Source organism: Cupressus sempervirens, chromosome 2, assembly GCF_028749045.1.
Source record: "Cupressus sempervirens isolate cs-2001-9-10 chromosome 2, ASM2874904v1, whole genome shotgun sequence".
NCBI lineage: Eukaryota > Viridiplantae > Streptophyta > Pinopsida > Cupressales > Cupressaceae > Cupressus > Cupressus sempervirens.
In genome coordinates, this window is record NC_143119.1 from 51,422,248 (window position 1) to 51,494,336 (window position 72,089).

Consider the following 72,089-nt stretch of genomic DNA (forward strand, 5'->3'; position numbering starts at 1 on the left):
AATAAATACACTCTAAATGCTAGCACCAAAAGCATAATTTTATTACATAATAATGATGACCCTTGTTACATTTTACAATAGGGTATTATAAGAAATCATCTCCTCAATTTATGTTGAGAGTGAGATGTATCTTCATGCAATAAAATGCTTTTAAATTTTTTTTTAAAAACTAAATATATACAAACTAACCGTTAATCTAGTGCTTAGAGGGACTCCATCCATATTTTATTCATTAATTGGATGCATGAGCCCTTTACATGTCAAAAACAAAGAAGAAATGAGAGAGAAAGTAGGAGGAAGTCATCAGTTGAAGTGGAAGTGCATGGAGGTGCCAAAAATAGAAGCTAGTCCTTTACTAGGCATGTTTTGAAGTTAACTTCTTGTCAAAATGCATTCCTGATGCATGAAACGTGTTATTTTTGGAACTAGTAGTTAACTATCGGTGCTCATCTAAATTATAGAGCTGCATACCTATGGAATTGTAGAGCTACATGAAAATGTAGAGCTACAAACCTACAAAGCTACATGAAAATGCAGACTTTCAGAGCTCCATGAAAATGTGGAGCTACGGACCTGCGCACCTTGAAAGCTCAATTTACCCAAAAATCAAAGTTCTCAATTTTGAAAACAGTTTCTGAGTTTTGCTCATATGGGGTTTTAGATCACTTTTTGTGTACATTCTTTACCCCTCTTTGATGATTTATACACTCTTTATAGCCAATCACTTTCATAAACTTGAACTCCTTTTGCTTCTTTGATCTAAAATCCCAAGGCACCTGCATTGAATCTTGTCATTAATAGATGCATAAGATGAGGAACCTATTATGCTTCATGTGTCCAACCTCTATATCTTCAACCTTTTTCTTGTCTCCAACTGCCCTATCCTTCCCGACGAGAAACCAAGTGATCTAGATTATCCAAAATGATCAAATGTTTGAAACTTTTTAATATTTTTTGACAAATTTTTCTAGGCATTTTTAAATGGCTTTTTCGGAGCTCTTCTACTCAAAATTTCAAGTCAAGACCTTTTTCAATCCCTAGAATTTGGCAACTAAAGGCCCACTATTTTAGGGACTGAAATTAGATCTTCAGTTCTTATTTCTAACAGTGTAAACAGTCCAGAATTTTGAGCTCCAAGTCAAAAAGTATGACCCTAACAAGTTAATAATACCTTTTTAACTTACAAAAAGAAGAAAATATTAGTTCATAGAGTTAAAAAATACTTAAATAAGATACACCCTAATGACACCCAAAAAAAAATCTCCAAAAACTAGTTACTCAAATAAAATTGAAGGTGAATGGAAGGGGCGACATGGGTACGAAATGAGCTTGGTGGTGTGCGCATGTCCAAGTGCATTGTGGCAAGGTGTAGGCATAGTGTTAGATGGTGTGTATGGTGCAATTTACTGCATGTGTGTGAATAGTGCCATGGTACGAGATGCTTCAACACACGCATGTGGGCCTTTGGTGTGTGTGCGGCTCTTTGTGGTGCCATGGTACACAAAGCCCTTTGGCATGCATGTGTGGCCTTTTATGGGGACACGGTGCACATGAAACCCTTTGGTGGTGCCATGGCACATGGCCCTTTGTTGTATCATGGCATGCATGGCACCTTTTGTGATATCGTAGTGTGTGGCACCCTTTGGTGTGTGCACGAGGCCCTTTTTGGTGCCGTGGTGCATGGCCATTTGTGGTTCCATGGCACATGTGGCACCTTTTGTGGTGTCACAGTGCATACAACCCTTTTGTTTCACATGCTCTCTCTCTCTCTCTCTCTCTCTCTCTCTCTCTCTCTTTCTTTTTTTCTTTTTTTTTCAATCTTGCCAATTTTTTTGGGTCTTTTTCAATTTCTAATTTTTTTTTAATTTTTCTAAATTTTGACTGTAAAATTATAACTCTAACAAAAACTTTCTTCTCTTGACTCTCGAACTATGAGTCCAAGAGTCAAAAAAAAGTAGGGGGTCCCCATTCCTAGTAAGAAATGAGGCATGTATTGTGGACACCACAATAGTCACCATTATCAAATAACTTAGTACTATCTATCTCTTTGTATTGTGTGTCATTCTCTGTAATAGCAATTTCTTTCCTTCTCTTCAAAGACTTCTTTAGTTCTTCTCTTGCTTCATCCAGCTGATGTAGAATGAGTTGTATCTCAATTCCCTACTTGTCAATAATATTTCCCAATTTATAGACTTCCATTTCAAGATACTTTCTTAAAGTTTCAAAGATTCTCTTACAGAGAACTAGGCTCTTATGCCAATTGTTGGAATTACAACAGCAAAGGTAAACTTTTTTTTTTTTTTTTTTGGCGGGGGGGGTGGGTGTGAATTAGTAGCTTAAACTTGGACCCATAAAAATTTCACCACATATTCATATCATTCATTCAATAAATAAACTAAAATAACATGTAAACATATAAGCAATCACACACATATGACACCAAATATGATTACCCAAAAACCCTCCAATGAGAAGGTAAAACTAGGGTGGGGATGACACCCACAAATCTTCACTACTATAGTAATAAAGTATATCTAATGAAGCTTATAATATTTTGATCATGAGATGTGATCTACCCTATTAAAGGCTTACAAAGACTATTAGGTCTGACCTTGTAAGAGGATTTCAACACCCTGTTAGAAGTGTGCCTGGTTAAAGGACTTTAACTTACAATTAAGTAAGAACCTTGTTAGAGGATTTCATATAGCCTATTAGGACTACTCTGTTAAGAGATTTTGGCTAAAATCACCTGTTAGATTGTCTTAGCTTTGATCCTATAGTTAGAACTTGATTTCTTGATAACAGATTACCTCTAAATAGATGTATCTTTGATCCTTCTTGATCAAATGTCTCTTTGATTTATGTTTTTCTTTTCCTCTATTTTGTTCTAACTGATTCTACAATGTAATCTTACTTCATGACTCCTAAATCACCATGAATGCTCTATTTTCTCATACAAACTTCTCTCTTCATAACATTGATAGTTTAGAGTTTGTCCTCAAAAATACTTTGGTGACTTAGAGTTAGGTATGAATCTATAGTTGAGATTCATCCATTTTGTCACTTAATTCTTCCCATTTTTTGATTGGCTACATGTAATTGCATAGTGAATCCAACTAGATATTCTTTCTTATCTCCAAAATATTGTAATTCACTCTTAATTCAGTTCAAAAATGGTTTATATAGTTGTTTGTTCCTTTCTAAACAAATATGTCAAAACTATTTCACTTGGGATCTGAAGTCTTTGATGCTCAGTTTAACCCTGCAATTTTTTTCAATGTATAATTTCACTAGCCAAGAGTCCTTTTCATAACTTGAAGTTGAAGTTGAAGTTTTAACTTAGTTCAAGTTCAAGTTTGGCTTCACTCACCTCCCGTCATCCTAGAAAAGTATTTCCTCATCAACCTAGGTTTACATATTCTTGAAGTTGAAGTTGAAGTATGAGTCGATTCAAAACTTCAACTTCAACCTTGACTTTGAGGTGTTTTGATGTTTTCCTTTTTGCTCATAGGATATGTATAAAGAGATTATGAACTCATTTTTGTGAGGCAAAGAAATGGGTCCCACCTTATGGTTATCTTGAAGACGTGAAGGGAAATAATTATGACAACTATGAGAAATCATGCTAAAGTATGGTTACTTTTATAGAAAAAGGTGGTGCACAAATTTTGTGACATAATGAAATGTTGAGCTGCATATTAATTTGATGAGTATTAACTACAAATGACATTGCAAGTCTTGTCAGGTATAGGTTAAATTCATGCTCTAGATGAAGGAAATCCAAGGCAAAACTTTTAGGTTGAATGCTTGATAGTTGGCTTGGATGATAAAACTTTGTTTATTATTAAAGACTATATTGAATGGAGAAATGAGGCACTGGTCTACACAGTAAGTGAAATTAAAGAAATCATGGATAGCCTTAAGCTTGTAGATGAAATAATCCAAGCCGATTTGAGGTGGTTTAGCAAGCACTACGAGGGTAAAGAAAGTGACTTTGTAGCCCCACTAGAAGAGTTAATAGGTAAAGTCTGAAAGAAGTTCCAAGAGATTCAGGAGAAGAAAATGCCATGTAGAAAAGATTTTTCAAATGTTGCCTACACTAAAGCTATGTTGATAATAAAATTGAAGAATTTGGAGATGCATGGAGAAAAGGTAACATAACTTAAAAAGGAAAAGGAAGTCCAGAAGCAAAGGATGACATACATCGGCTTACCTCATCAATCATTTATCTCCACATTTAGCACATCTTATGAAACATGAAAGGCCACTAGAATCATGACTATTGTTGATAGTTCCTCCTAACATGGCATATGTTCATCAGGCAAATGGATTTTTAGTTTTCTCTTATTTATTTCTTTTATGCATTTCAATTAACCATTGTGTTAACTTCGAGACAATTTACTCCTGGTAGGGTAATTTTGGATAACTATCTAGCCCTGTGCCCTATATCTATAGATATTATCTGATAGGGTTAATCTCTCCGTAGATTGAAGCAAAAATACTTTTGATTTGATACTCTACATTTTAAATTTTGAATAGAATAATTCCTAGTTGAGAAACAATTGAAATAAAATTATATAATTTTATATACTAAATTTTTTTGAGGTAGATACTACTGTCTGCTTTATGATAATTTGCATCCTTGAGGGTGTATATTATATTTGGAGGTGAAGTTGTATTTTGTTGTGTATTCAGGAATGATCTATTTTTCAAATCTTGAAGGTTGTGGGAGGTTGAATCTATATTATTTCATCATCTATCCTTTGTTTTAACATTCAATAATGTGTATGATATTGATTGTTAAATCAAATGGTAATTTAGTATCAGCATTTACCTTGTGTTTATGAGTTAATTTTGAGCTTTTAAGTATTTTCAGTAAAATACTTATTGGGAAGATTTTCCCTCAATAGAGGAAACAATGATTATTTTTTCATAAAGGTTAGTTGCACCTTGAATAATACAAAGAAAATTTCTTAAGCAGAGAAATCCTTATCAGTAAATAGGAATTCAATTTGTTAGTTTAGAATTTTCTCCCCTATTAAAAAATTATCAAAGATCTTGGGAAAAATGTTTTACCAACAAATTATGGAAACTCCACTGGGAATCAAAAGATAGAGCTTTTCTTTGAAGTTCTTGTAAGTTTTCATGGTTTTGTGAAATGGTACTCCCTAATCACAATTAGTTGCTTGTTTTGAAACCTAACCTAGGGTTTCAAGATACAATAGAAGATATTGTCTCTAACCTTAATGCTTGTGCTTAGGTTAACCAAGTCAATAATCAACAATATTTCCAAGTATAATTGGTATTATAAAGAAAAGAAGAAATAGCTAAGAGGATTAGGGGTTTGCCAATAATAAAAGAAGAAGTAGTGGTGGAAAGAGTTGCCCATGCAAACAATTGATTAGGTCAAGTTGAAATCCCACCCTGGCTACAAAATGGTACAGATTGACTGATAGATTTTTAGGCCTAGTAGATGAAGATTTCAAAGCTCTAGCTAGAATCAACTTCAAGCCTAACCTTTCTTTGAAAAGGAACAAATCCAAGACTATTAGTAGACCATCATCACCTCCTAAAGGTGGGAGTACTATTACTTCTTTGCAATCCCTATTCATCCTTGGAACTTTAATTCCTTCTACTATCACAATCCTACCTATTAGCTATAGATTACTAGTAATGGCTCACAATCAACCCTAGGGTGCTACGACAGGACATCTGCAACTTGTAGGAAATTTGGGAAGATTACTTAAAAGGGCACGATAAATCCTCCCTAGGTTCAATAGGGATGGGAAGAAATCACCCAAAGAATATTTGAATGCTTTTAATACAACATGTGGATTTTTGGTTATAGCAATAGAAGATGTTGTTGAAAGGTTGTTTATTAAAACCTTGATAGATATAGGAGCAAATTGGTTTCATCATTTACCCAATGCATCCATTACTTCCTGGAATACTATAAAAAATTCTTTTGAGGCTAGATTTAAAGAAATTGAAGATGCAAATTCTTTGCTCATGCAATTAAGTTAGATGAAAAAGGAGATACATGTACCCATGTGAGAGTTTGTGTCCCAATTCAATAAAGCATTGCATTAGATACCCGCAGCCAGTATACCAAATGATGAAAATAAAAAAGGTTTCTTTTTAAACATAATAACTCTAGACATTGCTTGCCCATTAAAAAGAACTAATCCTCAAACACTTGCAACATCTGAAACCCTTTCTATAGAGTTAGAATATTATCTAATTATATTGGGTAAGTGGAAGAAGGAGGTGTAAATCCCAAATTCTAAAGCCTCTATGTCATCTTCTTCCAATGATTCACTTGTCTAGAAGTTGGTGAATGATCTTATAGTAGTAAAGAAGCAACTCCCCAAAGCCTCATTTCGCTATAAATATATTTCAAGAAAGTATCCTAATCAAAATATTGCTTCCGAAGGGAGACAATTTTCTTTACTGCCTAGCCAACAAAGATTAAAAATTGAGCCTCCTCACAACAAAAATAACATGTGTGTCTTTTACCTAACTAATGATCATGAAGGGACTACATGTCCTAAGAATGTAAGACATCAAAAGCTTGAAGCCAAAAAGGTAGTAGCAGTGAACATAATAATAGAGGAAGAACCTTTTGAAGGACTTGGTGACTCTATGAATTGCTGCCTTGAGTAGGAATCTAACTCTAACAGAGGTGGTGACATTATTTTAACTTTGGAAGAAGCTTCTTGTTTAGTGCTAACTAGAGGATAGAAGATGTCAAAAGCTGATTTTCAGTCTAAGAATGTTGCAAGTCCAACTCAAGCAAAGGATTCCAAAACTAGAGGAGCAGGAAAAAGAAAGTCACCATAGTCATAGCTTCATATTTCTCAAGTTATGAAAAGGTATGATCCTAACTCTACATTCGATATAGTTCAATTTTCTAAAACATCTTAGATTGAAATATCTTCTACTGAGTATTTAAGAATGAACCCTAGTGAACTCATTAAGCTAATTGAATATGTTCACCAACCTTCACTAGATGTATTGCCTAAAGAGACCAAAAAGGTCTCTCTGTCATGTCCCCTTTTCAAATAATTTAAAAAAAAAAGAAAATCTTTGCTAAGGCAGGCAGGCCCAAGAAAGTGAAGTTTCGGAAAAAGGGAGTTAATCTTTGGAAACCGTTGGACTAATAAATGATAATTATTATTAAAATATGTTTCATTAACCTCTCTTGGACGTGAGTTACAGTTATGCCCTTTTTAAAGAGGTTTGGAGGCATTTTGGGGGGATTCCAGACTTGATTTTCGCTCATTCTTTGTTATTCTTCAGAGGCTGCCAAACCTGTGGAGAAGGAGACCCAAGAACGGGAGTTTGCAGGTTTCCAGGGAGACCCAAGAACGGGAGTTTGCAGGTTTCCAGGAAGGCTAAGGATGGGAGTTTGAAGCCATTCCATGTGCATGCTCATACAGAGTTTGCCTTTGTGCTGAACAGTGCAGATTTGTGAGTTTCCGGGTGTATTTTTGTAAGAGTTTGGTGTTTCCGGTTGAGTATTTCATATCAGTTTTGGTTGCTGCTGTATTTTAGACTTTAAGCTATTAAAATATATCTGAATATATATATTGGGACGTGATTAAACTTCTGAGATAGATTATTAGTGTTCTTGTGGTGTTTCCGGGCATATTTTGTGCTATTTTGGGAGCCCGATGAGCATAGTTTTGGTCCTACATTTTTGAGCTGTTGTGTAAAGGCTATATGGATCTGGAAATGTCAATTTGTAGGCTGTTATGCTGCTGAAAGTTCTGTAAAAATTTCCATTTTCAGATTTATTAGTAATTGGTGAAGCTGTGAAGCTTTTGGCACAATTTCTGGCATACCCGATTTGGGGTTTCTTGAGAAATTGGGTGGATCTTTGTGATAGCAGTTGTTTGATTTTTAAAGATCTGATTAAAGGTTGGAAATATCATGAAAAATCAGAAAAGGGACATTTCAGTGGTATCAGAGCCATGATCTTGCCAGCCTGAGGGTTTGTAGAAGTTGCAGGTCAGTTTTGACAACTACCCAGATATTGCATTTCAGTTTTGAGAACTACCCAAATCTTGCATGTCATAATTTATGATTGCATGTTGCTTCTAATCAGATGCATGTAAAAATTTATGGTTGCATGCTACTTCTAATCATTTTCATGTTAGTTCTTGGTGAATTTGGTGGTTGTAGAAGTTTGCATTTCAGTTTTGACAAGTACCCAGATCTTGCATATCAGTTTTGACAACTACCCAGATCTTGCATGTCATAATTTGGTGGTTGCATGCTTCTAATCAGTTGCATGTCCAAATCTATAGTTTCATGCTACTTATAATCATTTGCATGTTAGTTCTTGGTGAATTTGGTGGTTGTAGAAGTTTGCATTTCAGTTTTGACAACTACCCAGATCTTGCATGTCATAATTTGGTGGTTGCATGTTGCTTCTAATCAGTTGCATGTCCAAATCTATGGTTGCATGCTACTTCTAATCATTTGCATGTTAGTTCTTGGTGTTTGAAGAAGTTATATCCTATTGGGGTTACACTCTACTTTATCCAGAATGGACAGGTATAGTACAGAGTCTCAGAGGGAACAATCTTGGACAATTGATAGCCAGAGTCAAAATAATAGAAAGGATGGTTATTTAGACATTCGAGATAAACTTATGAAAATAAGCCATGACATGTCTAAACAGTTGGTTGAGCACCACCGTATAAATGACATGTTATCTGACCCAGCTAAGGTGGATAAGTTGACTGGATTTCTATTTGGCAGATTTTCTCACAGGACAGATGACACAATTTCCAAGAACTTGCATGAGGAGTTTGAGAAACTAGCTGATAGCCAGGTAGAGGTCTCAGATTCTACTCTGCCACAGGAGGTGGTGGGAAAGGATATTACACAAATTGATAGTAACGGTCAACTTGATACTCAAATTGAGACAATTGTTTACAGGTTGTCAAAGGGTGATGCCACAGGTATTCAGGATGGTATAGTTACAACAGGCAGTGACAACAGTGTAGTGGGTTCAGATGATGATTATGAGGATGTTGTTGTGCAGGATGGTGAGATACTTGGTAGAGATGAGCAGACATTGAGCATTCATGACTTTGCTGAGAAAGAGTACCAGGCACAGTTAGATGCTTCATCACATGAGGTTGAGGCTGGTAGTACTTCACATGATTTGTCCAGCCAGCTGAAGGTGAACCAAGATAGTATTGTGACTTCATTATCTCATCATGACAGGTATGTGGAGTTAGTTGGTATTGGTCATATTACTCAGGTGAGGAGTTTGCTTGAGTTACCAGTTGATTCTAGTTTACGGATATGGACTCGAGATTGTTATATTGGCATTTGGGATTCAGTTGACTGGATATCTTTAACACTTTTTGGTAGCAGTGTTTGTTTGGGTGCTATCATGGATTTGATTAGCAGATTACATGGTGTTGTCTTTTCTTGTGCCAGTATCTTGTCTGATGTTGGTATTAGTTTTTATACACCAATGTTGGGCCTTGTTCATATATCCAGTCGGCCTTACTTGTTGGAATGTGTTGATGATATTTCATATTTGGCAGTGTGTATAGATGAGTCCCAGGATCATATTGGCATTGATGACATCCAGAAGGATGCAATGGGCAATTTTGAAGACTTAGTTTCCTTGGGTATAGAGGAGTTGGACAGAAATGCTAATGTTTTTGATACTCTGTATGTTGATATGAGTTTTAGATTTGATTCACAGGATATGGATGGTAATACTCTAGAGACTAGTAACTTTGAGGATACTCCTTTAGACAGTGCATCAGAGGAGGTTTGTAGGAGACAGTCAAGCTAGTGCCATCATGTGTCTAATCAGTTGAGAGTTAGTGACCAAGACATTGCTATCACTTGCCAGCATTTCGATGCTGCTCGTCAGTTGTTAGCAGTTTATGGATGGGGTTCTCCTACTAGTGATGAGCAGGGAGGCAGTTATCTTTCCTTGACAGAGTTCCACTCTTTATGGGAGGCTATCCAGATTCTGAGACAGGATTATATGCAGTTGGTAGCCGACAGAGATTATCTTATGAAGTGGGGCAGTACAGCATATGATGCATTGTTGGCCAAGGAAGATGAGGTGAGTGAGATTACTGAGCAGCTTGTGGTGACTTCTGAGATTCTTGAGAGTACACAGTTGGCTTTCAAGGAGTCACAGTTTCATTTGGCTAAGGTGACCATGGAGTTAGAGCGACTACAGTCTTCACCTGATTCTATACAGTCACAAGCAGTGGTGTTTGGTGATCCGAGGATGTCCATGGCCGAGATTGTCAGAGACAGTGGAGATGGGGATGCATCCATTCTTGATACTAACATTGGAATATCAGGTTCATTCCCACTAGAGTTAGGTTCAATTGAGTTGGGTGTTGTAGCAGATTGTTGTATGCCTGACATGGTGGTGACCTCTAGTACTAATGGCACGAAGACTAGAGATGTTGTATCAAAGACCATGTGTGACATTGGTGAGCTGATAGTTGGCATGGTTCCTACTAGTAATACTACTCCCTTCGCAATGTCTTCAGAGGTAGTAGTCAGTTCCAATTTGGTTAATGATCGATTGCAGTTAGTTACATCTGGATTGCAGTCTAAGCCACTGACTGAGATTGGTGCATTCTATCGGCATTACACTGTGAGGTATGCTCATCTATCTACCTTTGATGACCATGTTGATGAGATGATGATACAGAGATGTACTTTGGTTCCTAGTGCTTATCATCAGTTATGGGACAATTTGATGCCTCAAGATGAGAGTTGTGATGGGCATGACATGGCGATAGGTTCTACAGTTGACAGCTTGATAATACATGACTTAGAGCAGGAGTTTCAGAGTGATGCTTCAGCAGGTGTTGTTATTGATTCTACTCCTTTGGCTATGACATCTCTTGACTTAGCTGGTGATCAGTCACAGTGGGTTGTATCACTTCTTCATGGTGAGCTGTTGACTGAGGTTGGTTTTTTTTATCAACATTATATTGCAAGGTATGTACATTAGTTAGCATTTGATCCTTGTGCTGAGGAGTTGATGGTAGACAAATTTGGTTTGGATTCCATTTCTTACTCTTTATCTTGTAATGTCTTTTCACCATCAGCAGTGTATGGGAGTTATGGTTATGAGATAGTGGCCGATGATTTGCAGAGTTGTGTTGACTGCAGGAGTTGTACAGTGTGTGGATTCTCCATACTTGGTACAGTTTCATTCAAGAGGGTTCACCATTGTTTCAGAGTTGGATTGTACATTCCATATAGGCCAGTGGGATGCGTTGATGGTATTTACTGTGTTGGTAGTTTGATTTGTCCACTTTACTTGGGTTCTGATGTTCTAAGAGTTTGTGCCTCATGGGTTTTTGTTTGTGGTAGTGGTGATTTCGGAGTTTGGTTGAGCTATAATTGTCAATTTGATTATGGATTCCTCTTGGTCATATTGCAAAGGATATTACAGGAGCCTATGTTAATTGGTAGTAGTATAGTTCATGACTACATTTGGGATCCAGGTGGATTGATTGGTTTATTGTTCAGCCATTGCTTGAGGACAAGCAATGATTGGGAGGGGAGGACTTGTCATGTCCCCTTTTCAAATAATTTAAAAAAAAAAGAAAATCTTTGCTAAGGCAGGCAGGCCCAAGAAAGTGAAGTTTCGGAAAAAGGGAGTTAATCTTTGGAAACCGTTGGACTAATAAATGATAATTATTATTAAAATATGTTTCATTAACCTCTCTTGGACGTGAGTTACAGTTATGCCCTTTTTAAAGAGGTTTGGAGGCATTTTGGGGGGATTCCAGACTTGATTTTCGCTCATTCTTTGTTATTCTTCAGAGGCTGCCAAACCTGTGGAGAAGGAGACCCAAGAACGGGAGTTTGCAGGTTTCCAGGGAGACCCAAGAACGGGAGTTTGCAGGTTTCCAGGAAGGCTAAGGACGGGAGTTTGAAGCCATTCCATGTGCATGCTCATACAGAGTTTGCCTTTGTGCTGAACAGTGCAGATTTGTGAGTTTCCGGGTGTATTTTTGTAAGAGTTTGGTGTTTCCGGTTGAGTATTTCATATCAGTTTTGGTTGCTGCTGTATTTTAGACTTTAAGCTATTAAAATAGATCTGAATATATATATTGGGACGTGATTAAACTTCTGAGATAGATTATTAGTGTTCTTGTGGTGTTTCCGGGCATATTTTGTGCTATTTTGGGAGCCCGATGAGCATAGTTTTGGTCCTACATTTTTGAGCTGTTGTGTAAAGGCTATACAGATCTGGAAATGTCAATTTGTAGGCTGTTATGCTGCTGAAAGTTCTGTAAAATTTTCCATTTTCAGATTTATTAGTAATTGGTGAAGCTGTGAAGCTTTTGGCACAATTTCTGGCATACCCGATTTGGGGTTTCTTGAGAAATTGGGTGGATCTTTGTGATAGCAGTTGTTTGATTTTTAAAGATCTGATTAAAGGTTGGAAATATCATGAAAAATCAGAAAAGGGACATTTCACTCTCTCAAAGAGGAAAGCAAGGCTCAAAAGCTTGATCATAACAAAGACTTAATCCAACCTGATAAAGTTAGCCCAGAGTTGCCCTATCAAGAAAAGTTAGATCCATTCTATGTATCCCTTTTACCTTCATGGTTTTAAATTAAGCAATTGTATATAATAGACTCTAGTGCTTCTAATAACATAATGTTAGCTATAGTAGCAAAAGCCCTTGATCTTTCTCTAACTAAGACTTTCTACAAATGGTATTCAATGGATTCTAAGTAGGTACCCTTAGTAGGTCAAATCAAAGATGCCCAAATTTCTCTAGTAGCCTTCTTAAAAAAGAGGAAAAAGCTTACTATCCTAGTAGCTGATATTTTTACCAATTATGACATGCTCCTTAGCTAAACTTTCTACCAAGATTTAGGAGGAGAAGTCAAAATGGATTATTCCTAAGCCATCATACCTATAGGGAAAGAAAAAGTAACCCAACTCACTAAAGCCAAGTCTAAATATATAGCTTTCCTATATGATGAACAAAAATCTTAAATCCTTTACCAAGAAACTAATTTTGCTAATTACTTGATTATGTTTGGAAATGAAGAAGAAGGTAATCAATCAAAAGTTGTGGATTTACCTTGAATGTTGGAATTTGATGGAAGCTATTACTCAAGTAGTTCAGGGGCTAGTGTTGTATTGATATTCCCTACATGTCAAACTTTTCCTTCTTTCAAGATTGCTTTTGAAAATATAAATAAATATGAAGCTTTACTCCTGGGACTAGAAGAGGTGGAAAAGAAGAATTTCAATTTGTTAATAGCCAAAGGTGATGTAGAATTGATAGTAAAGAAGGTTAGGAATCTATTTTTAGTGAAGAATGAAAGATTGAAGAACTATAGAAATTAGGTATGGGATGAAATCGAATATTTTAAAGCCTTCTCAATCGAATCAATTCCTAGAGAGCTCAATAGTAGGGTAGATTCCTTAGCTGTATTGGCTTCTTTATCGATCCCTCATTCTAATTTTATGATTGATAAGTATTCTATGTAGATCATCCATAGACCAATTTTCCTACACAATAATAACTCATTTCAAGTATTCAAAGATGATGCACACATCAATGATTTCCTACAAATTATGGAAAAAATTTCCATGAATTATTTTGAAGGCTTTGAGTTAGAATGTATGAAGTTTTGCCTTGACTCAGTAGATAAATAGATAGAAGCTGTAGTAAAATTGAAAGGAAACATAATACCTACAGGTCTAGTTGAGCTTGAGAAGCTTTTTGATAGATGATATGCTTTCTTGGCTCAAATTTTTCTCCCTAAAGAGGTTGAAAGTGCTAAGTATGAGAAGTTCAACTTAGGGGATAAACATAACCCTAATGTGGTAAAAATAGGGACCTATTGTGAAGAAAATGAGAAAGCAAGATTCATTAAACTACACAGAGAGTATATTAATGTATTTGCCCAGTCATATGAAGATTTAAAGACTTCTAGAAGAGGGTAGTTCAAAAACCACATTACCCTGAAGCTAGGTATTTCTCCTTTCAGATAGAAGTTAAGAACCTATAAGTCAAAGGTTTTTGATGCTATATTCAAGGAGATTGATAAAATGCTGAAAGCTCGTATAATTTTCCCCATACATCACTCCATATGGGTGGCCAACATAGTGCCAATGAGAAAAAATAATGGATAAATAAGAATCTGCATAGACTTTAGCAACTTGAATCAGGCAAGTCTGAAAGATAACTTTTCTTTGCCCATAATGGATTAGATTATCCAAATAGTAGCTAGCTTGGAATGTCATTTCTTGACAGTTTATCTGGTTATAATCAGATATGAGTTGTGAAAGAAGATCAACATAAGACAATGTTCACAGCTCCTTAGGGCACCTTTTCCTATAAGAGAATGTCATTTAGTTTAAGAAGTGCAGATGCAACTTTTCAACATGAAATGCATTCAACTTTCAAACATCTTCTTGATAAATGTATCATGGTATATATTGATGATATGATTGTATTCTCCAAGAGAAAAAAGAAACATTTGAAATATTTGAAGAAAGTACTTGAAAAATGTAGAGAACATGGCATCTCATTAAATCCAAAGAAATCAATCTTTGTTGTGATAGAAGGAAAACTACCAGGACATATAGTTTCAAAGGAAGGAATCAAGATTGATTTTGAAAGGGTAAAAACTATCCAGCACTTATGTCTCCCTATAAATTGCAATGGCATTAGATATTTCTTTCGCTAGATCAATTTTCTTAGCAAATTTATACTTGACTTTGCCAAAACCATAAAACCTATGGCAAAACATTTAAGTGGGAAAAATAATTTCAAATGGGATGACTCAGTAGTTAGAGCATTTGAAGAAGTAAAAGAAGTAATTGCAAAGGCATCCATTCTTATTCATCTAGATTTTAAGAAAGACTTTGTAATGTTTTGCTACACATCAGATCATACTATGCTAGTTATCCTACTTTAGAAAAATAAAAAAGGAGAAGAAGTACATATTTATTTTGTGTGTATCCCTCTAAAGAAACATGAACTACACTATTCTCTGGCTGAGAAATAAGCATTTTCTATTGTGAAAGATGTGGAACATTTCTAATACTACATTCTACACTCACATTCTATAGTATATGTACCATCTAAAATAGTTAAAAGTATTCTTACATAACAAGATGTAGCAGTGAAAGATAGGGCTACCTGGGTATCAAAAGTACATGAATTTGACCTAGATATCAAACCATCCAAACTAGTTCATGGTCAAGGCCTTTGCAAGCTTATGTCAGGAAATAAAGAAGAAGAAGCTTACCCTAACTGCTTACTAGTAGGTTTGAAAGATGAATGGTTTTTAGATATAACATATTTTCTAACCTATGGGAAATTCCCTGACCATCTAAAAAGAAAAGACTAGAGAAGCCTTTAGCTTAGAGCAGTGAAGTTTGTGATCTTAGATGATATCTTGTGTAAAAGATAACTAGATGGTATGTTCCTGAGATGTGTCAGTATTGATCAGCAAGAGAAAATACTCAAAACTTTTGCAATGGAGCTTGTAGAGGACATTTTTCATCCACAGTGACTGCCTTTAAGATATTAAGGAGTGGGTATTATTGGTAGGGTATGTTTAAATCTGCTTATAAATGGGTAGGTAATTGTGAAAAATGCAAATTGTTTATGGGTAAACCACAACCAGTTGTCCTACCTTTGAAATCAGTTGTTATAGAAGAGCCCTTCTAGTAATGGGGATTGTACTTTATTGGCCCAATCAATCCCAACTCCAATGCTAGTTACACCCATATTCTCACTACTATTGACTACTTCATCAAATGGGTTGTAGCAATTCTTGTGAAATCCATAACATCTGAGGTGATCTACAAATTCTTGGTAGAAAACATTCTGACATGCTTTGGGGTGCTAAACAAGATAGTAATCAATAATGCTAAAAAAATTTCATCCTATGAAATTTAGATATTTTTTTATGATTGTGGTGTTAGGCTATCATATTCTTCTGATTACTTTTTCCAAGGCAATGGGTAGGCTGAGTCAACTAATAAAAATTTGATTAATATCATGAAAAAATTAGTAGATGAAAAGGGGAGCGATTGGCATAAATGGTTGTATGAAGTAGTGTGGGTACATAGGACCTCTCCTAGAAGAACCATTGGTATGACCCCATTTGAGTTAGTATACAAAGTTGAAGCATAGTTGTCCTTACCTCTAGAACTCGGTGCTCTTAATCTGCAAAAGGAAATTGAAGATGAGGTGTTCTATACCTCTATTGAAAAATGGATATTGTACCTTCAAAAGATCGAAGAGGAGAGGAGGGAAATAGTCAATCACATCACCAATCATCAAGCAAGGGTAAAGAAGATTTTTGATTAGAGAGTAAAGCCTTAGGAGCTCATGGAAAGAGATCAAGTATTACTATGGGATAAAAGAAGAGAGCCAAAAGGAGCTCATACTAAGTTTGAAAGCCTTTGGAAAGGACCATTTTTCATATCATCTAAGTTAGGTTCCAATGCATTCAAACTTAAGTACCTCAATGGTGATGATTTACCCTTGACATATAATGGAAAAGATCTTAAACTTTTCAAGTTTTAGGTCCACTTGTCATCTTCATTGTAAATAACCATTTTTCTTACTTTGTTTCCCCTCCTGTTGTTTTGTTCTGTCCCTCCTATTTTTTTGCCTTTTTAGTTTCAGTCTATTTAGAGTTGATTTGCACAATCAGCGATCCTATGTTTGCAAATGACTTTTAAACAGAGTCAAGGGTATTGACCATGCCTTCCATTGGGAGAACTAGATGTGCCTCTTTATTGAAAAGATTGTCAAAGGTGAAAAATTCATTGATTGGGCTGATTTAATAACTAGAAATTTGCATGAGGGCCTCATAACTATGAATAGTTTCAGTTCATTCTTTCTATCTTCCATCTTAATCTATCTTTTAGCAGCATCTAAGGAATGGGATGGACTTCCACATATGCCCTAGACTGATGAAATGACCATATATCAATACTATAGAGATCTCTAGGCAACTAAATTTTGCAAGGAAGTTAGGAGGGTTAATGATATTTTCCTTACGAGGTTAGTATTTGAGCTCCAAGGACATGAGAATCATAGTCTATAAAAAGAATCAATGTCAGCCATCAATATTTATGGTTGTTTCTATCTTTAGTTTCCTAAATTTACATATATAAGAGTTGGAGGTTTTTCTGGTGAACCTATTAGGCTTCCGTGCTATTGTCTAGACAACATTATCTTATTTGAGATATGTAGGTAGTTTGTTTCTATGTTTGAGCCTCTTGAGGGCATTAAAAGGTCATCTTCTTTTCTATTTCCCATTGAGATTGGTCACTATAGGTGTTCAAACTTTAAGTAAGCTATGATAGCAAAAACTGCATTGTCTCATTTATGCATTAAGCCCTATTCTCCTAGAGAAGATTTTGATTATGCATGTTTTGCTAAGGATAATTTCAAACATGCATATACACTAGTTCATGTTACACATTTAGAGGATTATTGAGCTAATTGTCCTGATGAATTTGAAGTATGAAAAATATTATGATCTAGGTTGACAATTAGCCAGATTAATATGTTTAAGGTTAACCTTAGCACCCAAGGGATAACAAAATATGAAGATGAAGATGTCATTGACCCATTTTATGTTAATCAAGTTGAATGCATGCTCATCTCTAAAATTGATTGGACTAGGAGGGAAGAGGATGATCTATTCTCCTATACTTCAAATGTATTGAGAAGAATTGAGAAATGGTTGAAGTCATTAAAGAATGTCAAATCACCCACCCCTAAAGTCCTAGAGAAATATTCAAGAGCCTAATACAAAAAGGTACAATCAAATCCAAAGCCATTACTAATCTTGATATCAATAAACCTATTGTAGGTTCTCCTAAAGTTGAAGCTAAAGTAACTCCACAACCACTTCAACTTCAAGTTCATAAGGAGGTTTTGAAGGTCAGAAGGATAACTTGCTCCAACACTAAGAAAGAAAAACCAAGCAAAGAAAATGGGACAATTATAGTTGATCTAAATCCTACCAAAATAAAGACAAGTTCAGAACAATCTCCTATTCCTCCGATGGCTGAAAATACTCCAGATCCTTAAAAGTCTCCTGAAAGAACTGGTACTCAATATGGCACCCTCACCTTAACTAAAGTTTCCCCCATGACAGGAAAGAACCTACTACTCCCAAGTGGTTGGAAACTTCTATCGAGAAGAAAAAGAGTTTGTTAGCATTATCTATACCTATTGATGACTTGGTTAGCAAGTTCCTGGGAAAGCCTTCAAAAGCAGAAGGCAAGAACTTAATCCAGGATAAGGTTCAATGAGAAGTCAGGACATTGGGCAGCCAAAATAACTAAACCACCAAAAAGGCAATGCACATGAAGACCTTGCCACTCTAGACTATCAGATTTCAAGAATTGACCTTGGAAAAGGGATCCACATGGTAGATATGAAGATTTTTGAAGCTTCAAACAAAAAGATTGTAGGCAGAGTTTGGAAAGATGCTCAAGATAAACAAAATATGAAAGAAGAAATGAAGAGCATGGTGCAATACATCAATGCTATCCTGTACCCAGAACCCAAACCTCTAAATGAGATGTCGGCAATGGTAGATGTATCCTCTTTAGCCAACTAGTAGTTTCTTAACAATTTGTAGAAATGTAAATCTATTGCAAGAACATATGAGGAATGGTTGCAGTTTGTCTTGATTGAGACTAAAAAGTAGATAAGACTTTCAGAAAAAGCTTCAAAATAAATTATTGCTATCATTAAGAAGGTGGACTCCCACAATGAAGGCTTTGAAAAATAAATAAATAACTAGATGAAAGTCATGCTCTGGATAGAGGAAATCCAAGGATTTGGACTGCAAAAGTTTTAGGCTGAATTCCTGGTAACTAGCTTGTATGAAAAAAATTTGTATGTTATTAAAGACTATATTGAATGGAGAAATGAGGCACTAGTCCATGCAATAAGTGTAATTAAAGAAATCTTGGATAGCCTTAAGCTTGTAGATGAAATAATCCAAGGTGATATGAGGTAGTTTAGTAAGCACTACACAGGTAAAGAAAGTGACCTCATAGCCCTAGTGGAAGAGTTAATAGTTGAAGTCCAAAAGAAGTTCCAAGAGATTAAAGAGAAGAAAATGCCATGTAGACAAGATTTTTCAAATATTTCCCACACTAAAGCTATGCTGATAATAAACTTGAAACATTTGGAGATGCATGGAGAAAAGGTAACATAGTTGAAAAAGGAAAATGAAGTTTGAAAGCAAAGGATGGCATACATCAGCTTACCTCATTAGTTAATTATCTTTGCATTTACCACAACTTATGAAACATGGAAGGCCACTAGAATCATGGCCAGTGTGGGTAGTTCCTCCTAACATGGCACACATTCATTGGGTAGCTACATTTTCATTTTTGTCTTGTTTATTTATTTAATTCATTTTAGTTAACCATTTTGTTAAATAAGAGACAATTTACTCTTGGCGGGGTTATTTTGGATAACTATCCAACCCTATGCCCTATATATATGTAATAGATATTATCTAATAGAGTTAATCTCTCCATAGACTAAAGCAAAAATACTTTTGTTTTGATACTTTGCACTTTTAATTTTGAATAGAATATTTCTTGGGTTAGCATCAATTGAAATAAAATTCTACAATTTTATATACTAAAACTTCTTGAGGTAGATACTACTATCTTATTTATGATAATTTGCATTCTTGAGGGTGTATGTTACATGTGGAGGTGAAGTTGTATTTTGTTGCATAGTCTAGAATTATCTATTTTTCAAATCTTGAAGGTTATGGGAGGTTGAATTTGTATTATTTCATCATCCATCCTTTGTTTTAGCATTCAGTCATGTGTATGATACTGATTGTTAAAATCAAATAGTTTTTTAGTATTAGCATTTACCTTGTGTTTATGAGGTAATTTTGAGCTTTTAAGTATTTTCAATAAAATACTTATTGGGAAGATTTTCCCTCGATAGAGGAAACAACAATTAGTTTTTCATAAATGTTAGTTGCCCCTTGAATAATACAAAGAAAATTTCTTAAGTAGAGAATTCCTTATCAATAAATAGGAATTCAATTTATTAGTTTACAATTTTTTCCCCTATTCAAAAATTGTCAAAGATCTTGGGAAAAACTATTTAATAACACTTGACATGCACTAATATTTATACTGTGACTTCGCATTTGTATTGCTTGGCATCCAATGTTTGTTCAGCACCTAAATCACTTGGTAGAGTTTGTCTGTTTGACACTTCAGTGACTCAGTACATGAGTGGCTCGACACTCACTATGACTCGACGTGGTCTAATATATACATGTTATGCTCAACATGTACTACTTATTCAACATGAACTAAGTAAATAGCTTAAGTTTGTTGACGCTCATTTGTCAAAACCAATTCGAGATCAACAGGATAAATTTAAAAGATCCCTAGGTTGGAAGGAAATTAAGGACTACCCAGAAGAGGGCACTTCAAGGGGGATTTCTATTTTATGGGATCCCATGAATTTTTTATTATCTTCCCTAGAGTTTTAAAGGAATTGGATGTGTGGGCTAGTAAAGGGCATTAGATTTAATGCCTTTTAAAAACTCTTCAACATTTATGGTCCAACAAGAAATGAGGATACAATAAGGGTGTGGAAGGAAATAAAAGATAAGACTAATCTAGGGGTCATAGATTTGTATTTTAGGAGGATTTTTAATGGTGTCCTTAGAACTTTAGAGAATGGGGTGGTAGTATCTATCTCCCCTCAACATCCAAAAAAAATTTATACTTAATCCATAGGGTTGGTCTGTTGGAAATTAAATATTCCTTAAACTCATCCACTAGGAATAATAGGAGAAAGGGTTTTAGTAATAATGTTCAAAATCTTGATAGGATCTTCATTCAAGGGGATTTTTCTTCCTTCTTTATTTTATTTGTATTTGAAGTTAAACTAGTTTTAGGACTAGAAACATGTCATGAATTTTAGATAGTAAACTGAGCAAAGATGGCTTCTCTAACTTAGGCAATTTTGGATGGAAAAGCATCATGGTTGCTAATAAAGACAGGTTTACAAGATACGGCTTGAAATATCTCAAAACAAAGCAAACACAATTTGAAATGCAAAGGGTTATGGAAATGCACTTACAATTTGACAGAGACAAAACTTGCAACTCACCCTTCTTACTTGATAATGCTAGAATTTCTTCAGAGAAAGTGGAATGAGTGGGAACGGGCTAAAATGAATGCATTTAAGGAATGATTTGTGTGGGAGATGAGAAGATAGATTTGTAAAGTAAGTGCAATAATTACTCATTCATGTGACATGTATTGGAAAATACAACGTGTGTGCTTTGTTTTAAATACTCCATCAAATCCACACGTATGCTGTTATGTTAAGTGATCATGACATGACAATTTTATCCCTCAATCAAATCTCGCCATAGCCAAACACCTACTACCTTAAATCCTTCCATTCATAACTTCGCATGTCTTGAGAAATGCTATACTGGGACCCACCTTGATTTGGTTCGAAGATTTGAAACCTGCATACAACTTTCATTAGTGTGCAAAATTGACACTGAAGTTGAAGTTGAAGATTTGGGTGATTGGGTTTCAACTTCAACTTTGACTTTACTAAGGCTAACTCAAGGAAAGATATCGGACTTGACACAAGAAGACTGAGCCAAACCTGAACTTGAAGTAAACTAAAACTTCAAGTTCAACTTCCAAAAAAGAAAACTTGGGACCAAAATATCAAGGTATTTTTTAGTGGCTAATATTCGCTAATTGGCTAATTTAAGGAAAATTTGGCTAATAATTTAGTTCTTAAAAATATTTAAAATCACCACATTTTTATTAAATTTAGTTGTATAAAAAATTTATATCCTTAAAGATTTGCCAATTAATAATAGAAATTATTTTTATTTTTCAAAATAATGTAAGATTCGCCAATATTTTTATATCTCTTTTTTGAGGGGGGTTGCTTAAAGTTTACCTTGCGAAACATACTAGAGTGCAAGAAAAATATAAGCACTAACAATCGGCTCCTATTGGGTAATGAGACTAAAATGATCATGGATGAACCTAGGATCTTAGGCTTTGCAGATTGACTCAAAAGATGAGGAGACAACACAAAGAATGAAACAACAAAGGAAACTGCACAAAAATTTTCAGACCGACTAAAAAATTTGCACACCACTTGCGAAGTTGTTGCTTTAATAGGAACTACCTCTACCCATTTAGTAAAACAATCAGTAGTAGTAAGGATGTGTGTATGTCCTGCACTTGAACTTGGATTAATAGGCCCAATAAAATCCAATCCCTACTGTTGAAATGGTTCTTCTATGATCACTGGTTTCAGGGGTAGAGCGGCTAATTATGGTTTCTTGATAAATAGTTGACACTTGTCACAATTCCTAACCCAATGATAAGTACCTTTAAACATTCTTGGCCAATAGTACCCACTTCTTAGGATCTTGAATGTTGTTACTGTTGATGAAAAATGACCTCCGCAAGCTCCATCATGGAAGGTTCTCAATAACTTATCTTGTTGGTTGGTATCAACACATCTTAAAAAAATACCATCTAAACTCCTTTTATATAAAATATCATCAATTATAAAAAATTTGGCTTCTCTAAGTTGAAGGGTATGCCGGTCTTTTCCTTTCAGGTGATCAGGACATATTCTGTATGTCAGGAAATAAGCAATATTTGAATACCATTCATCTTTTAAACTTACAAACAAGTAGGTGGGATATGATTCTTCTTTTTCACCTTCTGCAATAAGTTTACATAACCCCTATCCTTGAACCAATTTAGTTGGTCGAATATCCAAATCAAATTCTTGGACTTTTGCTACCCATGTTGCCCGATTGTTGATTGCTACATCCTGCTGTGTGAGAATGCTCTTGATCATGGTGGATGGCACATACACTACAGAGTGAGAGTGTAGGATATAGCATCTAAAGTATTTTACTACTTTTACAAAAAAAAAAGCTTTCTTTTTACATAGAGAATAGTTAAGCTCATGTTTCTTTAGAGGTACGCTCATAAAAGAGATAGGCATCTCTCCCCCTTTATCATTCTTTTGGAGCAATATGCCTAACATGGTATGCTCAGATGCATAGCAATACATTATAAAATATTTTTTAAAATTAGGATGGAAAAGCATTGGGGCTTTAGCAATAGCTTCTTTTACCTCCTTCAATGCTTTTGACGCTAGCTCATCCCACTTGAAATTTTGTTTTTCACTAAGTAGCTTGGCCATAGGTTTAATAGTTTTTGCAAAATTAGGAATGAATTTTCTTAGGAAATTGATCTATCCAAAGAAGGATTTAATGCCATTTTGATTGATAGGAAGACATACCTACTGGATGGATTTCACTCTTTTTGGGTCGATTTTGATACCTTCTTTTGAGACCATGTGTCCAAGTAACTTTCCTTTAGTCATGACAAAAATCAATTTCTTGGGATTCAATGAAATTCTGTGATATCTACATTTCTGAAGTACTTTTCTCAAATCTTTTAGGTGTTTGTTTTGTCTTCTAGAAAACATTGTCATATCATCGAGGTACATTGTGATGCGTTCGTCCAATAAGTTACCAAAGGTTGAATTCATAGCTCACTGGAAGGTGGCGCCAACATTTATCAAGCCAAAAGGCATTCTTTTGTAGGCAAAGGTTCCCCACGGTGTTGTAAATGATATTTTGTGTTGATCATCTTCATCAACTTCTATTTGGTTATAACTTGAGAAACCATCTAGAAAAGACATCATTTCTAAACCAGCAACTATTTGAGGAACTTGATCCATTATTGGCAAAGTGAAATTGTCTTTCAAACTTGCTTGATTAAGGTTTCTAAAATCAACACAAATCCTTATCTCTCCATTCATTTTTCTGACTAGCACTATGTTTGCCACCCATGTGGAATGATGGATTGGAAAATTAATGCAAGCTTTTAGCATCTTATCTATCTCTTTGAATATTGCATCATAAACTTTTGGATTATATGTCCTCAATTTTTGCCTAAAAGGGGAAGTACCTGGCTTCAAAGTAATATGATGTTTGAATTTACCATTTTTGAAAGTCTTTAAATCATCATAAGACCAAGAAAAGACATCAACATATTCTAACAGGAGCTTAGTGAATCTAGCTTTCTCACCTTCATCACATCAAGTTCCCAAATTAATAATTTTGGGATTATGTTTATCTCCTAGATTCACCTTTTCATAATTAGCATTCAGATTATCTTAGGTGTTGGATCTTGAGCTAGGAAGGTATCTCACCTATTAAAAAAAATTTCAAGCTCAACCAGGCCTTTAGGTATTACATTTCCTTTTAACTATAACACATCACTTTCATCACGCAAATCAGGACAAAATTCCCTACATTCTACATTTGAGCATTCAAAGTAGGTCATAGAAAACTTCTCAATATTTTGCAAGAAGGCATTAATATGAGCATCATCTTTAAACACTTTCCAAGAACTATTATTATTAGGGATAGTTGGTTTGTGAATGATTTCCACTGAATATTTCTTGTTTATGAAATCAAAATGGGGAATTAACAAAGAAGTTGATACTGCCAAGGAGTCTGCCTTGTCATTCAGTTCTTGTGGGATTGCTTCAATTGCAAAGGCATCAAAACCTTCAATTTCATCCCATATGTGGTTCTTGTAATACTTTAGTCTCTGGTTTTTAACTGAAAACATACCTTTAACTTGTTTCACTATTAACTTAGCATCTCCTCTTTCTTTTAATAACTTGATGTTCCTTCTATTGGCTTCATCTATGCCTAGAAGTAGGGCTTCATATTCAGTTGTATTGTTAGTATTTTCAAAGGTAAGCTTATTAGAAAAGAGGAATTTTTGATTATCAGGTGATATGAGAACTATACTGGCTCTAGATCCATTTGAACAATAGCTCCCATCAAACTTAAGGGTCCATAGAAGGTCTTCTTCTAATGATTTCTCACCTATTTTCTCATTTTCAGACAGAATCAAATAATTAGCAAAATTAGTTTCTTGATAAAGAATTTGAGATTTAGGGTCATCAGATGGAAACACTATGTATTTGGATTTTGTTTTAGGTAATAAGGTTACCTATCACAGCTTGAGAATAATCCATCTTAACTTCCCTCTTAGATCTTGATAGAAAGTCTGACTAAGAAGCATGCCATAGCTTGTGGAGATATCTACTACAAGGATGGTGAGTTTAATTCTTTTCTTAGGGTAAGTAGCTAATGACACTTGGGCATCTTTAATTTGACCCACTAAGGGTACTTGTTTTGAATCCATGGAATAACATTTGCCAAATTTTTTGGTTAAAGGAAGATCTGAAGCTTTTGCTACTACTATTGGCATTATATTATCTAAAGCCCTTGAATGTATGATGCAATTATTCAGCTTAAAGCCATGTAAAAAGAGGGAGACATAAAATGGATTAGGCTTGTGGTTATAAGAGGGTTAAGGATTGACTGGGTCCAGTTGAATTACCTCTTCTTGACTATGGGATTTTATTGTTTTTGATTTCCTACCCTTTGAAAAATCTTTCTTCTGCTAAGCAACTATTTCATTTCCTTCTGAGACTTTGAACTCATTGATCTGTTTGGCTACTTTGTCAGGAGATGACTGATTAACATACTCAATCAACCTATTAAGTTCACCAAGATTCATTCTCAAATATTTTGCAGGAGAAATTTGTATCCTTGATGTCTTACAAAACTCAACAATGTCAAATGTGGAATTAGAGTTAGCAACTTTCTTTAAGATTTGAGGAACAGTTGTTACAGTATTTGATGACTTACCTTCACTTTCTCCTTTCACCCTCTGTTCCTTGGCCTAAATAGAAGTTGATTTATTTTTATCATGAGTATCAGCTACTCTAGTTCTTTGCCCTTGGGTCAAGACTGGGCATGAAGCCTCTTCTAAGGTCAATAAAATGTCATTACCCCTGTCAGAATCAGATTCATACTCAAGGTAATAGTTTACAAAGTCACCAAGTTCCTCAGAAGATTATTCTTCTATTATTACATTAGTGGAAGGCACTTTTCTTGCTTCAAGCTATTGATATCTAATATTTTTAGGGCAAGAATTTTCCTCATGATCATTTGTAAGATGAAAAATACACATGTTTTTTTTGCTAGGTGGAGCTTCAATTTGTAATCTTTGTTGACTTGAGGGTAATGTAAGTTGTTTTCCCTAAAAACTACTTTGGCCTAGGTATTTCCTTGGAATATCTTGATAATGAGTGTTCATTTTAGGGAGTTGTGTCTTAATAGTCATCACATCATTAAGGAGCTTCTGAACCAATTGGTTTTATTTTTTAGATGAAGGTGGTTGAGTTTTAGAATTATGCATCTCTTTCTTCCATTTACCCGCAGCCAAAAGGTCATCTTCTAGTTCAATTGCTAGTCTTTGGGCAGCTTCAACATCTGCTAGTCTATTTCTTCTTAAGTGAAAATTGATATCAGGAGGCATTGCATTAACAAAGAATACTTTATGATTTTCATCTTTAGGTCTCTTGGTAGTAGGGATTTTATGAATTATCTTATTGAATTTTGCTACAAAATCTCTCATGGGTTCTTGTACTTCTTTTTTCAATTGAGTTAACTGGAATAGCGAGGTATGTTCATCTTCAGAGGATTTAAATCTATCTTCAAAAGCAGTACGCATATGATTCCAATTAGTAATGGACCCTTGAAGAAGATGATGAAACCAGTATGCTACATCATCAATCAAAGTCTGCACAAATAACCTCACAGCCACATCCTCATGTGCAACAGCAGGGATGACATATGCAGTATTAAAGGCATTAAGGTGCTCATCAATTGATTTCTTTCCATCATAATAGAAACTTGGGAAAAACTTCTCTAGCACCTTTAGGAAGTGGATTAAGATTATCCCCAAGAGCCAAGGGACACACTTGTGCACCCCACGGATTAGCAGCCATCCTAGGGAGAATGAAATTCAAAGGTTGGATGTTTAAATGAGAAGGTATTAATGTCCTTAGTAATATTAAGGCTTGAAGGTTCATAGCTATTGGGGTGGATTTCTTAGGGGAAGTTGGCCTAATTTTACTCTTGACAGGCTTCTTCTATTTCTAGGAGAGATCAGGAGCAAAATTGAGCTTTTTTAAAAATTCGTAAGACTCATCAATGAACCCCTTTCTTTCTTCACTTCGAGTATGCCTTCTACTAGCCAGTTTATCACTATATAAACTAAAATTAAACACTCATAAAGGCCTTGGGATTAGTCTATCAACTATTGCTTCTTCATTAGCAATAGGTAGACCTCTAATGAGTTTGGCTCTTTCTTCTTCTCTTTCAAGAACTTGGTTCACTTGTGTGAATTGCTCTAGGCTTATTCCAAGTTTCCAAGCTTGTGCACTTAAATTAGAAATGATATCCTCTTGTGTATTATCAAACCCTAAGCCTGGTTGAAGTACCGGGAAAACTTCATAATGAGGCAAAACCATTTTATTGTTCCCTAGCAGAGTTGCCAAAAACTATTAGTAAACAGTTTTTCTCATAAATGTTCATTTGTAAAAATAGAGAAAAGCATGTAAACTAACAAATGAATTTCTATAGAAGAGACTCAAGAATTCTTTGCTTAATGTTTCTTCACTAAAAATAGGCACATCTACCTTTATTATAATGAGAATTTTTGATCTAATAAACTCAACAGAATGACCTTTTCAGGAAAATGATCTGCTGAAAGTGTTGAATCAACTTATTTTATCTCATCAATACAAAATAAACTTTAATGCAAAAGAACCACTTGATTTTAATTATCAAGATGATCCACATATTTGAAAATTAAAACTATTGAGTTGTCAAATTCGATAAAACTAACTTCTCATAGCATCCCAAGTCTTGAACTGACAATTTCAAAACAAATAACAGACACAACTAAAAGCTTAAATAGTATCTTCAAAAATACTGATTTAAATAGGCAGATAATAGTATCCACTTACAAAGCTTTTAACCATAAATCAAACTATAGAGTTTCATGTATCTGCAAAAATTCTTAAATGCTACTTCTAACTTGGAATAAAACCACAAAAAAAAATAGTTTTGTCTATTGATTTGCTGGAGAATTCTAACCACTCTACCATACTAATTATTACATATATATAGGCATGGGGCTGGACTATCACCAAAATTACCCCACCAGGAGTTAATTATCTTTTGCTAAAGTAACTGCCAATTGAAATGCAAGAAAAATGAAACCAGAAAAAGAAAATATAACCAAGTGATTAAGTGTAACCACTTGTCTTGATCAAGTAGCACTATCTCCACTTTCCACACCTTTCACCATTTTCCACATTTCATAGGTAGTCAAAAAGGCTGAGATAACAGATTGATTTGGCAAACCAATATAGACGAACCTTTGCTTCTAGATTTCTTTCATCTTCTTCAGTTCAACAACCTTTTCTTCATGCATTTCCAAGTGTTTTAGATTGATGATTAGCATAGCCTCAATATGTGCAATGTTAGAAAAGTCTTGCTTAGCTGGTGCCTTCTTGTCTTGCCACTCCTAGAACTTCTTCTGAACCTCTTTTCTTATTTCATCTAAGTGGGCAACAGAGTCATCTTTTTTTCCCATGAATTGTTTGGCAAACCACTTAAGGTTATTTTGAATAATCTATTGTATAACCTTAAGCTTTTCAATGTTTCTCTAATTTCAGTTACTCCTTGTGTTAGTGCTTCATTTCTCCATTCGATGCAATCTTTGATGATATATAGGGCCTTTTCGTCTAGACCAGCTACGGGGCATTTAGCCTATAATTTATGTAGGCCAAGTTCCTATACATCTTCCAACCACATCACCATCTTTGCCCAGTTATTCTTCTCTTTTTCATATCCTTCATTTCTTGAATCCACCTTTTTAGTAACGTTCGATATCTCCTTTAAGGCATGATCCAAGTGACCTATGTGTTTTACGGTATCATGTAGAACATCCTAAACCCATTCATTGGCTGCTTTAGCTACCACTTTGCACTTATGTAGATTCTCCAATGATTTCTAATTGGTCGCAAAGGACACATCAATGATGGTTGACATCTCATGGATTGGCTTTGCTTTAGGGTGTAGGATAGCATTGATATATTGCACCATGTTTTTTATTGTTTCCTTCATTTCCTACTTATCATGTCCATCTTTCCATACTCTGTGCGTGATCTTTTTATTAGATACTTCAAAGAATTCCATGTCTATTTTGTTGTTCCCTTTTCCCAGATCAACCTTTGTTATATGGTAGTCTTGAGGAATCATAGAATCATGAGAGCTTCCATCTGGTGGTGTAGCTATCTCTGCTTCCCATCGCTCTAAATTCTTATCAAAATTGATCCTTGCCTCAGTTCTTGCTTTCTTTACTTTAGGTGCCTTACCAAGACACTTACTAACCAAATCATCAATAGGCATGGATATTGGGACTATGCTCCTTTTCTTCTCCATTGACATCTCTAGCCATTTAGGCATAGCCTGATCTTTTATGGTAGCAGGGAAGCATTTCACCAGGGAGAGACTACTCTCCTAGCCTTTGGTAGTTACTGGAAAACTCTAGGATTCAGGTACATTATCTACCATAGGTGGGTCTTCTGCTACCTCTAGGTCCATGGTTATGGTGTTCTTACTTTTGATGATTGATGCCTTCTTTGTGCTTGAATGGGTTATCCTCTTGCCCTTTGGAGTTACCTCTTGAACTTGAAGTTGAAGTGTTTCAGGAATTGCTTCAACTTCAACTTTGATTAGACCTACAACAGAATCAGGAACAGCTCGATTAGTTTTCTTTTTGGTAGTCCTTTTATCTTTTCTTTTTGAAAACTTCCCTAAAAGGTGTAGAGTAGCCACTACCTTTAGCTTTATACACTTGGTGGTTCTAGCTATTACATCTTTAGTACATGCATAGACATCATTTTCCTCCCTCTTTTCCCAATCGATTTCAAGAATGGGCATGCATTCAATTTGGTCAATATAAAACTGATCAAACACTTCTTCAAGATCATCATCCTTTAACCCATATGTACCCAACTCAACATTAAACATAGTGATCTATTTAATGGTTAATCATGATCACAACCTTTTCCTTACCTAACATTCATTAAGGCAGTTTGCCCAAAAATATTCTAATTGTGGGGAATGAATCAGGGATACTATATTCTTAACATTATTTTTGACAAAGCCAATATAGTCAAAATCTAACCAAGAAATGAAAGGCTTAAAGAATAAGTGGGTTAATAATTTTTTTGACAATATGGCTTCTTTTAGACTAGGGCATCTATAGTGTCCAATCTCAATTGGGAAGAATATTGAAGAAGATCTTTTTGAAATCTAAAAAGACTCAATCACAGAAACAAATAACCTACACATCTCAAATAACACAATAGAGTCTGAACAATAACACCGGTAGCTTTAAAGGTTCCTCAGAAAAACCACCCAATCTGATATATGTGAATCTAGGGAATTGAATGTAATAGAAACCATAGATTTGCACAACCTGCATAGCTTCTTCTGACATCCTATCATTCTCCCAACCTTGGAGTTCAAATACCAATTTTCCTAGAAAGACATCATTTACCCATTTAAACTCTTTGCATAATGTATTCTCTTGAAGATCACCATAATATTGGTAGATGGCCATGTCCTTGACCCAAGGTGCATGTGGAAGATAGTCCCATTCTTTAGATGCCACTCGGATGTAAATTAGATAAGAAGATAGGGAAAATGGACCACAATTGTTAACAATTATTAAACCCCTATGTAAGTTTTCTGCTATCAGGTTAGACCAATCAATGAACTTAACCCCTTCCATGATCTTCTGTATGAAAAAGTACATCCATGACTCCCAGTGGAATGCATGCTCAGTTCCCTTAATCTTATTCAACAAAAGAATAATATCTACAATTTTTTTAATAAAATGCTCAATAGTTAATGGCTTAGGTAGTCTAGAACCTCCCACTGCTAGTTTCAAAAGCTAGGACTAAGCTATCTTGTTGTCATAGCTATTTTTTTTTTGGGCATACAGGCACTCGGCCTCTTCGAATGTCCATGGCTCATAGGGTTCCTTGTGAGGCATCCTAAAGGCCAAATGGACACTATTTCTATTGATTCTAACAATCACTTCCCCTAAGGCTTTCTTAATACACTCTAAAATAGGGTCATAATGGCTCGCACATTCAAGGATGAGTTTAGGGTATGTGATAGCAGCGGGAAAAGTGATGGCTTCTAATAATCCACTATCAACTAGCCTCTGGTAAATAGGACTTGAATTGGTATTCTTGGCTTGTTCAATCACCTCAGATAAGTTTTTATTTACCAAAAACATGTCACAAATTTTAGGCAATGAACCGAGCAAAGATGGCTTCTCTAACTTAAGCAATTTTGGGCAGAAAAGTGTCATGATTGCTAATAAAGATAGGTTTTCAAGATACATCTTGAAATATCTCAAAACAAAGCAAACACAATTTGAAATGCAAAGGGTTATAGAAATGCACTTATAGTTTGATAGAGACAGAGCCTGCAACTTGCCCTTCTTACCTGATAATGCTAGAATTTCTTCAGAGAAAGTGGAATGAGTGGGAAAGAGCTAAAATGAATGCATTTAAGTAATGATTTGTGCGAGAGATTGCAAGATAGATTTGGCAAGTAAGTTCAATAATTACTCATTCATGTGATATGTATTGTAAAAGATGCCATGTGTGCTTTGTTTTAAATAATCCATCAAATCTGCACATATGCTGTTATGTTAAGTGATCATGACCTGACAATTTTATCCCTCAATCAAATCTTTGCTGTAGCCAAACACATATTGCCTTAAATCCTTCCATTCATAACTTCACATGTCTTGGGAAATGCTATAGTGGGACCCACCTTGATTTGGTTCAAAGATTTGAAACTTGCATACAACTTTTGTTAGTTTGCAAAATCGACACTGAAGTTGAAGTTGAAGATTTGGGTGATCGAGTTTCAACTTTGACTTTGACTTTACTAAGGCTAACTCAAGGAAAGAGATCGAACTTAACACAAGACTGAGGCGGACCTAATCTTGAAGTTGAAGTAAACTAAAACTTCAAGTTCAACTTCCAGAAAAGAAAACTTGGGACCAAAACATACTAGAGTGCAAGAAAAATATAAGCACTAACAATAGTATAGGAAGAGATACACTCTATCCAGGTCAACAGAAAACCAAGTATGTTGATCAAACTAGACATGAATAAGGTATATGATAGAGTAGATTATAGATTCCTATGTAAATATTTGAAAGCTTATGGTTTATCCAAGCAATGGATAAACTTGATCTTTGAATGCATCTCGACACCAAAATTATCTATCATGATTAATAGATCTCTAGAGGGATTATTAATTATTTCAAGAGGTTTAAGGTAGGGGTATCCAATCTCCCATTTTTTGTGTATCCTTATGGTTGATGCTTTTAGTAGAACCTTTCCTAATGCTAGATCTTTAGGCCAAATTAGAGATATTTCTATTATTGGTGATTTAGAACTAACTATGAAACAAAATTTTGTGGATGGTACCATGCTTTATGGTCATAGCACAATTGAGGAGACTACTTCTCTAAATGTAATCTTAATGTAATACTCTTTGACATATGGTGAAGAGATCAACAAAGATAAATTATCATACATCTTTTTCTTTAACACCCAACCAAGTGTGGAAGATTAGATTTGTGATTTTTTTACTTTGACAAGGGATCCCATGCCTGTAAAAACTTAGGGATACCTTTAAAATATGGTATATGAACAATAAAATTATGGGATCCTATTTTAGAGAAACTTCAAAAAAGAGTGGTGGGATGGAAAGGAAAATGACTCTCATTTGCAAGAAGAGTTACTTTAGTTCAATCAAGCTTACCTATCTATCAACTTTCCTCCAGTTTATGGAGGGATCAAAATAGAAGAATATTTTAGGACAAGAAGATGGAGGTCGATCATCTTGTCAATAAAATTGAAGCCGTAATCATTGAATTAACAAATAATCGATCAATGTCTATGATCCGTAAAGGGGAAAACATGTCTCATTGGCATGAGAAGATGCATGGTAGATGGACTGAATTGAAAATTTCCCCCCCACCACCCCTCTCCTGGGGAAGGGGCACCTTCAAAGAAAAATAAGAAGGAAATAATGTGTTTGGAAGGCTCCTAAGAGAGGATGGTATAAGCTAAATTTTGATGAAGCATCTAGGGGGATCCTGGTAAGGTTGGTATAGGATGCAACATTCATAATGATGAAGGGATAGAGATGACATGTATAGCCAAAGAAATTGGGGAAGCTACCAATAATTGGGTAGAAATTTCCACTTTAATGGGGGGTTTTGATTTTTGTAAGGAATTGGGACTTAATATGCTAGAAATATAAGAAGACTCATCCATAATAACCAATGCCCTCGAGAAAGGCTCCCTTACTAACCAAATATTAGATGCCTAGTTATCCAAGGCCCTAGTTCTTTGTAATTATTTTAAAAACTTATAATCAAACATATATATCGTGAAGGAAATAAGAGGGAAGATGAGTTAGCTAATCAGGGAATCGATCTTTCAATAAGCTAAGATAGATAATATTTATATAATAATGAAGATAGGAAGTCATTAAAGGGATAAATATGTTGACAAATATGCTATTAGTGAGAGTGTTATTTTTCTAAAAAACAATTTATTTTGGTGATGATGTTTGGATACCTCAACAATAGAGGATGAAGGGATCTCAAAAGAGGAAGAACCTCAATCCCCTTCATTTATGCATATCGATTGACTTTTTATTTGGGCTATGTACTTTGAATTCAATTTTTAAATAAACAAATCCTTCTTATGTTCATCTATATTTTTTGTACCTCATATTTATTTTGTTAATGATATTTATTAGTCTCCTTATCTCCTTCTAAGCTATATGGTTTTTAAAAATAAGAATTTCCATATTTTTGGTTATATTATATTACAAACTAATAGATTAACAAAGTAGAGAAGTAGTTGTTTGGTGGTTTAGTTGTGTTATTTTAGGACTTAATTAGATGAAGGCAATTTGAATCGAAAATAGAAAGTGGGAAGAAAATTATGATTCACATATTATATCTCTCTTTTATATCTTTCAAATGATAGGAAAAATTGAAGGACTTCTACCCAACTCCATCCTCTGAGCGCCTCTCAAGTTGGGTTGTAATTTTTTACTATTTATTCAATGGCTTCAACCTCTTGCTTGTAAAAAAATCAAATAAGGTGTAAATTGTAGATTTTTTTTTTAAAAAAGTTTACAAAGTTTTAAAGGAGATATAAATTTGTCATTGACAAGGGAAATTTTATGTAAATAAAATTTATTTTACATAATTAGTTGTGTTATCGTACCATTGATGCAAGTTGTTTGAGAGATTTATTGATCATTAATATGTTTGTCATTTCCATATTTACATTATTAAATCCCAATTTCTATTATTGAAAGGGAAGGGTAGTACTTTACAAGATCAATCATACGTAGAGTAAAAAAAATTTACAATTTACTTCTATTTCATTTGTGATGTATTTTATGGATGAGTGTCGAATATGAGGCTATAGGGAAGGATATGTATTTATTTTTCTAATATATCTTCCAAGAGAACTAGAAAAAGTTATGCTTTGGCCAAAGTTATTGTGTGCATCCATGTGATACTAGTGAATGCTATGGTTTTATTCCCTACCATGTCATTGTATAGATGTTACATTATGTTATTAAATGTTATTTAGGACACAATATTGCACTAGATTCCATTAGACTTGTCAATACTAGCTTGCTAGGTTCTTCATACAACATTAGGGGCTCAACCTTTCATATTGAGAACCAGGGGAGCTAATACCTCCAATGAGCTAACCACTCTATGGCTAGGTGGAGAAAGTGCTCAGACCTCACTCTCATCCTCAATCATAGTAGATAGAGAGAAGCCCAATGGCTAAAGGAGGTGAGATAATGTTTAATATTATTTATGTTCAAATGATGTATTGACCCTTTAGTGGTGTATTTGTATCATTATTATGTGTATATCATGAGTAGGTCAATGTTATTATAATTGTGGTGTATTATCTCCTATGTGAGAGAATTCTATTGTATATTTTTTTCTTTTATAATATCAATTTTTATTGGCTTTCAGGAAATTTCCGTTATTTAGTTCAAAATTTATTTGTGAAAATGTTAGTATCTTACAAAAAATTGTATGTGTAAATTGTCACATAGTCTTTATTTTGATAGTTTAGTCAAATCTTGTATTATATTATCCAATTGAATAGAAAATCAATGTTTGGTTTTTCTTGGCAAAGGAACAACTAAGGCTCGTACGTTTGATTGCAATATTTTAATTATTTTGATGACTTGGCATTTTTTTGGGAATACTAGTCCTTACAAATTGTATGAGCACTTTCCAAGATATACAATCTTGTGGGTCATCTGTTGAGAAAACTTTGATTAACAAGGGCATTATTAAATCATCCAAAGACTATTATAGTGATCTTAACAATAATAAATCACAACCTAGAAGAACTAAATCAATAATTTTGTAGGAGATGGTGTTATAGATTCCAAGGTTGTCCAAATGAAGCTAGTTGCCAAGTTATCACCTACACAAACATATGTTCCTCCTCATGTACAAATGCATGTTTATCCACCACTCCAACAAGTCAATCAACACAAATAAGCATATCTTGATCCTCAAGTACAACCTTATAATGCACAAACCAAATGAATAAATTTTGTCTCAATTCCTTCCCAACAAAATTGGTCAATGAGTCAAGGTAACATGTGATAACTATTCACCCCCATGGGAGAACCCCTTGATATTATCTTTAACTAAATGTTATTCCATGACATAATTTTCTATCCACATGTTCAACCCTACTGTTGGGACTCAAAATTGCAAGAAAATTTTGAGTACCATATTTGAAAACTTTTTTGAAAGTGCCCCTATAAATGCCTTTTATGCATATTTGTTTGGATGTCATTTTGAAGCCTATGATGTGTTACAGGTATTTCTCACCTTTCATTTAGTATATTTATGTGTCTCATGATGATTAGTTACAATTCTAAGTCATTTCGTGATGTATCATTTTGAGCATTTGAGGAATCTGTATTTTTGCCTGAGTGCCAAATAGTGTTTAGAGGGCTAGTTTGCATTTTGATATCTTGCACCCAATGAGATTTCATGACTCACCACTTCAATAGTATTTAGTATGCATATCAAAGAAACTATGATCCATATTTCAAGTTTTTTTGATATATTTCAATAGGGTTTTGAGTTTCTCAAAGTTTGGTATTTATCTTAGTCATTATTTTGCACTTTGCACATAAATCTGGGAAGCCCTTTTTGATAGTGAATATTTCATGAACCGTTGAGTATTTTGAAAAAATGGTTATGACACTATATTCTAGTCACAAATTGCATCTTATGTTTCCAATTTGAATTCTTGATTAATCCATATGATAAGTTTTCCAAGCTGATTCCATTTGAAAGAACTATTACTTTATCAGTATTCTTAGTTCTGCGAATCCAAGTAGCTAGATTTGACAACTTTTCAAATGCATCCAGTTATTCATCATGATCCCCAATTATAGAATTATACTCTTAATATAAAATTCTAGCAATTCCCTAAGTTGCAAATTCCTAATTGGTCATTTGACTAATTTTCAAAGTCAAATCCAAATGCACTTTATTATTTTCTAACATGTCACTTACAGAATAATTTGAAATAGGCAAATTTGATAGTTAATAACTTTCAACCTTGATGTTTTCATGAGATGAAATCTTGTAGGGTAATAGTGTGTGGACTAGAGAGCATGAGTGCAAAGTGTTAAAGCCTGATCATGTGCTTTTGTTAGTTTTTAAGACCAATTTAAGGGTCTCTTAGAATGAAGTTGAAAGTTTGCAGGAAAAGGTGAAAATTTTACCATTGATTAACTGGTGATCCAATTTTGATTTCAATCAAAGTATGGGTTTTATTCAAATAAATGTCAAAAGGAAAGTTTTTGAAGTTTGATTTTTTTAGTTAGGTCCACTTGGGACCAGACTTGCCTAAAGCATCTCTATGCCTCTTAGATTGGATATCAATTTGAAGCATGTTGTTCTTTCTATATAAACAAAGGATACAATGACAAAGATTTTAATGGTTTTTGTGATTCTCTCAAGGAAATGTCCTTTCATGTTAGATGTAGGATGCAATAATAAAAGACTGATATGAATGAATTTAATTTGAATATTTTTCAAATTTAATTCCTCAATCTGCCATAACATATAAGAAGGTTAGTGGATCATTTCTAAGTGAGGTGCCCAATATTCTTGATGCTCATGTCATGCTTCAAAATGTCTCATCAATAGGTTACGCAAGGAGATACTTTGATTGACGTTATAAGGGAGTACATGGGGCATCTGGGCATGTTTGAAGGTTCACATATAGAGGAATGTTGTGTTGATTGTGCTAGATTGGTGAGGCTCAACTCAAAGATGTACATAGTTGAGTCCCATTGTTACTTTGAAATCAATTTTGTTAACTATATGTGCATGTTTGAAGATAAACAAGGTCATTCCTTTCCAAAATGTCTTGCAAATGCAATAGAGGATTCCTTTCTTTTCATCATAGAGAAGAAGCTTGAATGGGAAAAGATAGTCAAGATTAATGCATGAGGAAGGCTTTGGTGCCATGATTGAGACCAAGGCTGGATATATTGTATTATTTGGATCCCCATCCCCAATTTGCTCACTGAAGAACACAAGAAAATTGATTTTTTACAAAAGCTTCCATTGTTTTTAACTTGCCAAAGCCACACCACCTTGTTCAAAAGCATGGATGGAGCCTTGTTAGAATAATGTTTATTAACACAGCTAAACATTTATTGCAAATTCTAGATATATCTACTTAGCTCCAGATCTTTCTCTCCTTCTCTCTATATCTTCTACAAAATTCTCTAGAAGTCTATTGGAAGTCTATAAAAGAGAAGACTCCTCACATATGGATGTAACAAAACAATATTGTAGTGTGCTTGTTAATAAATTTTTGTCTCTTCTAGTGTCCATATCTGTACATTTTATTCTGACTTTGCTGCCAAATTTTTTCTCTATTTTTCTATTGATTTTCTTTGTGCTCTATCTTTATTCTTAGTTTATCATGGTATCAGAGTTTTTTTAGTTCTTTGGGCTGTGTCTATATGGTGCTTTTGGTATGAATGTTTATACTTGTAGGTGTAAAATCTGGGAGTAAGAAAAACCAACAATTCTTGTGGTAAAAAGATCAATACAACAACAAACTAAAAAGACATTGTTCAACAAATTGGTGAGAAATTTTTCAACCTCAATCTAGGTATTAAGTTCTTTTGAAGTCTCTTTCATTCTCATCCAAAATGGAATCATTTGGTGTTACTCTGCCCACAGTTAAATTAAATGGGAAAAATTATTATGATTGGGTATCTCATGTTGAAATCACTATAACTCTTGAAAATTGTTATGATATTGTGACTGCTAGTGAACAAAGGCATATAAATCTAGGAAAGGATCAAAGATAATTGGGATAAAAGGGACAAGAAGGCAACAACACTAATTAAGCTTACACTTTTAGAAGAGGTTTTTTGGGAAGCTCATAATGAGAGAAGTGGAGTCAAAGTATGGAAGATTTTGAAGGATCTATATAAAAATTTAGGTGATGTATGGATTTTATCTCTCACTACTAAGTTATAGAATATGAAATTATCAAGTTCACAATAGATAGTCCCACATTTAAGTAAGTTAAAGGAAAAGAAAAATGAGCTTGCTTCTCTTGGAAAAGATATGGATGATAGAGATTTTGTGAAAATTATATTACAAAGTCTTTCAAGATCTTATCAATAATTTATAAGGGGTTTAGATACCATGGATAAATTAAAAGGTATTAAATCTAAAAAATTATGTGCTAAGTTAGTTCAAGAAGAGAAAAGACAAGTTAAAGAAAAAGAATAATTTGATGTGAATCTCAAACATTTTTAATGAAAGGAAGACAATATTATAAGAAGTCACAAGATAATGAATTTAAAGATAGAAATTTGAAGTACGAAAATAAAGGTTCTTCATCCATAGATCATAACATAAGTAAATGGAAATGTCATTATTGTGATAAAATGGATCATAAGGTGAATGAATGTTTCAAGAAGAATAAAGATATAGAAAAAAAGATAAATAATTCTCCAAAACTTGGTGATTCTAAAAGAAATGCATTTTGTGTTGCACTTAAAGAAAATAATACTTTCAAAGATGATTGGGTTATTGATTTTGGTGCTACACAACACATGTCTCATAATGAGAATCAATTTGAATCAATAAGTGAAAATACTAAAGAGAAAATATATTTGGGAGATAATAGTGCTTTAAAGTTAAAGGGACTGATAATGCCAAAGTTGATAATAGTTTGTTCAAAAATCTGAAGTTAGTCCCTAAATTAAAAACAAATCTATTTTTGGTATCTCAAATTGCAAGTCAAGGACATAAAATAGAATTCTACAAAGATAAGTGTTTAATCAAGGATGTCAATGATAGTTATAGAGTTATTGCAATTGGTAAAATGGAGAATGGATTATATAAGTTTGAATTTTTCTTTTCTAAATGTGGAGATAAACATATGTGTGATATTGCCTAATATGATGATATGAGTAGGTTGTGACATGAGTGTGTGGGGCATGTCAATTTTCAAAGTCTTAAGCTTATGGAGAGATTGTAAATGGTGCATGGGCCTCCAAAGATATCATTGAGTCCCAAGGTATGTGAAGGGTGTGCAATGGGAAAACACCATGTGGAAAGTGTCCCACAAGGTAAATCATGGAGAGCAAAAACTCCTCTACATTTAGTCCACAATGATGTAATGGGTCCTTTTAAAATGCCTTCAATTGGAGGATAAAGGTATGCTCTCACCTTTATAGATGATTATAGTAGAATAATTTGGGTGTATTTTCTACAAAAGAAAGATGAATTGTTTCAAAAGTTTAAGGAGTTTAAAGCTTTGATTGAAAAACAAAATAGAAAGTATTCAAAGATACTAAGAACTAATAGAGGGACTAAATACATGAATAAGACTTTTTAAGATTTTTGTAAAGAACATGGCATAAAGAAGGAATCAACTATCTCTTATTCACGCCAAAAAAATGGGGTTTCTGAAAGGAAAAGTAGAACTATAATAGAAATGGCTAGGTGCATGCTTCATTCTAAAAATCTAGAAGCTAAATTTTGGGCTGAAGTAGTTCATACTACCGTATATATCTTGAATAGAACACCTACTATGGTAGTTTTGAACATAACACTAGAAGAGGCATGGAGTGGAAGAAAGCCTATAGTATCTCATTTTAGAATTTTTGGTTGTAAAGCATATGTTCACATTCCTGAAGAAAGAAGGAACAAGCTTGAAAGGAAGAGTGAGAAGTGCATAATGGTTGGATATAATGAGAAATCAAAAGGATATAGGTTATACAATCCTAGAACTAATCAAATCTATATTAAAAAGAATGTATGGTTTGATGAAGATGTTAAGAATGATAAATCTCCAACATTATCTTTCTTTCCAATTTTGATTGATCAAGAATATTCTACTTCTACCAATAGTCAAAGTCAAGGTGTGCAAACTACTACATGGGAAGAGACTCAAGTTGAAGCATCAAGTGAAAGTGATAATAAAAATCCAAGGAAATTAAGAAGAATCCAAGAAATTTATCAAGAAAGTCCTAGAAATATATTTGTTAACTATGCTCTTATGACTAAGGTGATGTAGGTTGACACTCCAAGCATGTATGAAGAAGCAAAAGGAAAAAATGTATAGGAAGTGGCTATGCAAGAAGAATACAATTCTTTGATAAAGAATGGCATGTGGGAACTAACAACACTTCTAGAAGGAAAAAATATGGTTGGTTGCAAGTGGACCTATAGAACCAAGTTCACATCAGATTTAGCTATTGAAAAATATAAAGCAAGGTTAGTGGCTAAAGGTTTCTCACAAGAAGAAGGTATAGACTATACAGAAACCTTTTCTCTAGTAGCTAAGATGACTCTCATTCGTAAAATAGTTGCTTGCGCTGCAAAGTTTGGTTGGAAAAATTTTCAAATGGATGTAAAAAGTGCATTTTTGCATGGTGATTTAAGGGAAGAAATTTACATGCAAAAAACACTAAGATTTATTAAATATGGTGAAGAAAATTTAGTGTGTAGATTAAGAAAATCACTCTATGGTCTTAAGCAAGCACCAATGACATGGTACTCAAAAATAAATAAGTACTTTCTAGATGTTGTATTTAAAAGAAGTAAAGTTGATCCAAATGTGTATATAAAATATAGTGCTAATAAAGTTTTTATCATTGTATTGTATGTGGATGACTTGATTATTATAGGAGATAACACACATGATATTGAGAAAACTAAAGATCAACTCAAACAAGTTTTTGAAATAACTAATTTAGGACTAATGCACTACTTTTTGGGTATGCAAGTATGGCAAGAAGAAGGAAGGATCATACTTTCTCAAACTAAGTATGCTCTCAATGTACTTAAAATTCAATATGAGTGATTTTAAACCATGTAATACACCATGTGAAGTAGGATTGAAGTTGAGTACTAACTCTACTCAAAAGAAGGCAGATGGAAAATTGTATAGGCAACTTGTTGGAAATCTTTTGTATCTTACTATAACTAGAAAAAATATTGCATATGTAGTTGGTATTATATCTAGGTACATGGAAGATCCATACATTGAACATTGGAAAGCCACCAAAAGAATATTAAGATACACTAAGTGCACTTACCAGCTTGGCATTGAATACAAATATGTAGGAGAGCCTATTTTAGTTGGATATACAGATTCTAATTATGTAGTTGAAATTGATGATAGAAAGTCAACTTCAGGATACATCTTCCATCTTGGATTAGGACCAAATTCATGGAGTAGCAAGAAGTAATCAATGGTGTCACTATCATCTATAGAAGCTAAATACATTGGCTCAACAAAGGCATCTCAAGAAGCATTGTGGCTTAGGCGATTACTTGAACAATTGTACCATCCACAAAATGCTCCAACTACAATATTTTTTGACAACCAAAGTACTATCAAGTTGGCAAAGAATCTGTTATATGATGCAAGGTCCAAGCATATAGAAGTGCATCATCATTTTGTTCGAGATCTAATTGAAAGTCAAGAGGTGGAACTTCAATTTTGTGGAATAGAAGATCAAGTTGATGATATATTTACAAAAGCATTATCTTTTGTAAAATTTATTAAATTCAAAGATCTATTACAACTTAAGGAAGTTCCTATCCTCTCCAAATAAACATTATGGGGGGTGTCAAAATAATGTTTATTAACAATGATTGGCAGCTGAACATTTATTCAAAATTCTAGAAATATTTACTCAGCTCTAGATCTTTTTCTCCTTCTCTCCATAGCTTTTGCAAAACTCTCTGGAAGTCTATAAAAGAAAAGACTCCTCACATATGGATGTAACAAAAAAATATTGCAATGTGCTTGTTAGTAAAATTCTATCTCTTCTAGTGTCCATATCTATTCATTTTATTTTGACTCTGCTGCCAAATTTTTTCTCTATTTTTTTGTTGTTGTTCTCTGTTATCTATTTTTATTCTTAGTTTATCAAGCCTATAGAGAGTTGTATATTAACTTCTTATATATGTTTATGCAACTAGGAAAAGCATCTAATTTGTATAAATAATTAAAATAAAGAGATTGGGGTTGTGATTATTGACAAAGTGTCTTGCTCTAGAGAATTTATCTCACATTGGTGGGTTGGTGCAAGATAAACCACTTGATATATCCAAAGGCCCTAGCTATTAATATCAAAACTACTAGGATTTATGATGCATGGTGTAGCATTGTTGTGGGTCTTTGACGAGTGACAGTAGATTTTGTGAGTATAGTAATTTGTGGCATTCACAAGTTTGTAGGTAAAAGTATTATGTGGCATTCATATGTTTGCAGATAGAGTTAAGGTATTTTCAAATCTGTCTTTGGCAGCAAACTAATGGAAATATGAGATTCTATATTAGTTACATAAATCTAAAAATTTGAAGATATACTAATGTTTGCAAAAGCTATATTAATTTGCAATTTTTTTGAAATTGAAAAATATGATTTTCTCCAACAAAGATACAAATATTTTTTAAGAACTCTATTAATGAATGCATTAATTACAACTTTATCTTTTCCACATTTGTGACAAGTGGATTAACTTTTCTTTAAAATACTCATTTTTATCTTCCACCTCACAAATGAATGACTAATCAATATTAATTATCCCTATCTATTTTCCTTACCAAGTTCAAATATAGAGTTAAATGTTTTACATTTCTTATTTTAAATATATTTATTATTAGTTTTGCATTGATATTAATTTTTGTAATTTGTAATTTAATGTTATTCAAATATAGATATTTTAATTGAATATAGAGTTAAATGTTTTATATTTCATATTTTAATACATTTATTATTTAAGATAGTTTATGAAGAAGAAGTCATATGAATTTATAGAGTTAAATGCTTTTTAAGTTTTATAATTTAGATATTTTAATCAAATATAGAGTTAAATATTTTATATTTCTTATTTTAAATATATTTATTATTAGTTTTACATTGATGTTTATTTTTGTAATTTGTAAAATGTTATTTCTTTAAGTTTACACTATATTTTACTAGCTATCTTACCAAGTTCAAATATAGAGTTAAATATTTTTTATTTCTTATTTTATATACAATTCTTATTACTTTTACGTTGATGTTTATTTTTGACAATTGTAAAATGTTTATTTTTTAAAGTTTAGATTATGTTTTACTAGCTACTATTTTACAATTTAGCATAATATTTTTTATACCAGTAATACTACCCCTCAAGTATACTACATAATTTGATACTTTGATTTAAGTAATCAACAATTTTTCTATTTTATTTAAGTAGCTGAAAAAATTTATTGTCAACAACTTTTTGCTAAAAATTGTAACTAATTTAATTTCCCCTTGATGCAATACTACTTCAGTCAACCATAAAAAACATGAAGGTGGGAACTTTATCGTATGTACCCCTTGTTCTCATATGTGTACACATGTAGTGTGAGGAAATAAATTCAAAGATAAGGAATTAAATTAAATGGAGCACTCAAAATGTGAAGATGTAAATGTTAAAAGGGATACAACATAGAGTGGGGCCTTAAGAACATTTCAACCACTTAGAACAATTTTTTTGTTATTGTGTGCACATATCATTTGAGGAAATAAATTGAAAGATAAGAAATTAAGTTAAATGGAACAAAATGTTAAAAGGGACAAAAACATAGTGTGGGGTTCGAAGAATTTTTTTGATGAATAGTCCTTTTCTATTAAAAAATTAATAATATGCTTGTTACAAATTTATCAAAAAAAAGGCTAGGGGATACAAAATCACCTTGTGAAAATTCACATGGCCATAGCTAGAATCAACAACTATTCACTATCACTCAACATAAAATCATGTGTTTTTTTTCAATGTCATACAATATGCATAACATCCAAGCATATTTTTTTTTTGACATCATAACATCCATACCTACAACTACATTTCCCATGTCATTGATTCTATTTTCTGGAATCTTTATACAAAATTGTAAGTCTCTCTTCCATTATCAAAGAAGTTGGATAATAAGAAGCAACCAAAGATGGCAGTACAACTAGACTCCACAGAAACTGTGATTTTTTATGGATTAGTCATGTTTTCCATGCCCATTCACTATGAAGGAGATTTTAGAAGATATTCATACAGTTTGGGCAATTTTTTGAAACAACTCTTTTTATCTTTTTTAGTGAAAGTTTTTCCTTTTTCCTTCATCAAAGCACTGCCATATTAAAACATATTCAGCCTAGAAAAATGTCATACTAATATAATTTACTCTTGTACCTATACCCCTATCCAATTCCATTCAATAGTTGAGCTTTACAACTATTATTTTGAGAATCTTTCAATAACTTCACAAGTAATTAATTGTAGAATTCCATTTCCATTAGAATTTTTATTGATGAAAAGTTGTAAGAATTTTTTGGTTGAATTTAGAGTCATTTTTTTTCTCTTTACGTTGTGATGGATGTTGTTGAAATATCCTATGAAAAATATGTCTATTGGTTGAGATAAATATCCTTTCCTATCAATACATGAGCATTGAGGATATTTCTCATTGTTAGTAGGTCCTTTTGGGGCCCAGCTATAATTTTTTTAATCTTTTGTTTATTCTATACCTCTGCCTCCCTTCTATGCTCACAGTGTCCACCACTCATTTACATTTCTTTTTGTAACTGTTGAGGATAGTGACTCCAAGAACTATAAAGAATTGTGTACATAAGCCCTTTTCTTGAATAGAAATATGCTTGAATTTGTTTCAAGATAAGTTACATGATTATTAGTTGTGAAATGTTAATCGAGTTAACATAAAGGAAGCTTTTATTTTCATTAACCTGATGTGTAGCAGAATAGAAGAAATGCTACCAATGTGGATGTTACATGTACACACCCAATTTTATCTATTGTTGTATCCTTGAAAAGATTAGATGAATTGACTCTTTTTTATGTTAAAGATTATTAGTCCATGCTTTCTATTTTTACCCTCTTGTTGAGATAGATTTGCAAAGTTGACATCTTAGGCTCTCTTTTTCCTATAGACAAGACCTTTGCTTTTAAGGTTCCACCATCTGTTCTCCACTTTAAAAAACCATGAAGGAGACTTCAGGGGGAGATAGCATATGGTGATAACATCTATTCTCCTTGTTGTAGGGCATATAGATGTTACAGTAGGATAATATTTATATTCTTGCAAGAAAGATCTCAACTCAGACTTATTTACAGATGAACCATTGATGAGGATCTTGCTACAATTTGGGACATGCAATGGTGGATACACAGGTTGAGAGGCCATGATCTAATTTGATAATGGTTGAAATAATTCTGTATGTACAATATAAGAAAGGGATTAGGATGATAAGCATTATAAGTCTTATCAGCAAGCCATTGTGTTTCGATGATATTCTTTGTGATGAATATCAACCCAACTAATGTAAATAGGTCCAAAGATGTTTCTAGTTGCAATAGAGAAATGGAAAGGTAGTAAAGAAACCTAGGATCTAAAAAAAGTGACAAAATTTAAATAATAAAAATATTTCTCATACAGAAAACCTCCAGTTCATAAGCTCAAGTTTATACAATAGCTTTCAAATGATGGTATAAGGAAACTTACCTATATTGACTACCCTTTTAGTTGTAATTCCATCTTAGATTAGACTACCCTATCTTCTTATGCAAGAGTTCAAAAACCATGCGACAATGACATGTGATATAAAGAAACAATTACCAAAAAATTCCAAAGACTAACAAATATAGTGAAACTATACACCTTAGTCATAATGTAAATGGGTTTTCCCAAATACAAATTCCTCAAAGAAATCGTGCCATGAATAGCATCAAAGAAATACATGGGATTGATCAATTATAGCCCAAGGTAGATTGTTACATAGCTTTATTGTTCATCAAATTACTTGAAAAAATGATGACATAAGGAAAAAAGATTTGATAAAAACATTGGTTTCTCAACATTGTTCAAATAAGGCGCCTGGTCTTTCTTGTTTTAATACTACTATAAATATCTTTTTGTTACTTTTATCAAAGATCTTGTGAAATGAATTTTTTTTGAAAGGTACAGTTGAGTCTATGCAAAGAGTTATCACTCTTCATTTAAATATTGTAGGTATGTTTACTTCAACTCAACTTTCTCTAAAATATGAGCAAATAAAAAGGTGTTCAAATTGCTAATATATGGTAAATTTTGGGTAATTGCAGCGGGAGAAGCCTTTAATGGATCTATTAAACTCTATGTATTTTGGAAAATTAAAAACTATGACAACTCTTGCATTGTTGGATGTGTTGATGCCCTAGTATGTTAAAATAGAAGACCCCAAATAGAGTATGGGCAACCTGTATTACGATTGGTGATGTTGATGATTCTCTTCTGACCCAGCCTACTTTCTCAAGTCACCTAGTAAAGGACTTGCCCAATAATACCTAGAAAAAAGAGGACAAAAAAAAAAGAAAAGACAAAACATATTTATTTTCCATTAACACACACATATAGTTATATCTTCAAATTAGTTTCAGTCAAATGCTTTTTTCAAATAAAAAGTCTATTTAAGTTGATTTTGATAAATTGACCTTTATTCAATGCATATTGTGTAAAACCTCAATATGTCCCTCTTGGCTTTACTATGTAATGTACAAGACTGCAAAACTATAAAGGTGCATACAAAGAAGTTTCTATTGTAATCAACAATCTCAAAATAAATGAGATCAATCATAACAAATATTCATAGAAAGTCATATTGTACCAAACATGTACGAAAGCCAAAAAACCATATTCATAGAAATACCAAGTATGTATATATATATATATACATATATATGTCATAACTGTTATATAATGACTTGTACATAAATATGTCATTACTACAAAGTGCAAATATATGTTCATGTTTTGCAATACAGCTAAGTTTGAGAGTTGTAGTCTTCCCACATCCTTTGGGCTATTTAATCTAAAAAATTCCCCTAGTCATCTCTATCTCTTTGATTCATTCCATAAGTCTCAAGAATGGGCACATTTATCCTAGCACGATCAACATCCTCTTCAATATCCACTTCAGATGGAAGACCATCCTCCATGGTAATGAAGTTGTGTAGTATGTTGCATGCCAAAACAATCTTTGTTTGGGTAAATATACTATAGGATGTTGCATGCTCTAGGATAGGAAAACGCTGCTTTAATATAACAAATGTTCACTCAATCACATTCCTAAGAGAGGAATGTTGGTGGTTAAATAACTCTTTGGGAGTGCTGATCGAGTTTTCTCTACAAAACTTTTTTAGGTGGTAACATGTACACCAACAAGGGGCAAGAAAACTTGGTACATTTGGATACCCAGCATTAACTAAATAGAATTTTCCTACACAAATGGAAATAAAGTTATAATCAAAATAGAGAATACAAGTTTTGATTTAATATAATGATTATATTATTATATAAAATATGAATTAATATACTAGGAGGAACCACCAATGGATCTGCTCTAAACAAAGCTGAAGAGAGCACCCAACTATCTATTGTAGACCCTTCCTAACCAACAAGAATATATTGAAACTTGTGAAATGAATAGACACCCAAAACATTATGTGACAAATTACCTTTTCTATCACGATATTTTTCTTGGATGTCCACATCGACAGTAACAAACATATGGGTTCCATCCATTGCACCAATACAATCCTATAAAAAGAAATATTATTATCAAATATAAATTAATATTATTATTTCCAAAAAAGAAAGAAATGTCACTAGAGTATTTACCCTGAAATATGGATCAAAATGGTCATTCCCAACAATTTTTGGAGGAGTTGTTGCAAGAGGGTGTAACAGATAATCGTTATGAAGTGCTAATATGGCCTTCAAAACCTTGTGAAAGTGTCGACTCATTGTCTCTCCTGAGTGACCAAAGTTATGGCCAAGAGTGTGGAGAAATATCACTAGTTGTTCTTCCAATGTTATGTTACCCATATCTTGGATGCTCCCTTTTTGTCTTAGAATTTTGGCCAAGTGAAAGAAGGCTACTCTACTCATGTGTATTTGTTCATGGAAATATGTGTTAGTAGAATGGATAATACACTTATAAAAAGGAAACACAACTCTTTTTCACTTATCCCTATGTCTTCTAGCCTCTTGGGAAGATACTACTATCAATACTGCAAGGCTAGCCAACAAAACAATGAGTATGCGCATGACCTTGATCTTCCTAACTATGGCTCCTTGGACTTCTATATTTGGAGTAAGATCCATCGAATGACGTACAATGAAAACAAGGTCACATGAATCTTACTATTGTTAAGAGTTATATAAACAAAATATAAATAATAATTACTTAAAAGTATCAAGAGTACATCAACACATAGACACTTTTCTTACCTCATAAGATCTCTAGACAATATGGAAGAGGCAACTTCTAGCTTAAATTGTATTAAAAAGAATATATGGAGAAGATGAAAATGGGGGCAGCAATTACTAATCCAATTTATAGAAGGTTTTGAGGGCACAACATGTATTTCAATAGGACCCAATAGTTCTATATGTCAAATATGCAAAAGAGCTGAAATGGAACACTAGTCATAAAGATAGTGACATCTAAAGAAAACATTCCTATAGAAAAACACAATCTTCATCTACTTTGGAACCCAATAATGAAGAATATACACATACAATGAAAATGGTCAAACAAAGAGCTACACCATGTTCTGCAAGAAAAAAAGGATATTGCAGCTATATGTGAGAAAAAAAAGTAACAATTGAGCAAAAAAGGATAATACAAAAATAGTTGTGATAGTTGTTACCAATGTAAGTATGCAAAAAAATTGAAATGAGAGAAGACAATTGCCCATCTCAGGGAGTGATGGTAGCTTATATTATAGAAGACAAATATTATAGACAAATTTCATGCATTCATATAGACAAATATTATAAATAAATTTTGAGTAATTATGATCATACTCGCTGGATTAATCCATAGAAAAAAGTTGTAGAGAATGACATGATGAGTTGCATCTCCTTAAAACACATGACATACAAAAAGCTAAAACACGTGACATACAAATGAGACACTTGGTCTTTTTTTAAACTCTCATTATGTGTTATGTGTTTTAGCTGGCTAGATAGCAACAGGTTCATGATCTAGCTTGCTCAAAGCATGACATCCATGAATTTTTTTTGAATTTGACAATATGACTGTTATTACTATTGCATAAACCATGACTAGTCTAAGAAATGGTTAAGATCTTTATCTATAATGTCTCTCCCATAGTTTTTGAATATCGATCATAAAAAATTTGAACTTCTCATGTGAGGCTTTAACAAATTAATTATTTTAGTAGAAGAAGTTTGAGATGTATTTGATTGAAGGCTAAGTATAATGGGACCTTCCCAATCCACCTTGTTTATCTTTCCTAGTTTTCATTTTTTATCTTCTCTTGCGCAACACGATCTTTCCTAACTATGGCTCCTTGGACTTATATATTTCGAGTAAGCAGGAAAGTGGCAAGAAACCCAAATGTGGTGGGAATAAATTTAAATGTGAAGAATACTTAATACAAAAGAAGTGGCCCAAAAACATAGCATATCGAACCCTGAAAAATGAAGGCTTTTTCAAAGATGCAGAAATGCTCTGTTTATCAGGATTCAGGGATGGCTAACACAATAAAAATATCATTAAACATACAATAATCACAAGAGAAAGAACATATAGGAACAATTTAGAAACAAAATAATTAAGCAGATATATTTTTGTAATTAAAATAAGGAGTGGATTAAGGATACCTTGTCAAAAGAGTTTTGAGAAGGATAATGTGAATCCGGTGCTACAATTGGACCAGCCCACTACTGATGATATCCTACCTTAATCAATTGAGCCACAAAAAGAAGATGTAAGTCCTCTATTTACATAAAAAACATGGTCAAACTCCACAAGAAGCTTGATCACTTTCAGTCACTCCACAAAACATAAATAGTTCTTCAAAATACACACAAATGAACCAAATATTAACATGCATCAAAACAAGCAGATCAAATATGTAGAAGCGCATAACATAAATCTAAAACCATTAACCTAAAATAGAAAGCATATGTTTCATAAACATTTATAATTTTATTTAATGATAAAAGGTAGCATTACAGACATGAAAAATAAGGATGAAAGTAGAAAATTAAATTGCTATGTAAAAAAACTATAGAATTCAACAACTGATTTGCCACAAGAGCATGTAATATAATTTTTTTATGTTCTTTTCCTCTTTTGTTCAATAAATAGCTAGTAGTAATTTTGTTAGAAATATACAAATTAATAACTCAACAACTCACAACTTAAAACTGCAACCCTAACCCTAAAAATTGCTTAGCACTTGAAGGAAAGTGCTCGGCACAGGAAGGTGCCGAGTGCCAGAAATTACTCGGCACTTTCTCGGTACATGAAGGTGCCAAGTGATAGGCAACAAGTGCCGAGTGAACTCGGCACAAAGAGGAGATTGGCACCAAATGCCAAGTATGCTCGACTCACAAAGGAAATGCTCAACACCAATGGATGCCGAGTGAGCTTGGCACCAATGGAGAAAGAAGATGCCAAGTGTCTTGTTTCAAACTTAAGAAATATAACTTAGGAAATATTTCAACATGAATGCTTTCACCATTAAAACCAGAAAGCCAAAGCTTGAAGCTTTCAACCAAACTTGTTAAATCCAATGAATAAAAGATGAAGAACAATGGATTAAGTATGCTGCTTGCTTTCTATTCAACTGAGATTTAAACTATTAGAAATCTGGGAGCATTTAGCTTCAACCAGAAAACCCTATATTTACCCTAAAACTTCAAATGAATTCAATACTTCAAACTTTAAACTTACAGCTCTAATGGTTGCATACAAAAACACCTAGAGAAATCATTGCTTCACAGGTCAAATCCAATGAAAAATAAACTTACAGAATGATCAAAGAAAAGACGTGCAACTGCAGGCACAAAATACTTCTTTCTCTGCACTCTGATGACTGGATCTGTTGATCTTCTTCCACTGCTCTTCTCTGCAACTTATCTGCTCTGGTTGATCTGTTCTGAATGGAATGAATGAATCATTCCCTTTGTCTTCTAAACTAAAATTGTTTTCCCTCTCATTTCCAAATTTGAAAATCTCACCTACCACATTCATGTTTTCTAACTGTTTTGAGCCGTCAGGTGGTAGGTGGGCATTTGGCTCAAGGGGCAAATGGCCAAGAGCATTAAATATTCCAACACTCCCCCTTTGTCCCAAGCCAAACAAACAAGGATCATAGCTGATCCACATCAACTACACCAAGACTCTCTCTTAGGTGTACAAAAGTTCCAATGCTTAATGGCTTGGTAAAAATGTCTGCTAGCTGCAAAAATTCATCTTGATATTCCCATTCTCCACCAACTCTCTGATGAAGTGATATCTGATTTCTATGTTTTTGCTTCTCCCATGGAAGACTGGATTCTTGGACAATGCAATTGATGAGATGTTGTCACAATAAATTGTGGTTCCATCCTCTTGCCTTTCATTCAATTTTGGCAAGATCCTCCTTAACCAAATAGCCTGACAAGCTACTACATTTGCTGCTATGTATACAGCCTCTGCTGTAGATTGAGCAACAATAGGTTGCTTCTTGGATGCCCATGAAATTGCACCTAATCCCATATGAAACATGTATCTAGAAGTGCTCTTCCTATCATCTATACTTCCAGCCCAATCACTATCAGTGTAACCAACCAACTTGAATTCATCATTTGCAGTACACAAAATCCCAAATCCCTTGGTACCTTTCACATACCTTAGGATCCTTTTTCCCACTTGCCAATGAGAATCCTTTGGTGTTTCCATAAATCTAGAAATCAGACTTACTACATGCATTAGGTCTGGCCGAGTTGCTGTCAAATACATTAGACTTCCAACCATACTCTTGTATAGTGTTGGATCCACTCTCTTGCTAGAGTCTTCCTTGCTCAACTTCAAACCTACTGTTGTTGGTGTGGGGGTTGCCTTACTGTTCTGCATTTTGAATCTCTCCAAGATCTGACCTACATACTTCTCTTGAGAGATGAAGATGCCATCATGCATTTGTTTTACTTCTATGCCTAGAAAGTATTTCAACAGACCTAGGTTTGTCATTTCAAATTCACTTTTAATGGCCTCTTTAAACTCATCAATTAGAGCCTTATCATTTCTAGTAAAAATCAAGTCATCTACATACAAGACACCAACTAATACATTACTATTTTCTGCCTTGATGTAAAGAGTGGGCTAACCATTGCTTTTGCTAAAACCATTGCTCATCAAATATGAGTCAATCCTACTGTACCATGCCCGTGGAGCTTGCTTGAGCCCATAAAGAGCTCTCTTCAATCTATATACTTTATGTTCTTCACCTGCAACTTCATAACCAGGTGGCTGCTCCACATACACTTCTTCTTTCAATACACCATTTAGGAAGGCAGACTTCACATCTATTTGAAATACCTTCCACTTATGCTAAGCTGCAATTGCTATGACAGCACGCACGGTTTCCATTCTTGCAATCGGGGCATAGGTCTCATCATAATCTCTTCCATACTATTGTTTGTAGCCCTTGACTACTAGCCTTGCCTTATGCCTATCAATCTTGCCTTCAACACTGCATTTGGTCTTATAGACTCATTTCACTCCAATCACTTGCTTCTTGGGAGGCAATTAAATTAGCTCCCATGTCTCATTCCTTTCTATGGCATCTATTTCCTTATCCATGGCATTACACCATTTCTTGTCCTTAATAGCTTCCTCAAAATATATTGGATCACTATGAGAAAATAATGGAAAATTAACACTCTCATCATAATCTTCATACCTTTCATCTTGGTATATCTCCCTAAGACTCTTGGTCTTTCTTGGTAATAGGGAGGAGAGTGTGGGATTAGAATCTTCATTGCTGCTACATTGCCGACTAGGTCGGTCTACATTGGTACTCAACACTGACACTCGGTCATGCCTAGAGGAGCTCGGCAATCTCTGAATCTACTTTCCTTTTCTTCTATCTGCTCCTTCTTCTTATTGTTCATCAGCATCCTCTTCATTCATAAATGGCACTTTGCTTGAAGTGCTTGGTGACTCATCAATTTGTCCATACCAAGATTGATTTTCAAGAAATTCCACATCTCTTGAAAGCAACATCTTGTTGTTCAATGGGTCATACAATTTGTATGCCTTTGATTCTGGGCTATACCCTATGAAAATGCATTTCACACCTTTGTCATCAAATTTCTGCCTTTTCTCTTAAGGCACATGTGCATATGCAACACATCCAAACACTCTTAAGTGTTCAACTGGCCATCTTCTTCGTGACCAAGCTTCCATTGGAATTCTATCACAGACTGCCTTTGTAGGACTCCTATTAATTAGGTAAAGTGTTGTTTCCATAGCCTCTCCCCAAAATTCAGTTGGGAGACCTTTCTCTTTCATCATGCTCCTTGCCATTTCAACGATGGTCCTATTCTTTCTTTCAGCCACTCCATTTTGTTGTGGTGTATAGCTAGCTATGAGCTCTTTCTTTCTGCCATGTTTCTTGTAAAAATTTACAAAAGAATTGGAGCTATACTCCCCTCCTCTATATGATCTTAAGACCTTGATATAGTGTCCACATTCTCTTTTAGCTTGGGCTTTAAATTTTACAAATTTATCAAATGCTTCAGATTTTTTCTTTAAGAAATACACCCATGTCCTATGACTGAAATCATCAATGAATGTCATAAAATATGTACTCTTCCCAATGGAAGTAACTTGCATAGGACCGACTAGGTCAGTATGCACTAATTCTAATAGATATCTAGCCGTCCTAGAATTTCTAGAATTAAAGGGAAGCCTTTGTTGCTTACCCAAAATACAAGCCTCACACTTGTCACAAGAATTTCCTACATGTGGCAAACCTTCTACCATTCTTTTATTTGACAATAAATTTAAACTAGCATATCCAAGATGACCATACCTAAGGTGCCATAGCCGTGAGGGGTCTTCAATCACAATCCTTAGAGCCGATTGTGTGGGAGGTGCAACACAAACTTGAGATGAGAAACATGTCTCTATCCTCAAGGGAAACATTCTATTCTTGGTCATTTGAACTATTGCAAGTAGGTTCTTGCTCCCATCCTTTTCTTAAATGACACACATGTCATTCTCCATCAGCACTTTGTATCCATTTTGAATGAGCTAACCAATGCCCATCAAATTGTGCTTCATACTAGGGGTGAAATACACATTTTGTATTTCTCTTTTCTCACCTTTCTTGGTGTGAACCATAATAGATCCTTTGCCCACAACTGGTAGGGTTCCATTATTACCCATCTTAATCTTTGATTTGAAACTCTTGTCAATGAATGAAAACAAGGTTTCATTACCACTCATGTGGTTGCTACATCCACTGTTGAGGTACCAAACCTCAGGGCTTCCTTCTTCACCAAAATTACACATGATGAAGGCAGTGTTTTCACTTCCCATATTCACATTAGCCACATTTTCTTGTCTTGACTAATCTTTCTACTTCTTCCAACATTCATTTGCATAATGCCCATATTTATGATAGTAGTAGCATTCTACATTACTCTTATTTGAGTTGTAGTTTTTCTTACCTTCTCTTGAAGTATTTTGTGAGCTACTTGCTCCATCTGCTCTTCCTGAGCTTTCTGCTGCAACATTTCTTTGTCCTCCATTTCCTCGGCCTCTTCCTCTGAAGTTTCTGCCTGAGCCATTTCTTCCTCTCCCTCTTCCTTTTGGATTTGACTAAGCCTTGAATGCTTGGTCTTGGGTAGAAGAAAATGTGGATCTATTGATCCTATACTCATGGGTTTGAAGAGAACCCATCAACTCATCCATTGTCAAAGTAGTGAGGTCTTTTACCTCTTCTATGGTCATGACCAAGTTGTCATATTTATGAGGTAAACTCCTCAATATCTTTTCCACTATCCTTTGCTCTTGATAGTCTGATTTCAGCTGGTTAATCACATTGGAGGTCCTTGAACTGAAGTCTGCAATTGATTCATTTTCCTTCATCTGAAGGTTCTCAAACTCCCTCCTTATATTTTGTAGCTTTACAGTACAGACTTTATCAGTCCCCTTGAAGTTTGTCTCAAGGATATCCCATGCTTCCTTTGCATAATTTGCTGGTGCAATCTTTGGTAATATTGTCTCTGTCATTGCTGCCTCAATCAAACTCAATGCCTTAGCATCCTTCCTCCTTGACTCTTTCAAATGAGTCTTCTATGCATTTTTTAGGGCAGCATACTGAGTTGGATCAGTCACATCATTGAATCCATTAACCACAAACTCCCACAAATCATTTGCAACCATAATAGTTTTTATTTTCTTTGCAAATGTATCATAATTCTATCCATTAAATGATGGTGGTTGCTGCCATATCTTTCCTACATCTCCTGCCATGATAAATATCTCAAGAAAAACATATTCCCTAACTCACTTTGGATGTGGGGCCTCAAAGCTCTAATACCATGTTAGAAATATACAAATTAATATCTCAACAATTCACAACTTAAAACTACAACCCTAACCCTAAAAATTGCTCAGCACTTGAAGGAAAGTGCTCGACACAGGAAGGTGTCGAGTGCCAGAAATTACTCGACACTTGCTCGGCACATGAAGGTGCTGAGTGACAGGCAACATGTGCCGAGTGAACTTGGCACAAAGAGGAGCTCAACACCAAATGCCAAGTATGCTCCGCCCACAAAGGAAATGTTCAACACCAATGGATGCTGAGTGAGCTTGGCACCAACGGAGAAAGAAGATGCCAAGTGTTCTATTTCAAACTTAAGAAATATAACTTAGGAAATATTTCAACGTGAATGCTTTCACCATTAAAACCAGAAACCCAAAGCTTGAAGCTTTCAACCAAACTTGTTAAATCCAATGAATAGAAGATGAAGAATAATGGATTAAGTATGCTGCTTGCTTTCTATTCAACTGAGATTTAAACTATTACAAATCTGGGAGCATTTGGCTTCAACCAGAAAACCCTATATTTACCCTAAAACTTCAAACGACTTCATTACTTCAAACTTTAAACTTGCAGCTCTAATGGCTGCATAAAAAAATGCCTGGAGCAATCACTGCTTCATAGGTCAAATTCAATGAACAATAAACTTACAAAATGATCAGAGAAAAGACGTGCAATTGTAGGGACAAAATACTTCTTTCTCTGCACTCTGACGATTGGATCTACTGATCTTCTTCCACTGCTCTTCTCTGCAACTTCTCTGCTCTACTTGATCTATTCTGAATGGAATAAATGAATCATTCCCTTTGTCTTCTAACCTAAAATGGTTTTCCCTCTCATTTCCAAATTCAAAAATCTCACCTACCACATTCATGTTTTCTATCTGTTCTGAGCCGTCAGGTGGTAGGTGGGCATTTGGCTCAAAGGGAAAATGGCCAAGAGCATTAAATATTCCAACAAATTTCTCATGCGTGCGGATAACAGATAGAAAAAAGAAATGACTAAACCAAATATCCCTCACAGTTAGAGTGCCAAAGGATTTGTGGAAGGAAAAGATGGAGCTGAATCCCATCAATATAAAATGTTACAACCATCTTCGAATGTGTGTATTTATGAGGTGTCTGAATCTATGGTGGCTTCAAAACCACAAGCTTAATTATGTTCCTCTACTTGTGTCCTTTGGATTTTATCATCACAAGAAAGGGGAACAACTATCTGTAATGGACGACCACAAGCTAGAAGCAGTAGAGAGAACATTGAAAAGGCTCAATAATATGGAATCTATATGTTGACAGCATAAATTGAGGAGTAATCAGGGAGTGCTACCAAGATTCAATAGTTGAATACGATAGAGAATTAGTGGCCTGGATGTTGACAATGGGTGCATGCTTTATTTAGAGTTAATTGATGACTTAATTTGAGAAAGATATTGCTTTGCTTCTAAATCAAGAAATCATCATAAGTCTAATGGGGAGAGATAATGAAATACCAGATGCTGGGATTACTGTTCTTCATGCTGGGTTTGATTGAGTAGAGCTAAAATAGCATGTGAGTTGTAATTGTTCTCATATGAGGACATTGCAAAAAAAATGGTCACTTCCAATCAACTAAATTAGGTTTGGTAAATTACTCAACAAGTTGTGATTTTGTATACAGAATGTTAATAAATAAAATTAAAACCATTGCATTGACTGTTTATTTTCAACAAACTCTGATTGTATATAATGAAAAAGTCAATTGAATTAAATATGAAAAAATTATCAGAAAAATTGTAACAAATCATTAAAGGATGGTTCAAAATAAGAAACAACCAGAAAATATTTTCTATTTATGCAAATTGAATCAACTACACATCTTAGCCTAGCAAATAGGCGTCATAAATACTACTTCTATTTGAACATACCTGAGCAAAGAGAGTAGTAGAACCAAGCAAAATTGAACATGAAACCCATGTTGACACCTCACAATTCATTATCAGGATAAAGGATTCATCATTATAAAGAAGAAAATTTGAGTTTCAAATCACTTGATCCAACATGAAAAAGAAGCAAATGAGAAATATGTTCTTCCTGTTTCATCATCTAGAAGAAGCAACACACACATTTTTTACAGCATAACTGATTGCTTTGACCAACATGAAATGACCTTCTTCTAATTAGATGCAATTTATTTATTTTTAGTGAAATACAAAGAAGTTAACCCAAACCCTGCAAACAAAAATGGCATCCTGAGGCAAAAAAATCAAAACTCAAACCCTGCAAACAAAAATGGCTTCTCGAGGCAATAAAACAAAATCCCTAACCCTATAAACAAAAATGGCTTCCCAAGGAAAAAAAATAAAAAACACAAAACCTACAAACAAAAATAGCTTCCCAAGGCGAAAAAAGAAAAAACTCAAACTAGTTCTCTTGAATAGAAAAACCATGTGTGAACTATGAATTACTGGGAGCTTTGCGAGCATATATACAACCCACAAAAACTAAAGATTCATGCCTTTCCATTCACAATTATACTCGTGAATTTTAACACCAAAAAGTATAATACTTATGTCTGGACCATGAAGAGGAGATTCGATGCACAACTCTTCCAGGTGATGAAAACTCTATAGAATCTTGCCAAGGCTTCGACCAGAGATGCACATTATTTTCCTCAATGATGTTACTACTACAAAATGGTCAAGAAATTTAAAGCCAGTCTCCAAATGGACACAAGCAAGTAAATGTATAAGGAAGTTGCATAAGATTCATTTTTCTTTTACCCATCTTGTTTCGTCTGCCAAATTTTTAATTGCAATAGTAAAATAATATTTTAGAAACATACAATGGGGTTGCAAAATGCAAGAACATACCTTTCAATAATGAAATGCAGGACCTTTGATTGAAATTGATCTCCTAAAATGGTGGCATGAAATGCAGTAACATGAGCAGGAGTTTTTCTATGGAGAAATACACAATTCACAATATGTTGGGAAAGTGAGATTGGCGGACCCAATGGATTATAGATTTTGTCATAGTGAGATTGGGAATGGGATTGGCCCATTCCACTTACAAGTTTTTTTAAGAATGGATAAAAGCTCATTTTGGGCTAAAATAGGAATTTGAAATCCTATTCTCCAATCCCATTTTGTGTAGCAAACAAAGAATTAGAAATATATTCTAATTTTCTAATCCTATTCATATCCTATTCCACTAACCAAACGGTCCCTTAAAGAATTAACCAAATAGGTCAACCTAGACAAAGGAGGAATACGCATTGGAAGTTGGCCCCATATGACACAAAATTATATATATAAAGTATCATATTCATCAAAGTGAGCTTTGTTGGGATGTGATGAAGATGTACAATGAAGCCATCGTATGGTGCAGTGACTCACATGAGTCTACCATATAGGGTCCCACCATACAATGTGTCATGCTTGAAGTATGACAAAGGAATACCTACAATGCATTGTGGGGCATGTTGACCACGCAACATGAGTGCAACTTAGTAGAGTGAGACACACTTTCTATAATGGTGTGGTGTACAATGATGTTGCATAGTGTATAGTGAAGTTGTCTAAGACCGAAGGGAGTGTCTTGATGCCGAAGGGAGTATCCAAGGCTGAAGGGTGTTCTTGAGGCTGAAGGGAGTGTCTAAGGTGGAAGGGAGTGTCCAAAGCCAAAGGGAGTGACCAAAAGTTGAAGGGAGTGACCCGATGCTGAAGGGAGTGTCTGAACTTGAAGTGAAAGACCCGATGCAAAAGGGGGTGACTGTCGAGACTGACAATTGGAGGAATGACTATTGTGATTTTTAAATGGAGGAGTACCAAGGCTTTTAGTAAAAAAAAAATTTATGACAATTAATGCACTAGATTGCATAATGAATTATAGAATTTGTAAATTGTTGCATGTTTCGTTGGGATATGCATGGTGGAAGTAGGGTTGATTGTAACACAGCCTAAGCTTGTGAGCCTATGCAAGAATTTGTAGTTCATTGTATGCAATATTGATTACTATTATACAAAGAAGTTTCTCAGGTTCTTGGGTGATGAATTTTTTCCCAAAAGGGTTTCCCACGTTAAATATGGTCTCCTTTATTTATCTAGTGTGCATGATATTTTCATATTCTCATTTTCATGCACATTTCTATATTTATATTTATTTTTCTTGTTTCCCCTATAAAGTTGGTATTAGGAAGCCATTTCTGCATTGTAGCTTTCCTACCAAGCGGTATCAGAGCTTGGTCAGTTGTGTTATCCTTTTTGGGTAGGGTTTGGTCACTTGTGCCAACTTGGTTTCAGTGGGAGTTTGCAAAGTGTTCATCTAGAAATTGAGATGGGAGAAAAGAAATTGGAAATTTTAATGACATAAACTTTGAGTTGTGGAAATTTAAATTTGAAGATATGTTTGTTGACTGAGATTTTTGGACCACTATATCTCAAAACAAACCTTCAAGTAGCTTGTGTCTCGAAACAAGCTTTCATGCATGAAGCATGAAGATTGAGATCTAGTAGATCAAAAGAAGTCCAAAGTGAAGTGTTGGAATTTTGGGGAGGCTGGTCATATCTAAGATGATTAAAAAGATTAAGGAGAAGAAGAAGAAAATGAAGAGTTCTTCCAATTTCTGAGTCTTTTCAAAGTGATGGTGAAGATGTTGGCAATGCATCACTAGTAAATTTAGACCCAATTTTCGACAAGGATTCATCACAATTTCAACACCACTATGTCAATAAACTGACAAACACTATCATCAAAATATTTCTTTTGAGCTTACGACACCGAAAATGTTAGTTGAATTTTAGACATTACTATTGTAGATATATTGACAAAACTATTGTTGGGATATGTTCCTTAACCCTCAAGCATTGAAAGAATCCTTGTCAAAATGTTATGCTCCTTATTGTCATTATTGTGACAAATTATTATTGAAACTCATGTCAAATGGATAGCATCCTCGTCAAAATTCTATGCTCTGTCTCATCGAAATGGGGATGAATAGTTGCCAAAACTTACGTCACACATAAAATCCTCATGGAAATATTGTGGTCTCCTTCATGAAATTGTGACATCTGGTTCTATTTTTTTAAAAAAATTATATTATCAATTAAAATATGAAATACCTTTCAAATCAAAATACATATCAAATGTATTGACAATGTGTAGGGATACGATAGGAAATCTTGCTAGTGTGGGTAAGAAGGAAAACCTCCTTATTATCTCACATGACTATTGCAGAGTCCTTTGAGCTTTGCAATGGCAGCCTCCATAGGCAAGTTTGGAGTATTTGCAGCCTTCGTAGGCAAGTGAGAAATTTTTTATTTTTTATAGATGTATATGCCCCATGTTGGTAAAAAATTTTGACCACCACCCCTGTGTTGGTCAAAATTTTGACCAACACGGGGCTTACATGTAAAAAAAGGAATTTTTTACCTTAACATTCTGACCAACCTAAACTTATTTAGTTGAGGGTCAAAATTTTTGGTAGAAAAATTAGGTTAAATGTAGTAGTGTCTAAATTGCTTTCCATTTTCTGTGACACTACCAGGTTTTTGAAAAAAAACCCCTTAATAGGCCATATCTCTCCAATTTTTTGGTTGTAGGACTTGTAGTTTACAGAGATAAGGGAGGAAATGGCACAGATGATGAGAATCATTTGTAAGTGCCTATAGGAAGTGGAGTTGAGGGAATCACTAGGAGAGCAGTTGCAACACATCTTCAACAAAGTCAATAAAAGGGAGAAGGTGGCCATGATTGCATTTTTGGGGTAGATTACTAGTCTGGCCATCATGTTCATGATGGAAAATTTATTAATGACCTTTTCTTTCCCTTTATTATAGTTATAGGCCACCCAACACTTGTCAACCATATGGTCAGAAGAATTCTTGCAGATGAACTCTTTCACCAAGTGACCATGGCCTTAGACCTGATGGATGGTAATCTCTCAAGTGGGCTACTAAAGTCATTGTTTGCTCTTGAAGATCAAGAAAAAAAAAAGATTATGAAAAAATCTTGGAAGATCTTCAAGAATTGTGTTGCTAAAGTTAATATTATGGAATTTTTTTTGTTATTCTATGAAGTTAATGACAACCCTATTTTAGAGGATGTTGTAGCTCGGTTGTCCTTAATTGGTGAGGGTATTGGATACCTTTATCACCGAGGATGTATTGGAGGATCTTCTGTGTAACATATGTATCTATTTTTTGGTGATCAATATAATGGGTACTACCCCCAAGGCAAAGCTTGCTTAAACAAATAAAACCCATGTCACTAAAAAAAGCATACAACATTGTTCATTGTAACCAATTTGACAAGGATAAGCATCATTCAAAACCTTTACCTAAAATAAGGCATTCCTATGAGTGCTCAAATTGTCATTTAGCCAGGTTTCCAAATTTAAATACTCCCTTTTGGATGCAAAAGCCGCAAGTCCAATTGCAAAAGAAAAGGGTGTCATGTCCAACACAAGAGATAATGCCTGAAAATTGCAACTATGTGTTTAATAATGATGATAATAACCTAAATATTAAACCAAAAGCAACTCAAAAATAATAAAATGTAAATTATAGGGGCTCTCTCTAGTTGTTTCTTTGAAATTTACTAGAGGGTAAGGAAAACATGGAGTTCCCTAGCTATCCCCAGTACACAATCCTGAGCAACAACATGACTAATGTTTCTGATACTGACTTTTACCCAAAATTACCAACAATTGCAACACTTGGTTTTTTCTTAATGGCACATTAGTGAGACACAATATGCATAAATAGTTTGTGGTGTAATGTGAGCAAAGAATATAGCTTCATTCCTACATACATAATAATAAAAATATGCATACATAATTGTACTATAATGAATTCACTGTCTTAGCTTTATCTCTTGGCATGCATCTGCAATTTTTGAGATGCTACTAGGATCTTTTGAATGGATGTCCATCATACTCTAGAGGACAATTTGAGGATTAATATGCCAATTTCGGTTAAGTACAATGCTACTACTAAGATTTCACCCAAGGCATAAGCAAAAAAGAGTAGAAAATATATCACATTGAAGCATGTTGAAGTTGGTCTACACAAGTGGTGTTTCATTCTGATTAGTCAACATAAATTGTCACAAACATAGAAAAGAAATGAAACAAAAGTGCCATAGGAAACTAACTTTGACTTGGGTAAACCCGATGAGAAAAATCTTTGGACATTGATTAATATAAGGATACTCAAACATTGAGTGGACAACAGCCCCATGCCCCATCTCTACCAAATGGCATAGTACCTCTATTAGATCAATAAACAACCATGCCCGATTCATATTACCAAATGGAAGTTTATTTCCATGTGGACCTTCAAATGGTTCCTATCAAAGTGGGATTTTTTTAATTAATAAAAAATCAAAAAATAGCATAACAACTAATTAAGAAGGTTGTGTCAAATGTGATGGGATACAATGTTAAATCATTGAAGCTTTCATAGTGGAGATTTGTGTTCAAATCCCCAAAAAAACAAAAATATTTTTTTTGGAATCAAAGATGAACTTTAAACTAGGTAAACCACTGCATCCAACTCTTAGTATGGTGTACTCCATTGGGCAATGCTTCGTACAAGTCATGGAGAAATTAAATGAAGAGATGACTCTCACTCTTAACATTGAAAGGTAAAGGGAACTCCAGTATTAGAATATCCATAAAAAAAATAGATGAACTTGTAAGCTAAGTCATCACTTGTAGCCTTCTTGAATTTGTAAATGTCAAAATTTTAGTTGATGCAGATACAAAAAATCTCAAGAACGATAGCTGACCTTCATCATTCTTCCATACACTTCCACAAAATTTCTGAATAGGAAGCGGATCCTACAAGCAATTAAAATCCAAAAATAATTATATTATGTTCATCATTTATGGTTAGAAAACCCCTTTTGTCCCTACTTAGGGAGCATTATAGAAATGCACAAAATATATAAGCATGCAAATAGGATCTAGTGATATATAGAACTCTGCCATGTTTACCTAGCAAATTTTTGTATAGGTTGACATCAGCATTGAGAATGACTATTGATTTGGTATATAAAACCCTTCATGATCTAAATTCTCCATTAATTTTAACCCAACTAATGTTTGGGGCTTGCAATAACAACCAACATCAACTTCATCCAAAGCTCCTTAAAGCATGACATAAATAAAATATTAGCTTTGCAACAAGTTAAGTAAATTGTAGAAGACTCACCAATTCCTTAATATAATCTAAAAGAATGTCTATATTCCAAAAGGTTAACCATGAATAGTCAATTATGGAACTACTAAAAAGTGAAGAATAAAATGTTTCATGTGTGCCATGAGCATCAACAAGGCCTATGTGAGTGTGAACAACAGTACTAATAATCTTGGAAATAGTCTACTCTATAAGTGGGCAAAATAATGACACAACATCTTTGCAATGTGCAACAATGATTGCACAGCCATATCCAAGCTCCTCCATTATTCTTGCAACATCAGTAGCCTCTTCCAATTGTGTCAAAATAGTATCTGACACTTACAAATTGCATGCACAAGATTGAAAACTCCTATAGTGACCAAATAGTATAGAATTGAAGTAGTCTGCATATAAAACTAGAAAAAAAGGCCAAAAAGAGACCTTTTCAAATCAAGGATCTAATCCTATGTATCCTCCAAGTTTAATAAATAAGAAATATTGGAAAAATACTAGCTTTAACATAATAAAAGAAAAAAAATGAAGCAAATACTTGAAAGTGCTGACAATATTTACATAATTTATAATAGTGGTTTGAGAAGTAGTGACATGTGCACTTTCAACTCTAACAATGACAAAGTCCAAAAGAAAGAAGGTACATTTTTTGATAGCCTTTCACTCTAATGGAGGAATAACAAAATCTGCTCAATACGATCTTCAAACATTCCAAATGTAGGATTCTCACAAATTTTAGTATAAGAAATGTACTCTAATATTTTAAAACAAAAAAAAACCAAACCGATGACAACTAGGAAAATAGAGAGTGGACAATTTTAAAATTTGAAGGAGATACTCATAGTTTCTTCAAGTTTGTCAGACTAGTGAGTGATTCAAGTATTGTTTCATTTAAACTATTATTAGAAAGATCATTGGAAAATCATAGATAGAATTTTCTTACTTGGAGCATTAAGAAACATGTAATCCCCATTTATAACTCTAATGGTTTATAGTTTTCAACCTTTATCATTGCACTTTGTAAACAAATATTAAGAAGAAGAAGAAGAATATAAGGGTAACTATGGAACTTCAAACATTATGCCACAGGACCTTGGGGTACCAAAATAATGTTTGTTGTTGGTGCAATCCCACAACTCAATGAAGCCTATGCCTATTCTCATATACTTTCCTTTGCAACTCTGCAAAGTTTCTTCCACCTCGGTGAAGCAGATCAAGTTATTGAACAACCAAAATGAAGTACAATCAAAATTGGGAAAAATCAAGCAGGATTTCTTTGAAACAGTTTAACTAAATACCTTCACAAATATAAGAGAAATCTTGAAGGTAGTTACCACTAAACTATAGCCTAATGGGATGCTAGTTCTTCCAAGAAGAAAAACCAACTATTTCTTGTTAAAAAGAAAAGAGCAAGAATTGTGTGAGAAAGAAATCATTAATCTTATATCCATAAATCTAAATTAGACAATGCAACAATCCATTTTCTTGTCATGCCATGTATGCACCTAAATTTGATGAGAATGGTAATTAACTAGAAGAAAAGAGTTTAGTGGTTAATAATAAGCTAAAAAGTACATGTGTAGAAGATAATCAACATCCTCTATCAAATAAGGCATAGATGATTATATATACATGGCATTAGAAATTTGATTTCTACTTAGTTTAGTCTGAGATTCACTTGGTTTCAAGAATAGTTTAATATTATCTACTTAGCAAGGCCAACCATGTGAAGGTGGAAGCTCATTTGGTTCCTTCCCCCCCTTAACATCATTCTAAATTCTCCATTAACATCTAATAACATTCATTCAATCATTATAATCACATGATAACATTCATTAACACATAAAATTCATTAGCATCTTATAACATTCATTCATTCACTCATTCAACCATTTTCAAAATATAACATTCAATCATTATAATCACAAGATAACATTCATTAACACATAAAATTCATTAACAAAAAACATTCATGAATAATTCATTAACACTCAAAATTTGAAAATATTGCATTACCACATAAAATTTATTAACACACAACATTCGTGAATATTTCATTACCATATAAAATTCATTAACACACAACGTTCATGAATATTTCATTAACACATCAAATTTGTTAACATTATTTCCGTTTGAGATTCTTAATGTTATTATTTTTAAGTATCTTGTAAGAGGAATATCAATGTCCTCATCATTCCCCTCATCTATTGATTCTAATGCCAATGCATGTCTCCTCCTCATTTGTTCAGGGTGAGGTGGCCATTGTGGCAAAGGGGAGTCTACTACAAAAACAATTGCATCATGAGTTAAATTTAAACCATTTATAGAAGTGAATTACATGTATTTAATTAAGGTAAAAAACTATAAATAAAAAATAATATTTAAATGAACAAAACATTTTTATTTTTTACTTGAATGTGCCACATGATCTACATGGTGATCAGTCTAAACATCCTCCAGAACTCATTCAACACGACATTTTGTATCCTCTAAAATATACACAAAAATGGTTAGACTAAGTTCAATTTAAGATGTTAAATTGTATTAATAATTACATAATTATTTTTATATAGAAAATGAACACCTCCATCGACACCATGATGCACATTAGGCTTCATCATGTAGCATATAATAAGGATCTGTGTTCCAATTAGGAGGTTGCATTGCAATGTCATGTATACATTATTATCAAATAGATTTTTTCTCAAGCGTTCAATTTATAACATTTTTTTTTTTTGCATATTTACCTATTCACATGGTGCAGGGGGCTCTTGGGTTGGGCCAGCAAAAGCTTGGCATAGGCATTCAACCATGGCCTGATTTGGTGTTCTCTCGTGACCTCTAAATTAAATTCAGAATCTTGTATTTTTTGATTAAACAAAACTATTTTTATTCTATAAATAGTTTTTTTTTAGGAATTTATTTACTCCTACTTACAGTTCATGCTTTAATTTTCGAATATCCACCAGAGCCAAGTTTGCGCTACCCAATCTTTTCCAGCCCAAGGCCTTTGTTGCCTTTGATGTATCCTATAGCCTATGAAAGGTTTGAAATATGTTAGATGATATAGATATAAAGATGCCTAATCAATGTACTATTACATTGTACTAGTAGTTAATACTATTGCATACCTTCTTCTCTCATTTGCAGATATAACTCCTCTTTTAACATCCCTTTTTCCTTTGCATCCAAAATGAATTCATTCCAATCCCTCACTAAAATAATTGGGAGATGCTCATACTTTGGATTGTGGATGAGACTCCTTCTATAGGAGTCCCTCACAGTACTTAGATGTTTTGCATCTTTTTCCAAAATTTTCTTCTCCTTAAATTGTTTACCAAACTCATGCTCTAAATATGCAATGAACTAATCTTTTAATTTTTTATCTTGCAAGTTCCACCTTTCAAGAAAAAACACAAAATTGTTAGATAGAAAAATTAACTAAAGTTGTGTACCTTGAATATACAAAAAGAAAAGTTGTGTACCTTACACGTATGGTGGGCATAAATATCTTCAGTGCATAGTCATAAAGCATCTTATAAAAGAAATTATTTCCTACAAAAAATGCCATGGGATCCTCAATCCAAAACTTGTTAGAATAGGTAAATGCATATTACAATATAAACAATAATAATTTAAAAGTTCCAAGAAGCTTAGGACATTTCAAAGGCATTGATTCATTGTCATCAATCAACAATGATGTCTACATAGCTCCCATGCTAGAAACATGGGTAGATCTAGGAAATGATGGTGAATTATCACCAATACATGTACGATGATCTATATCTGGTGTTACAAACCTCGACAATGAATGTACTAGTAGATGTACCCATGATTAAAGTACCAATTATCAAACCATAATGAACACAAAACCAAATATAGCAAAACAAGGATTTACTAGGCATAGACTATGAAGATGTCAATGTTTGCATGGCCCTTGTTGTTGACACTATAGTTGGCAATCTCTAACGGACCTTTGTCAACCTCCTAGGAGTGTCCTGTACTTGATGACCTAGTGAATAGTACATTGCTAACAAAGACATTTTGATATAATAAAAGTAAGAGTTAACTTAAGAAGTTTTTGAATGTTTGATCAAAGAAAAAATTCCTTGTAACTTGTCAACTTAAGGATTATTTTACCTAAGGTAGTTAGAGCTCCACTAATACTAACCTCATCATGATGTCCTGGACCAGACACTTGAGTTTACAAAAAATCCTATAACAAGACTACATAAATATTTTAGTTGACAATATAAAATTAACCTTTATTGAACTTTTGTTATAATTAAAAATTCATTACTGTTTACTTCAAAATGATGTGTTGTGGCCATTAAATCATGTTGCCTCTTTAGTAGGTCCTTCGTTGGATTTGGATCTTCAAAAATGCTCATAATTTCTAAATTGATTTTTTTCAATTTTTTCCTCATCACATATGATAAATTAGGCAACTCTATGATATCATCATCAGAAGGGGTAGATGCCTCTATTGTTGCAGGAGTTTTTCCCCTTTCTTGAACATAAGTAAAACTTTCATAAAAACTCCAAAACCCTAAATAAAATAACATAATAATATAACATTTTTCAACTATCTAATTTGTATAATTTCAATAAGGCTTACCGTTGTTGAGGAATGGGTAGGAGCTAGAGCATCCTCGTGGCCTCTATCCTATGGGGGGTCCATATTTTCCTATGACAAAGATTAAATATAAGAACTTCAATGATCATAAAAAATGCTCATTATTTCTATATTGATATTTTAAAAAAAAATTTATTCATCTTGTATGTTAAATTAGGGACATCTGCAATATCCTCATTAGAATGGTTATTAGTTTCCTCTGTTCTTGTAGGTGCTCTTCCTTAATCCTGAACATCAAATTGTGACAAAAATATCATTAAAACTCCAAAATCATAGCTAAGGATGTTTATTAAGATTTCTGATTATTTTTTCAATTTTTTCTTTACATATTAGCTTGTCATTTATCAAGCTTAATTCAATACCTAATCAGTTTGAAACTTTGATACAATATTGATTAACAATAAACTTTATCACTGTTCAAGTCAAAATTTTATCATTTGTAATATGTCATTGTCATATGATTTATGATCTTCCTATTCATGTTTAAAGTTTTCCTTCTCTATTATGCATCTAAATAGTTATCATATATTATTACAAACATACAACAATCTGAAACTGAAAACAATACATTACATTAGCAAACTTTATCACTATTCTTGTTTTCAAAAAGGTTTTCATGACTCCTAATTTAAGATTTTCTATATAGCAGTTAACATTTTGAGGCCATTAGATGTCCTCTATTAATTAGATGGATAATTGATTAAAATCACATGTTCTATTTTCTCACACTATGAAAGGTCCAAAGAATGAAATGATTTGTTTGCATAATAATTTAGTTTTGCAATTCTATGTTATATGGAAAGAAAGTTCTATTTGCATTACTATGGTGTTCATTTGACAAGAGAGTTCTAAGAAAGGGTTGTTATTATGATGAATTATTAACTAGGGGAATGAAATTATTATTTGTATAACAAAATTTTGAAAGCATTTATGCGTGATTCAAACACCAGTGATTTCTCGTCGTACTGGGCTTTAACATTTCAAGTTTAAACTAGTTCTCTACCAGTTATGATTTTCTGGTTAATGTTTAAAGTCTTCCTTCTCTATTATGCATCTAAATAGTTATCATATATTATTATTACAAATATACAACAATCTAAAACTAAAAACAATACATTACATTAGCAAACTTTATCCCTATTATTATTTTAAAAAAACTTTTCATAACTCATAATTTCAGATTTTACATGAATATAAAAGTATAATTAAAAATAAAGTTTTATAACCAAGTACCTATTATGAAAAATAGTCGTACCAGTACTAGTACTGGTACCCTAAGTATCCAAAGTACCCCCATCCTTGTGCAACCTTGATAATAATATAATATTCTTCAACTATCTAATTTGCACAATTTCAATAAGGTTTACTATGGCTAAAGAATGGGTAAAAGGAGCATCCTCATGGCCTCTATCCCGTGTTTGATCCATATTTTCCCGTGACAAAGATTAAATATAAAAACTTCAGCCCACTAATCTTAGCAAAAAAACTTATTAATACAATGGTATATAGTACTTACCAACCTCATGATAGTAAATTTATTTTTATCTCTGTGATTTAAATGGTAATCTATTAGGAGTTCTTCCCCTACACTTATTGATATTATTGCACATAGAAAAACTTGATTCCCCTTATATGCCTCAAAAATGCATTTGGGTTGCTTATTAGTTGAGGAAGGCCACATACTATTTATAAAACCCATAATATTACTTGTTGCTTTTGGTCTCCCATCAATGTACATAGAAATCTTTTTACTTTGATAATTTTATTTCCATTGCATATAATTTGTTGATAGTGCATACCTACGCATACTTGTTTTATATTGAACAATCCACATCTAATCATTGTAATTGTAACAAGGACCAACATACTTCATCAATTCAACAACTTTTTTGTAACATACCTTTTCCCATTCATTGAAAATAGGCCCAAACCATGCAATGTGGATGGAGATATGTGATATATCCTCTCATTAACATAGAAATTAGTGTTAATTTGAGGTAGCTCATTAGGTACTCATTCTTTCTCAATATGTGTATATCGAAAGGGCACATTGATTTTGCCTTTCCTCTTATCATCATAAGAGCATGACCCCCTTTTAGCAAGGAAAAATTGCATGTGTTTATTGAATTTTTTTAAAAATCTTTTGACCTCTATTTGATCTCCCCATTTCAGCCATAGTACATGTAGAACTTTCATCTACCATTCCCTCATTTCCCTCATTCAATGTAGATAGATCTGACAAGTACCTATTTGGTGCTCCCTGAAATCCATCAAATGAGATATAATTACATGTCTATATGGTTCTTATTTGTCTATTTAAAAAAGAAAATTATGTCTATTTATTGACTTATACCTGCTGATCCATGTCACTGTGCACAATCCTCACTAAAGGAGTTAAATTTCGTACATATGTTAATCATTTATCTTAAGTTAGCTACAAATAACTTAGAAGCATGAATATTTCACTCAATTTATTTTAGGACACCTTCGTGTGAAATGATCAGAGCTTACTAGGGGTTATGTATATCTTAGAAAATTTGGACATGTTATAATTAATGTTTATATATGTACATATGGTTTTGAAAGAAAAATTTTGTGCATGTTGTACTTAACAATCAAAGCTTATTAGGAGTCATGTACATCTTTAAAAATTTGGACATGTTGTACTTAATGTTTATATCTACACATATGGTTTTGAAAAAAAAATTGGTGTATGTTGTACTTAGTGATCATAGCTTAGTAGGAGTCATTAATCACATACCTTGTACATTTCAATCATGTCATTGATCATCTTCTTCATCTATCTCATCATCATCATCATCATCTTCGTCATTGTAGTCATCATCATCACAATCATCATCATCATCATCATCATCATCACCATTATCATCATCATCATCATCATCACCATCATCATCACAATCATCATCACCACCACCACAAACATTGTCATCATAATCACCATCATCTTGATCTTCATCATCTTCAGCATCTTTTTCTTCCATAACATCATACTTTATTGGACGAACATAGGGCTCATCTCCAAGTAGCTAAAAGGACCTTGTATTAATCATTGTAAATCCATTATGATGTTGAATAACAATTCTATCTAGATCATTTTGATTCAGTCATACCCTGTACCATTTGATGATG